Genomic DNA, 60,948 nt, shown 5'->3' with positions numbered 1-60,948 from the left:
TTAAAAGAGAAGCACTCAGGATAAATGTTTGGGGCCAAAAATAAGACAGGAATGCAACATTGTAGATGATACAGAAGGTACAGCTTGCTGAGCGCTGGAGCCCAAAGCAGGCAAGGTACCTGGGAGCTTGGCTTTTTTTTTCACAGGTAAGGGGACTAAAAATATTTCATGTGAGATGGAGAACTGGCTCCAATCCCTCTGCTTAAAGTCAGGTGTTGAGATGTAGATCCCCAGGTGGGGAAATAAGGATGAAATAAACTCTGACCTACTCCCTGGAGCACTGATTTGAGGTTCTGGATCTCAAGAGGAGGCTGGACAAAGAACATAGAATCAATCAAGCTTGCTGCTGGCTTTTGTCTGGGCCTAAGATTTCTCTAGCATTACCAAAGAATAGAATCGGTAGAAAATAGATACCGTTCAAACACAAAGAAAAAAAAAGCTAGAATAGTTATGTTAATATTACACAAGGTAGAATTCAGAAGAAGGAATATTAGCAAGAAAAAAGAAAGATATGATGATAAAGGAATCAATTCATTAAAGAAAAATCCAGGGGCACCTGGGTGGCTCAGTCAGTTAAGCATCTGACTCTTGATCTCAGCTCAGGTCTTGATCTCAGTGTCATGAGTTCAAGCCCCATGTTGGGCTCCACTCTGGGGCATGGAAGCCTACTTTAAAAAAAAAAGAAAGAAGAAATCCAAATATGTATGCATCTAATAACAGAGCTCTAAAACATACAAGAAAAACTGATAGAGCTAAAAGGAAAAACAGACTAAACCACAATTATATTTGGACATTTTGACACCCATTCATTAACTGATAGACAAAAAAAAATCAGTAAGGATATAAAACTCTTAACACTATCAACCAACCTGTCCTAATTGGTATTTCTGAAAGAGTCTACCCAACAACAGAATAAACATTTTTGAGTTTATATGGAACATCACCAAAATATACTGTATTCTGGTCGTAAAACAAGTCTCAATAAATCTGAAAAGGACTGAAATAATACAGATATGTTCGCTGACCAAAACAGAACTAATCTAGAAATCAAGAACAGAAAATTATGAAAAAAAATCCCAATATTTGGAAATTAAACCATATATTCCTAATTTACCAATGGGTCAAATAAAAAAATCACAAGGGAATTAGAAAATATTTTTCACTGAATCAAAATGAAAATACAGTATTTTAAAATTTGTGGGATGCAACTAAAGCATTGCTTAGAGAGAAATGTATACCATTAGCTATTTATATTAGGAAACAATAAAGGTCTAAAATCAGTGATCTAAACGTGTACCTAAAGGAACTAAAAAGAGGAGCTAATCAATCTTAATAAGTAAAAATGAAAGCAGAAACATCAATGACATAGAAAGTGGAAAAAAATAAAAGCAACAGGAGCTCCTGGGTGGCTCAGTCAGTTGAGTGACTGACTCTTCATTTTGGCCTGGGTCATGATCCCCAGGTCGTGGGATTGAGCCCTGTGTCAGGCTCTGTGCTTGGCAGGGATTCTGCTTGGGATTCTCTCTCTCTTCCTCTCCCTCTGCCCCTCCCCCCAACTCATGTGCCCTCTCTCTCAAAAAAATAAATCTTTTAAAAAGTAAAATCAATAAAACCCAAAGTAGATTTTTTGAAAAGTGTTTTTTTAATTGAACTCTAGACAAACTTGCCAGAAAAAAAGAAAAAAGACACAAATTGCCAAAATCAGGAATGAAAGAAGAGACATTACTACAGAGCCTACAGACAAAAGAATAATAAAAGAATGCTGCGACCAATTCCTTCCAACTTTTTAAATCGTGGTAAAATACATAAAATTTATTCTCTTAATCATTTGTGAGTCTACAGCTCATATTTGAATATATTTATAATATTGTACAACCATCACCCTCATCCATCTACAGAACTCTTTTCATCTTTTTTTAAAGATTTTTTTTTTTTAATTTTTAAATAATCTCTACACCCAATATGGGGCTGGAACTCACAACCCTGAGATCAAGAGTCACACTCTCCAACTGAGCCAGCCAGGCACCCCTCTTTTCATCTTATAAAACTGAAACTCTATATGCATTAAATGATAACTCCCCACTTCCCATCCCTTAGCCTCTAGCAAACACCATTTTACTTCTGCCTCTATGATTTTGGCTACTCTAAGTACCTCCTATAAGTGAAATCATACATCTGCTTTTTGTGACTTGCTTATTTCATCTAGCATAATGTCCTCAAGGTTCATCCATGTTGTAGTGTATGTCAAAATTTCCTTCCTTTTTAAGGCTGAATATTCCACTGCACATATATGCATTTTACTTTTTTAAGTTTCTTTTTTAATTACAGTTAAAACAGTGTTATATTCATTTCAGGTGTACAATATAGTGATTTGGGAATTCCATACATCACCAGTGCTCATCATAAGTGCACTCCTTAATCGCCACCACCTATTTAATCCATCCCCCCAATATACCTACCACATTTTTCTTATTCATCCATCCACCAATGGACATCTGGGGTCCTGCCACATTTTTAGATACTGTGAACAATGCTCCTATGAAAATGGGTGTATAAATATCTCTTTGAGACCCCGATTTCATTCTTTTGAGTATACACCCAGAAATAAAATTACTGGATCATATGGCAATTCTATTTTAAATTTTTTGAGGAACTGCCATCCTGTTTTCACAATGGCTGTTTTTACGTTTAACGTTCCTACCAAAATTGCAGAAGTGTTTTAATTTCCCCACATCCCTGCCAACACTTAATTTCTTTTTTCTTTTAAAGATTTATTTACTTGAGGGGGGTGCAGAGGGAGAGGGAGAGTGAGTCTTAAGCAGACTCCGTGCTGAGCACAGAGCCCAACATGGGGCTTGACCTCACGACCCTGAGATCCCAACCTGAGCTGAAACCAAGAGTCAGACACTTAACCAGCTGCGCCACGCAGGCGCCCCTTTCTTAACAGCCATTCTAATGAGTGTGAGGTGGTATCTGTTGTATTTTGCTTTGCATTTTATCAACAATTTTATGCTAATAAACTCAACAACTTGGTGAAATGGACAAATTCCTTGAAAGACCTTGTATTACTCTGCTAGGACTACCATAACAAAGTACCAAGACTGGATGTCTTAAACAATTTAAGTTTTATTTTTTCATAATTCTGGAGGCTAGAAGTCCAAGATCAAGGTGTCAATAGGGTTGGTTTCTTCTGAGGCCTCTCTCCCTGGCCTGTAGATGGCTACCTTCTCCCTGTCTTCACAAGGTCTTCATCCATACCTGTGTCCTGATCTTTTTTTTTTTTAAGATTTGTTTATTTGAGAGAGAGGATGCAGGAGGGAGAGAGAATCCCAAGCAGACACCCAGCTGAGCTTGAGCCCAACATGGAGCTTGATCCCAGGACCCCTAGATCATGACCTGAGCTGAAACCAAGAGTGGGTTGTTCAAATGACTGTGCCACCCAGGCACCCCCTAATCTCCTCTTCTAAGGACACCAGTCATATTTGATTAGGGCCCAACCTAATGTCTCATTTTAACTTAATTACCTCATCAGAGGCCAGACCTCTAAATATAGTCACACTCTGAAGTACTAAGGGTTAGGACTTCCACATTTTAATTTGGGGGGAACACAATTCAGCCCATAACAAATTACCAAAACTCAACTCAAGAGAAAACAGATAATGTGAGTAGCCCTAAATTTATTAAAGAAATTGAATTCATGGGGCACCTGGGTGGCTCAGTCAGTTAAGCGCCCAACTTTTGGTTTCTGCTCAGGTCATGAGCTCAGGGTCTTGAGATGGAGCCCCGCATCAGGCTCTGTGCTCAGCGTGGTGTCTGCTTTGGGATTCTCTCTCTTCTTCTCCCTCTGCGCCTCCCCCTATCCTCTCTCTCAAATAAATGAAATCTTTAAAAAACAAAAAAGAAATTGAATTCATAGCTTCAAACCTTTCCACAAAAACAAAAACAAAAACAAACTTCAAGCCCAAGTGTCTTCACTGGTTAATTCTACCAAATTTTTAAAGAAGAATTAATGCCACTCCTGTGGTGTGATTCAAAGCATACCCCAATAAGCTGTTTTTGAGGCTGATGGAACTTAACACACTGTTCTCCAACTTCAGGCTGATTGTTCCTTTAAGTGCCCCACCCCAACCCTGTGGCCTGTATTTCTAGGTCTGCTCCATGGAAGGTTCACCTCTCCCAGCTCTCCTGTAGGACTCTTCTTCCTTTGAATACCACCTTTTCCAGGAAGCCTTCCTTGACTCCCACAACCCTCTGCACTTACCTCCAACATAACTCTTTTACCCAGGCCCCAGTGTCCAGCACAGAGAAAGTACTCTAAGAAGCGATAGACAAACGCTTTGCAGAAAGCAAAACATCCTTCCTCTGCTGCAGCTTCCCCAGCATCTTTGTGGGGAAGCAAAACCAACGATATGCTAAATAGTGGACATGTCAACAGATTTTGCAAACATTGCCTAGTGCTCAAAAGAAAATCTGTCCAATGGAGGCAGATATTTTACCCTCCACATGCTTAGTTTTTTTCTTCCTCCCCATTCCCTATCCTCTCTAAACCATATGCCTCTTCCCCAATTTTACAACATGAAATGAAAACAGAAAAACCTCTCTTAGGCATTTTTTTATTTCTCTGTTATTTGGTTTTCCACTTTGGTACACATGAGCCATGGCTATATTTCACACAGAAGCTGACTTACCTCATTACGACACGCCCCATAAAACAGAGCACACATAAGTCACCTGGCTTCACCTGGTTGTTATTGCTAAAATCTTTATTTCTAAGAGCACAAAAGCGAACATTCCTTGAATCTACAGATGAACAAGGACAGGGTAAGCAGCAGCCAGATCTGCCAGGATGGGAGAGAGGGACCAAAGACATGGGCTCTCTCGTGGCTGTCCTCAGAGACATGAACAGCACAGATGAAGAAGCCCAACAAAAATTTCAGAAAGACCAGGGCCAGTGGGGAAACACTCCCGAATGACACTATCAGATCCCTCTGGCTCGCTCAGTCCTAACAGACTGTGACATAAACACGATTGCCCAAGGTGGCCTAATACCGAAGCCAGCAGTGCCTATTCTTTGGCCTTAATCCCTTTTGTGAGTATTGTTTTATCCTGGAGCTCTAGACAGCCCCTCTCCTGGGCAGGAGCACTATCCATCCCTCCCCTTGCCAGCCCCCATGTCCCCAGCCAGTCCCACATCAAGACCCAGCCAGGCCTTGCCAGCTCTAAAATGTCTTGCCCTCAAAGGCCTGGAGATTAAAGGCAGAATCCAGAAACTTCTTCAGAGAAACCAGGTGTGTGTTCCTGTTTCCTGTGGCTGGTGCAGCCGCTGGGTCACGGCCAACGTACCTGGGGGAGAAGAGACAAGTTAAGGGGAGGTCTGGGCCTGGCCTAGCCACTACCCCAGGACTGCATCGGGTCTAATCCTGATCATCATTCTGCTGTGTAGCTGAAGAGCCTGAGGCTCCAAGAGGCTAAGTGGCCTAAGATCAAAGGAGGTTCAGAGCAAAAACAAAGGTTTACTTTCCATATTGTGGAACTGACGGGGTCCCTGATCTGTCATCAACAGTCACAAAGCCAGCAAGGACTATGGGACCCATCCCCTCAATTTCCAATGTGGTCCAGAGAAGGGCGGTGGCCAGTTCTGGCTCACACAGCCAATGGGGCAGGCAGAGCCAGGATGGGGCTTCAGGCCCCCAGAGTCCCTTGGGCCCAGAGGAAGTAAGGGGTAGGTGGCAGATACCCCCACCCAGCCCTGTACCATATGGGCCGCGCCCGGCCCAGGATGGTCATGAAGCGCGGGCTGATGTAGTCATAGTAGCCCATGTTCTTGTGTTCTTCCTGACACCACACCAGCTCTGCGCCTGGGTACTTCTCTGCCTCTCGCTTGATCAAGTCGAAGGGGAATGGAGAGATCTGGGGCAGGCAGGGAGAGAGCGGAGTACAGCCAGGGGAAGGAGGCGTGCCCACGACCAGTGTCTTAAGACAGTAGGCTCAGCATCCCTTGTGAGGCCCAGTCCTGCCCCTGACGGGCATGCTGCCCAAAGCCAGGGGGCTGCCAATTGGACCCCGTCCATTACCCTGACTGGGCAAGGGGCTAGGGTGCACCTGTTCCAGGCGGGTGATGGCCACTTGCTCCTCCAGACCCTGGCTGCTCCGCTCCTTCACCAGGTCATAATACACCTTTCCAGTGCAGAAGATGAGCCGCCGTACCCGCTCAGGAGCCTGCGTCGCAGCCCCATCCTCAGGAATCACCCGCTGGAAGCTGGTCCCTGGAGGTCCCACAGGGCATTGGCAAGGGCATCAGCTCCCAGAGGTGCAACGACGTGGCCAGAACAGCTTGAGAACCAGGCCTACATCCCTGGCCCCCCCAGGCTCTCCGTGGCCACCGAGACTAACCCCAGGTTTGGATCTATGGCTGCAGGGGGCACCTCTTGAGCCAAACCATGGAGCAGGGGACCGCTGACACCCTCAGACATCCACAGGGAGAGGGGCAGAGACAGGCTGGAGCCAAGGGCACGGCCCCGGGAACATGAACATTAAAGGTGACAGGCTGGGGGGGGGCACGTATGCTGGGGAGAACCCCTGGAGGGGACAGAGTAGGTGGCATCAAGTCCCCATCTGATGGCATCGATGTCTGTCCCAAACCTGCTCCCCATCCAGTCACGCTCACCTCCCGCATGCACTCCAGCTACCAGATCACCAAGCTAGAAGGTGAGTCTTGGGGGGTTGCTGCACATTCGTTCCTCCCTCCCTCAGCCCTGCTGTTGTCTGGGGGGCTGCTGCACATTCGTCCCTCCCCAAGTCCCCATCTCCCTGTACATTTTTCCTCCCTGGGCACACACCACATGCCAGGCACGAAGCCAAGCATGCTGCAGAGAACCTCTGAGTCAAGTCTCTTCTAGTGTCCCCCAATCTCCGGTGAGGACTGAAGGACAGAGGGTAACTGGCTGCCAGTCCCCAGCAGAGGAAAGCAAGCACCGGGTGCTCAGGCCAGGCAGTCCACAATGTCAATGCCAGGGCTCTGAACCACCAGCTCGGTCATCTGCCCACATCCAAGGGCACGTCCACATGTATACAGGTGAAAAACACCTGTCCACGCTGCCGAGTCCCTTCCTGGCCAGCACCTGCCACTCTCCCTACTACCCAGGACTGTGTTCCCAGATGGCTCTGCTCTGGCGAGCCTCGGGGCCCCACCTCAGCCCCTCCCTGATCCCCCCCCTGGATCATAGCTCAATTCGAACACCTGGTCCCTCAGATACTTTATCTGACCCTCAACTCCTAGGTAAAGGAGTCTGAAAGCTCCTGGAGGGGCGGCGGGTCCCCAGGGCCAGCAATGTCTATTTGGTTCAGGAGTAAAAAAAAAACCTAAATAAATAAATGAACAATACTCAGTGAGTGCCCTGCCATCCTAGGCAGACCTGCACCAGGCCTCCCACCTCTCAGCTCCCCCAGCACAGCCAGGTGGGCCCGGCTGCTTGGCCCAAGTGAGCCAAGCTGGACCACGTCAGCCAAGCTGGACCACACTAACCTCCCAACCTGGCCGCTGGCGGGGACAGAGCCCAGAGCTGCGACAGAGGCGAGGACAAGAATCCAAGGAGCAAAGGGTCACGGGCCACCAGGCCCCCCCATCGGCCACCTCCCCGGCACACTTGGGCACTTACCAGATACCATTTGGTCGAAGCTGGACTTGGCCTCTGGGTGCCTCAGCAGAGATTTGGGTGTGAAGATGATCAGCTGGAAGGGAAACATGTGCCCATCTGGCGTGAGCCCCTGCCCCTGGGCCCGGCATTGCCGAGGCAGTTAGCAGGGCGGGCAGCTCACCGGCTTCCGGAAGGGCAGTAGGACCTGGCGGCGCAACACATGGAAATAGCTGGCTGGTGTGGAGCAGTTGACGACAATCCAGTTGCAGTCGTAGAGCTGGCTCACTTCGAAGTCCTCCGTGAACACCTGGGGGGCCGGGGTATGGCTGGGAGGCGGCCCACCTGTGGCACCCGTGCCCCGGCCCAGCCCTGGGGGAGGGAGCACTTACAGGGTACGCGTCGGAGTCATCATTGCTCATCTGCAGGAACCTCTCAGGCCTTGCTGAGGAGTGCTCTGGGCCCTGAAAGCAAGTGCCAGATGGCATGGCCTGGCCTAAGTGCAGGGACCTAGGGCACAGGGGAAAGTCTGGGTGACTTCTTAGAGGAGGTGCCCTCTCTCTCTGGAGCCTGAACCACAGTAAAGAACCAGGAATGTGGCAGAAGAGGAGAGAGGGGATGTCTTCAGAGGGTCTGGTCAGAGCCAGCACATGTGAACGTGTGGGACAGGAAGAATAGGTAAAAAGGCCAAGGTGAGGTGCTTCTTCCAGAATGTTCTGGAATTGGCAGTTGCCATTTACTGAGTACCTGCTATGTGTCAGGCACAGTTCTACGGACCCCATACACATTATTCACTAATCTTGAAAGCAGCCCCATGGTGTAGACATGTTTCCTCACTTTACAGATGAAGGTGAGTGGCAAAGAGATTAGAAACAACCCCACGGTCACTCAGCCACAAGGGGCATATTCGAACCCATGACTGACTCCTACTCCTGCTCTCACCCACGTGGGCAGCTCTGCTCAATGACAGCAGCAAGACACCACCACAATGACCTCCAAGGTGGCCCCCTCCATGGGACGAAGGTGATCTGTCCCACAGCCCACAGGCACCAGTCAGGCTGCCCCACCCTCCGCAGCCAGCCTGGCTTTAAGCTCCACCCTGTGCCTTTCCAGATACATGCCCTTGGGCAGGTCCCTCCACCTCTTTCCTCATGTGTGAAGTGGAAAACAGGACTGACCGCCCAGTCCAGTTGTCAGCATTCCACAGAATGACGTGGGCTAAGCTGCTCAGCGCCGCAAATCCCGGCTCCAACAGTAGTGATCAGTCCCTGACTGGATGACCAGTCCACGTGGAACAGGCCCTCGGGGACATGCACGGCAGCCCAGTCATCCAGGGTGGGGAGGGCCCTGCCCCCCAGTCACAGAGCCAGGCTGGAGGCCACACGCACCCTGCTCCTGGCTGCCCCTGCAGCCCGCACGGCCCCACGCATCCCCTACCTGGTCAAGCTGCACACCCACCGGGGGGTCTCGAGGGCTCCGCTCCTGCCTTCCCGCCCCCACTGGCCTGCGCACCCTCCGTGCTCCCTCTGTGCCACCACTCGGGAGAAGACCAGAGGACAGGCAGTACTACACAGCATTACGTTCAGATCCCAGCTTCTAGCCGTGTGACTTCGGGCAAGTCCCTCTACTGCTCTGCCTCAGTTTCCCTCATCTGGGAAGTGGGAACAAGAGCTACTTCATTAATTTGCTGTCAGGACTGGAAGAGCTCACAGAGAGGGTGTGACACAGAGCAAACTCTCAGACGTGCCGGTTGCTTCCATCTCTAGTGACAGCCGTGCCACCCGGGCGGCAGCACACGTACGCGGGCCCCACCCTGCGCAGACCCGTGTGTTCTAGGGGCCTGGAGGGAAAACACCGCCCAACCATGCAAGCAGCCAAGGGCCCACCCACCCTCTCCCAGGCGTGCCAGGGCCCTCCGGGCCCCCAGGCACCACATGGCCCCTCACCATGCCCTCCATGCCGTGAGGCAGCAGCAGGACGATGCCATTGTGCCGCACCCACTTGGCCTGGCCGGTGCTGATGAACTGGTCGATGATGCACTGGGCCGTGTTGTGGAAGTCACCAAACTGAGCCTCCCAGAGGACCAGGGCATTGGGGCTGGCCATGGCATAGCCCAACTCAAAGCCTAAACAGAAGACACAGAGACAGAGCCCACCGCACACTGTCACCAAGTGGCAGCGGCTCCAGTCAAACCCAGCCCTTGTTCATACACTCTCCTGCCCATCCTTCCCAGCAGGCCAGCAAGAGCCAGGAGACTCCTTGGGGCCCAGAGGCCAGAATCTCCCTTCCTGGAAGCTCACAATATGCTCAGAGATTCCACCCTCAGCCCTAACCTCACATACGGCCAGCTTCAGCCTTATCTAGACCAGAAGCCAAGTCCAAAGATACCCTGGGGAGGCAGCAGGAGTCATCTGCCAAGAGGAACACCCCAAAATATGCGCAGTGCTGCTGAGCGGAAGGGATGGGGTGGGGGGCTGCTCGCTGCAGGGTTCCTACTTCTTGGAGGAGGCAGTAAGGGAGGAAGCAGGCCAGCTAAAGGTCAAGCCAAGGAAGAAAGAGTACAGAGGACAAAGTCCTAGGAGCCTAGAGCCTCGGGAGGGGCTCTTGAGATAAGAGCAGCTGGGTGGTCATGGTCAAAACAATAAAGATAGCACAGCTTGGGATGCAAGACCCTCTCTGGTCCCCAGGTATCGCAGGGCCTGCCTGACCTGCAGGCAGAGTTCTGACCCACCCAGGACTCCATACTCTGAGAGGGAGCTGTTGCACACAGTGTAGGGGGCCTGGTCAGGCCAAAGGTGGTTCATGGGGACACACGTCCTCCGGTCAACTTCCTGGTCATGGAGAACATGGTGCCGGTGACTGGAGAGAGACAGATGGGGAAGGGATGGAGGGCAGGTGGATTACCAACTGTTCACCCAGAGCAGGTGGGCCAGGTAGCAGGAGATAGGCAAGCCTCTGTCACGGTGCCAGGAAACCTGAATTCCAGAGGGTGGTGACACCAAGGCAGCCCTGGGAAGCCAGAGCAATCTGGTGTCTCCTCCAGGTAGCCTCCCTTCCCATCCCAGTGGTAATCCCATGGGGTCAAGAGAGGTGGCCAAGCAGTCTTCTGATGGCTTGACCCAAGAGCAGGGGCTAGAGATGCTGAGGGGGTTACCTGTGACAACCTCAGCCAGCTAAGGGCTCCCCAGACACGGGCCAGGAAAAGGAGAAAGAGCTGGCTCCACTCCAGAGCTCTCGGGCTGATTCTGGGAGACCCCACGCACAGGTAAGCTCTCAGCAATCCCATGGGGTCTGCGAGGACAAGGCTAATGCCCATGGAGCCCCAGGGCCCAGAGACCACTCTCTCATCCTCACCTGAACGTGCCCCTCTCCACATCCTGCCCACTAAGCCGCACGTGGATGCCCTCCTTGAGCAAGGAGCCGAAGGCCATGTACTCCGCCAGTGCCCAGTCCACCGTCCGTGTCTTGGTCATGTCCGCACGGCCCCGCAGGATTCGAGAGAGGCCTGTAGGAATGAAGAGCCAGCCTGAGGGATGCAGGGGCTTGGCCACCCCAGCGGGGACAGCCATCGCACCAGGGCCCTAACCCAGCTGTGTATGTACTCCGTGTACACCCCTCCCACAGAGCAGGGCCTTGGCAGGCCACAGGAGACCCAGTGCCGGGCAGCCCTCCTCCGGCACCCCCACTCCATTAGCAGGCCTGAGCCCACCATCCCCCCACCACCAACTTCCCTCCCTTCGGGAAGAAGGAACAGGCATCACTAAGTGAGCATCTGCCACATGCAGACACTGTGAGCACTGAGTCAAGAACATTCCTCACAGGTCACCTGCCACAGAGTGGTGCTGACTGTCCCCACTCTCCAGATGAGGAGACTGAGGCTCAGAAGAGAGAACTGATGTACGCATGACCATACCACTATAAAGATGTTTGGATTTGAGCCCAGGTACCCACAGCCCAAGCGGGGCTCCTGTTGGCCCTACACCTGTACAGGCCCCATGTGATGTGCACACCGAGCAGGCACGCCAAGACGCCCGGGCCACCATGCACACTGAGGAGGAATCCCACAGGCTGATCAGAGCGTTGCAGGCATCCACCTGGGGGCCCTCCAGGCTGCCCAGCCAAGAGGTATAGCCAGCAGCCACCTATTAGCCTAGGTTCACCCAGGAGTGGCAGGCTCGCCCTCTCTCATCCATCCAGACCACCAGGAGGCCCAGCACTCCTGCCCCTTCCCAACATTCCAGACCCAACCAGCCCTTCCACAGAAGCCCTTGCTTCCCTGCTCTCCTTCTGTTTGACCCACGTGCAACCCCAGCAAAGGTACTGCGAAAATCCAAGGTGCCCAACGTAAGCCTTGGTGACTGGCACCCGGCAGGGGTGCCTGCCCTGAGAGGAACTATTATCACGGGCACCTCAAAAGAGTGCCAAAGAGGCTCCAAGAGCTCAGCTGACCTGCCAACCACCAAGTGGGGATGCAAATAAGGCCCCCCTGGCCCCTGAGCACCGTCTCCCACAGGGCATGTGCTAAAGCCTGCACAGCAACCTTACCGGTGTGGATCTTAAAGTCCGCCACGGGCACGGAGCTAGCCACTTCGCCAATGTGTGTCAGTACGTCCTCAGGAATGCCTGTGGCTGGGCACGTCATGCTTTTGGGCTCCCCGTCCACATTGAAGAAGCCTGAGAGGGCAGAGACTCTGTGTGCTTCTGGGTGGTGGTCAGGCCTCAGATGCCCTGGTCAGCCTGCCTTCCCAGAACTCAGGGGCCCACTTCTTCCTTAACCCCACCCACACTCAAACCCTGACCCACCTTTGGGACCTGTGACAGCTGACAGCCACAGCTCCGGGTCCTACATCTACCCAACATCTTCCCCTGGGCCCCTGTGGGGGCTGCTCCCCGGGCCCAGGGTCACAGCCATCTAGCTCCATCCCACGGAGGCCCTCTGAGCACCCCTCTCCCAGGCTCTCTCCACTTTGGCGTGCACCTACTTTGGCTCAGCTCTCCCTTTCCAGAGAACAGCTGGTTGCATATGCGCCCAGGGCAATGCCATCTCTCCTGAACCCCGGCCCATCCCCACCTGCAGGAATTAGCGCCCCCAGCCTCAGGAGTCTCAGGGATGGAGCCTGCAGCCTCTGGGCTGGGCCACGACTGCCCTCACCCAGGACCACTGTAGTCCTGGTCCCAGGCCCAGGTCAATCACTCTCAGCCACACACCACTCACTCACCAGGCCAGGGGGAGTCCAGCCAGTGCTTTATATGCAGGATCTTTTTATCCTTGGACCTGCCATATGCCTCCTCACAGATCCGGTCATATTTGGCGATTTCTTCCTGAAACCAGGGTGAATGCAAGGATTGAGGCAGTGATGGCCTGGATAACCAGAGGCTGGATCAACATGGACTCGTAAGCCCTGGTCCCCTTCACTACACTACCTTCTAGAACTGTCTGTCTACTGGCCTGCAGGGACCCTGTGGCCAGGGGCCAAAGTCTCAGAGTTAAGGGGGATCCCTCCTGCTCAACAAGAGACTTGCTAGAGGCTCAGAAAAGACTCACAGTGCTTGCTCTCAGAGCTCCCTCAAAGCAGGAGGACCAATGCATCCATAGATAACTGTGGGGACAAACCCAGCTCAGGGCTGCCTCCTGCAGGAAGCCTTCCTGGACTCCTGCCTGAGGCTGAGCTTCCCCCACATGGCAGCATTCACTGTCCCACCAGGCTGTAAATGTCTTTGGCTCTCTGTCCCCCTTGACAACGAGGGGCTGCGGGGACAAAGACCATATTGGCTATTTCTTGAAATCACTGCCAACATCAGCAACTACCCCAGGATCCCGGCTCTGCCAGAGGCTTATCTCAGGCATCCACGCAGCCCGCCTGCCCACCTCGAACTCTTGCAGGGTGACTGTGCCCTCAGCAATGAGCTTGTCTGCATACTTCTTCAGCACAGGCACCTGTCTGTGGATCTGCTTGTACATGAGCGGCTGCGTGAACATGGGCTCGTCCATCTCATTGTGGCCACGCCGGCGGTAACAGACCTGCAAGGACAGTGTGGGGAGGGGCTCAGTCCCTACTGACTAGGCTGCGCAGGCCTAGTCCTTGCACAACGGGGCACGGGGGGCGGGGAGAGGCTGGCAGGACATGCCCTTCCAGGCCCCTGAAGGCCCCCCACTACCATGTATCACCGAAAGCCCCACCTCCAAGCCTTTGCAGAGACTCTCTTGGTGGCACTAAACCTTCCAGCCAGAAAGCACTCCCAGCCCTCAGTGCCGAAGACACTGCAGACCTAGCCCACTCGGTCACAGCCACCCCCCACCCTGGTCTCAGCCCCAAACCCACCAAGTCCACCACCACATCTTTATTGAACGTGTTCCTCCACTCGGCTGCCACACTGCACACATATATCACGGCCTCTGGGTCATCTGCGTTCACGTGGAAGATAGGTGCATTGACCACACGGGCCACATCGGTGGGGTACGGTGAGGAGCGGGCCATGCGGGGGTCTGTGGTGAAGCCAATCTGCAGAAGCAGGGGGAATGGACAGCGCCTCTGGAGAGCTAGACAGGCACCGCCTGCCTGGGAGACTGGTGGGTCCAGGAAATCGGGGGGATCTTTGTCTTGAGGTCCGTTAGGTGTGACCAGGATGGACATGGCACAGGAAGGGAAAAGAGTAAATGATCCCTCAGTCGGGGCCTACAGCAGGTCCTACAGCAATGGCAGCAACACCAAGGTAGCCTGCCTGCTCTTTTTTCCCATATCATGTGGTGGTAAGTAGAGCGCAGGCCTGGCTAACTGGCTAACTGCCAGCCCCGTCAGCTGCTATGTGTGCAATGCTAAGCCAGGTACTCTAATCCCCAAAGCCTCAGTTTCCTCATCTGTTCAAAGGGCTCATTAAATATTACTTCACAGGGTTATTCTGAGAAAATTAAATGACTTCATGCAAATAAGGCAATTAACCCAGGGCTTTATAGGCTCAGAAGAGCTATTAGTAAGCACAGCTGCCTGACGAACAAAGGCCTATGACAGTTGTGTTCTCAGACTGGTTCCTAGAGAGCTAAAAGGAGCATCTGGTTTCATGTCCAGCCTCTGTGCTAGTTACACCTGTATGCCCTTGTCCTTACGACGTTCTCCATAGTGTGTGCGTGTGTGTATTCACATGTACACGTACACGGATAGACACAAAGCAATTTCATAGAGCAGGCTGGGTAGAGCAGGGATCCTGCCTGAAGTCACACACTGGGGAGTGGCAGAGCAGTGGGATTAAAACCAGGATCATCTTGGGGCACCTGGGTGGCTCAGTCAGTTAAGTGTCCGACTCTTAGTCTCGGCTCAGGTCAGGATCTCAGGGGCCTGAGATCAAGCCCCACACTGGGCTCCATGCTCAGCACAGAGTCCGCTTGTCCCGCTCCCTCTGCCCCTCCCCCCACTTGCTCTCATGCGCTCTCTCTCGAAAAAATAAAATCTTAAAAAAAAAACAAAACAGGATCATCTCAAAAAAAAAAAAAAAAACCGAAAAACTAGGATCATCTCACACTTCCCCCCAAAAGTGCTACCTAGAACTCAGGAACGGGGGACACTGACAAGGCTCGCCCGGCAGTCAGGTCCTCACCTGGTTGTTGACAACCACATGCACAGTACCATTGGTGGTGTAAGAGGGCAGGTCACTCAGGTGGAAGGTCTCATACACCACACCTTGGCCAGCGAAAGCAGCATCCCCATGAACCAGGACGGACATGACCTGCAGGGCCGGATGTGAGTCAGGAGGAGCCTGAGCCTGTACAGCCCAGCTTGGTGCCCCAGGTACAAAGATCCAAGCCCAGTCCTCCGAGCCCCGTCCTCACAGCCCCGGTCCTCACAGCCCCGTCCTCACAGCCCCGGTCCTCACAGCCCCGTCCTCACAGCCCCGTCCTCAGAGACCATTACTCTCCGAGTTCAGCCCTTGGAGCCCAGCCCTCAGGGCACACCCCTTAGGAACCAGGTGTGTTCACCTTCTTGCCCTGGGCATCCCCTCGGTAGAACTGTTCTGCCTTCGTCTTTCCCTGCACCACAGGGTCCACGGCTTCCAGGTGGGAGGGGTTGGCCACGAGGGACAAAGTGATATTTCTGTTGGTGACCCGGTTGATCCTCTCATGGTACATGCCGAGGTGATATTTGACGTCTCCAGAGCCCTGAAGGTTGAGGCGGGCTATGAGGAACCCAGCCCTCTCACCGCAGACAGGAAGACAAGTAGACATGCAAGCCCACAGTGGGGCTGGGACATTTCCTGGATTCTGCTCCCTGGGAAGGCTGTGCTATTCCTGACCCACACCCTACCCCTCCTTGAGAAAGGCAGGCAGGTTCCCCTGGGCCTGGGCTCAGAGGCCAGACAAGCTCCCTCATCAGAGCCCCTCCACACTGTCAACTACCATCCTCAGCATTAATGACAGTGCAAGCAGAGAAATGAAGGTGCTGGTAATAACAGTGGCGTGGCCTCTGGGCAAATACTGGAGCTGAACCCCTGCCTAATTCCTTACACCAAATAACCAATAACGTATACATGACAGATGAAGCCATAGTATAGCAGAGAAAAACATCATATATATATGAAATATATGATCTTGGAGTAAGGAAAGCCCTTCCAAACAATGTAGAGAGCTCAGAAGCCATAAAAGATAAGACAGCTAAAATTTAATAAATCTGCCATGGGGGTAGCAAATCCATGCACAGTGTTAGGGGGCGAAGAATCAAGCTGAGAAAAGTATTTATAAGAAACTGCAGGCAAAGGCCTAACACCCTCAATTTATAAGACACTCTTCCAGATCAATAAGACAAAGCCTCAAATCCCATAGAAAAATGAGCAAAAGCCACGAAGAGGAATTTACAGAAAAAGAAATATACATGGCTTAAAAACATGTGAAAAGATACTCAACTTCATAACAAAGAAATATGTTAAAATGCAGTCATTTTTGCATCTATCGTATTGACAAAGACAGGAAGATTTGACAGAGTAAGGGAGGACAAAGGCCTGGGACCCTCGCACATGCTGGGGGTGGGCTCACTGGTGTCCTCAAGCTCTCTGGGGGGACATTAGTCCGGCTACTGCATCTCTCAGACACCATCTAACAATGTCCTCACACACGTGTGCAAAGAAACTCATTCAGCAACTTAACGCCCATCAACTGGCGAGGTGCAACCCAGGGGCATGCTCGAAGCTCGGGGAGCTCCCATGTGCTGCACGAAGCTGTGACAGTTCGTGAAGTGAAAACAGCAAGGTGCCGCGTGCTGCCACAAGCTGCTCCCCCGGCCTTGTACAAACAGGTCTGTACCGGACAGATCTGTGTGTTGGGACCTGTGTGGAACATTTCTGGAGGTACACACCTTAACACAAACAAACACTGGCCACAGAGGAGCCTCTGAAGAGCAGGCAAGGGGTCTCAAGAGGGAAACTTAATCTCATCGCATACACTTTTTTTTTAACAATGCTCTTATTTTTTAATTAAAAAAATAGTAAATACTTTTTAAAAAAATATCCTTTAACCAGACTTTACACAGTTTACACACATCATCTCTTTGATTCCTCACAACCATCCCGGGGGGGGGGGGCAGGGGTTTTCATCCCCACTTTACAGAACTGAGCCTGGGAGAGATGAAAGTGACTTTAGAGCGAGTGCTCTGATCTCTGATAAGCAAAATGAACAGCATCTTGGGGAGATTCTGGGCTGGAAGCCAGCAGATGTGGATTCTAGTCCCTGCTTTGCCTAATGCACTGGATGACCTTGGAGCAGCCATTTAATATGGTTCATTTTAACAAACCAGGCACCCGTCCTGGGTGCTGGAGCTTCGGGGATGAGGTCCCCGCCCTCATCCTACCAGCCTAGAGAAGAAAACACATGTGCACAGGCTGGAGAAGGCCAGAAGAGAGATGGTACAGAGGGGAAAAGGGGTACAGGGGAGGGAGGGATGGGCTTGCTGCCCTGAGGACCAGGAGAGCCACCCAAAGGGGAGCCAGGCAGGGCTGTGAAAGAGGCAGAGAGTAGAGAAGAGAGGAAGGCCGTCTGTGTTCAGGCCCAGTGTGGGTGACAGCATCAGGGTGTGAGGTGTGCTTAACATACGTGCAGACCAGGAACGGGTGTGTGAGCAGAGAAATGTTTCCTCTGCTCCTCACTGGGTGCAGGAAGCTGTCCTGGCCTCCCAAGGCTGTCCTGGGCAAACAGATGAGTGAAGAGGCCCTTCTGGGCTGGCAGACAGGACCTTGCGTACAGAGTCAGGTCACACAGCTAAAGTAAATGCCTTTAGGCCCTTCCCTGCACCTCCCCGGGCCTCAGCTTCCCTAGCTGAACATAAGGAGGCTGGTCCAGATTACCTGAGGGCTCTCCCAGCTGTCAGAGATCACAGCACTCACTCTAATACACCTTAGTGACCTCACACAAACACACCCATTTTCTCCCCACTTTTCTGCATATCCATCCATCTCCAGGTCTGTTTGAGCCTAGATGCTTCTGGTCCAGTCCCTCCCTAGTGCACCTCCCAAATATCTGGGACCAGGGCTTGGCACCTACCTCGTCTGCTGCCTCCAGCTTGGGGTCAAACTGGCAGAAGATCTGCTCCAGGTCCTTGCGGATCACGTTAGCCAGCACATTCAGCCTGCCCCTGGAGCCACAGGTGGTAGGACTCTCATCTGGCACAGAGGCCACCTCCCCCCAGAGCCCCAGCCTCCCCACACTCCTGCCCACCTGGGCCTATCAGATTAGCCTGGGGGTCAGGAGAATCCTCCCCGTACAGTCCCAGGGAGGCCCAGCCCTCTCATCCTGTCTCAATCTACAAGGCATGTGAGTGGTTCTAGCCAGCCAACTCCCCCAGAAACCCCTGTACATCCCAGACTCTGGAGGCCCTCATAAGCAGAAGTCACCCAGCCTCATGGCAGGATGCACACACCCCCACTCCCCCCAGCCACCCCTACATCCTTGCCCCACCCCATCTCCCTCTCCACCCCTAGAAGCTGACCCTAACCTAATACCTCAACCCCAATCTGCTAATGCATCAGAGCTGCTCAAACATGACTCTCAGCTCAGCCAGCAGGTCATATCCTGACCTGATCCTAAGGTCAGGAGTTACCAGGGGACCTGTCCAGGGGAGCTGAGGTCTAAGGGTAGGGGTAGGAAAGCAGCCAGAGACCAGGGACTCTCTAGTCCAGCCTGGACTTCCCATCAGGATGCAGTTTATTCAGGGGTGGGCACCAGGCTGATCAGGGCACAGGGGAGGACTCAGAACTCACCCCCCCATAGCCCACAAGCAGACACCAACCCCAGGCTTGCACACACACTGGCCCAACTTCCAGCTCCACGTGGCCCTGTGACAGAAGGGCAGCCCTCTTCCAGGTGGACCTCTCCTATGTTTGGGGGGGGGGCTGGGGGGCGCGGGGAGGCAGAGCTATGAGGCTAAAGGAGCTAAATGAACAACACTCAGCTACTTCGGGCAAAGCCTTAAACCCTCCCCCTACCCCCAACTATGGAGGTCTGGCCTGGAACAGCCCTTCCTCGGGCCGGAAGCCTGCCCAGGACCACCACACAGTCCCAGAACTGCCCCTGACTGCCCAGTGCCATCCTCCCCAAGAGATCCACTGAAGCCATGTGTGTGGGATCTCACACCACTGGGCCAGCTCTGCCTGACACTCTGACGAGACACTGGGCATTTCTGGGCCCCTCAGAGCAAGGAGCCGTGACAGACAAACCCCAGGCTCCTGGCAGGCCAGCCCACCGGATGGGGACCCTCTCACACTGCATCTGGACACCCAGACACCCCTTATGTTAGTGCAGTCCAGGACTGGCCCACCTGTGAGCAGATGGAAACGGTCACAGGAAATGCTGGGGCTCTGCCTCCGAGACCGCTCAGCATGTCCTCTTACACCCCATTCCACAGGACCTCTGGCCACCCTGACTCTGGCCCCAGGCTGTATTCTTCATTAGGGCACAGGCTCCAGCTCAGAGGCTAGCACCCAGCTGCCAGGCCAGCCTTCCAAGTCTATCAAGGTCTCAGGGAAACGTGCAGTCAGCTGTAGCCAGGGGAAAAAACCCTCAGCTCACCTCCAGAGATTCCCCTCCAGGGCATGCCAACCCAAGGCCACCTGCCCAGGCCCTGCCCTCACTTCCCTGGGACATGCTCCTCCACAGGAACCTCAAGAGGCACGATACAACCCTTTTCTGAAATTTTGACCCTCCTGGGGACAGTGGCAACATGGGGAGAGAGAAACTAAGTCTGAGCAAACACGGTTAGTCCCTGCCTCCATGTGCTTTTGGCCAAGTGCCTAACTCTGTGACGAGCAGGCCCTAGGGCCCAGGGACTGAGAACTTTCTGGGCTAGACTACCTCTACCCCCAGATTCCATCAAAACCCCTGCCCTGATTTTCATCCCGTCCCTTCCACCTCATTCTGCTGGGCCTGGAGGAGAGAGAGGCTGTGGAGGAGCAGAATGGGGGCCCACCTGTGTGGCATCCCCAGGATGACATTCTCGATCCCCATCTCACTGGATTTGTCGATGATGGTCTTGAGGGCGGGAATCATGACCTCACAGCCCTCCAGGCCAAATCGCTTCTCAGAGGACCACTTCCGGGCCAGGAAGTCTTCAAATCTGCTTGGGGAGAGGAGAAGGGAAAGGATGGAGAGGCTGGGGCTCACAGGGGGCCGTTCATGAGGGCCAGAGCTGGATGCCCAGGACAGAGGAAGCAGCAAAGTCACCTCCCTCTGCATAATCAGGACCTGTTACCAATATCCACCAACAAGGAGTGTAGGTCAGCAGGAGGCTGGGGATCCTCCCAGCCTAACCAAAGACTTCTGCCTGCACCCAAACCCAGCTATCACCCTCACTCCCCCTCCCCCTGCTCCCAGCCCACCATCCTGCACACACACACTACACAGGGTGCCCTTTCCACGCCCCAAAGACCCCTTCACCACTCAACTCATATTCCAGACTGCACCTCACCACCAGGGATCCATTCTGCACCAGCAGCTGAACCCCATGCTCTTCCTGGCCCCTGCAGCCCTGGTTTACCCAGTTTCAGATCACCAGTGGGCAGAGCCAGGTGGCGCCCCACCTACAGGGAGGCGCTGCTACACTCGCTCCATGTAGGGACATCTTCCTATCCAAACATTCCCACAGCCACTTTCTGCCACTCCTGCCCCTGCTGTCATGTTCTCCTGGAGCCCATGCCTGCCCACCTGCTGCTCCTAAGGGCTTCCTGAGGCCAGGGGATGAGGCCCATCCAGTCCTGACTACGCTGCCAGTGATCCTGGCTTCTTAGCCAGGGCCTGGAGCAGCCCCTCCAACCACGCCAGCCACCCAGGGTGGTGCTGAGGGCCTGACCTCATGGAGCGCACCAGCCGGGCCAGCAGGGTCCGCTTCTCCTCACTGGAGAACTGCATCACGCCAGGCGTCTCGAACTTCTGCCGGATCCACTGGCACTGCTCCACATCATTGATGAACATGAACTCCAGGCCAATGTGCTGGCAGTAGGTGCTCTGAGGGAACAGGCAGGGACTCCACAAGAAGCCAGGAGGAGGGACAACTGTCCTGAAAAGGCAGCACCCTCCTTCCCTCTAGCATGCTCCAGAGAGTGCCAGCAGGGCCGCCTGACACACCTGCCCAAGCTCACCTCCAGGCGCCGAATGATCTCCCGCAGAGAGAGGGTATGTTCAGACCCCCCGATGAAGGTGGTCGTGGGCAGCTGGAACTCCTTATCGAGGTCAGCCTCCCGCAGGTCATAGAAGGCTGACGAGGCACACACAGCCCAGGCAGCAGAGCAGGGGGAGAGGGGTGAGCGGTCAGGCCCCAGTGGGGCCCAGCAGTACCCCTGGACCTCCCACCAGTTCCAGCTAAAGCTCAAGGACTCTGTCCGCAGGGTGCAGGGAAGCTGAAAGTCAGAGCCCAGCCTGTACCACAAGGGGGGGGCTTGGACAAGTCTCTCGAGCTTGCTGAGCACAGTGCGCCAGCTAGGGAAGATGGGGAGACAGCATAGTGAGGGAGATGGGCAAAGGTCAGAAGAAAGCCTCTAGGGCTGACTGCTGGGCCCCAGGCCCCAGAGGCCAGTCAGTCCCAGAGCCCCTCACTGGGCCCCAGGCACTGGGCTCTGGCTCTGGGGCTGCCAGAGCATCAGGAACTCTCACCCAATTTATCGATGGTTGTGATTAAGTCTGAGGGCACAAAGGAGTCCAGGTCTGCATCCAGAATGCCCAGGGGGTCCAGCTGGGCCACATGGTGGCCCCGGATCTGGGAGAAAGGGAAAAAGGTTGGGGCCGGGCTGGGACACCGATGGACAGACCGTCACCAAAAGCCACGTTCTGGGCCCTGGCCCCTCATCTCCCACTTCAGAATCTCAACTCTCCACATGTCTCCAGCACCCAGACACCGCACAGTTGCCGAGGCCGTGAGCACTAAGGTGGCAGGAGCTCAACTCTGTTTAAAGGCACAACACGCAGCTTTCAAAAATAAGGATGCATACACAAAAGGATTAACTGCAGTAGTATTGGCAGTCACAAAATTCTAGAAACTTCCCAAATGTCCATCAATAGAAGACTGGCATAGGGATATGGGAAATCCATACATGGTAGTACTATAGAGCTGTAAATAAAAAGTCCCTATCTGCTGCAGTGAGGTAGTCTCCACAAAATATTGTTAAGCAAAAAGCAAACTGCAGAGAAATATGTGTGGCAAACTCTCCATTATCTAAGAAAGAGAAGATTCAAGTAAATATACACATTTGCACATATTTGTATATATACAAATAAATATATGCATTAGAAAAATACATCATAAAACAAGAAAAACTATTATCTGTGGAAAAAGGACAAAATAGGGTAGAATGCCAGGGCTAGAAGCTAGACTTTTAAGAAAACATTTTGCTTTGAAGATTTGATTTTAGAATCTTGTAAATATTTTATACCACTATAAAACAAAATTAAGTTTTAAAAATTAAAATAAAACAAAAACAAGTGAATTCATGTATCCATTTGGTCACATAACTACACAATCGACTAAAAGAATATCCCCAAAAGGCAAACAGAACTCCAGGAAAATAATATTATAAATTCATTTTTACCACCACTCAGTAGTGGTAGTATTGGAGTTATACGGTAAAACTGTAGTGTGTAGACTGTGGGAAAATCAAGTACGTCATTGTACTGATGTCTTTGGGAACCTCTACTTTTAGCATCTTTAAAAGAAGACAGTGACATAAGATTAATGAGGACAAGAACAAACCCTAAGTCCTGCATTTGAAGAATGTGGAAGCATCACATAAACCCATAAATGTGTTATCTTTAAAAAAACAGTACACATTTCCTGGCTTTAACCACTAAAAGGGCCCAGAAGGCACGACCAGACCATAGCAGCGACACTCCCAGCACTCCCTGAAGAATCGGCGGGTCCAGGGCTGGGCAGAAATGCCCAAGATGAGTTAGGAGCATCCTGTCATACCAGAAAGCAAAGGGGCGCTCAAACTGCTGGGCAGGGAATAAGGACACATTCGGACAATGGGAAGGATGGTATCTGTAACAGATGAAAACTCATCAAATAGGTTTAAATTCATACATTCGTATTGGACCATCTTTGGAGGATACCTCACACTTTTGAAAATCAGCCAATAAAAAGAAAAATCAAGGACTGATCCTGCCTTTCCTATGCCATTTGCACCTCAGGATAAATGGGGTTAACAAAGTAAGTTTTTCCTGATGGAAGCATTTCAGGTAATAAACAAAGAAAGGTAGAAATAGACTATTATCACCCTTTTTACCACTCCTAATGAATTAATGTGTCCAGGAAATAATCATCCAGAGCTGCTAACTGATGAAGTACCCATCACCACCAGGAAGCTGATTTTAAAACAAAAAAATCAAATCTGTATTGGATAAAGCTTCTAGATGTAATTACCAATTTACAGAAATTACACGGGACAAAGGGACAGATGAAATGACACCATGGCGATGCAATCAGCAAAACCCAGACTCAGGAAAACTCTACAGCGCGCGCGCATACACACACACACACACACACACACACACACACACACACACACACACAATGAATGAATGAATGAATGACAAGGAACACACACAAAACCAGAGAGGAATCCATAGAGCACAAGAGACTCAGGAACCACATCAGCTTATCACAACCTATGGCTTTATTTGGATCCTGATTCATTCAAGCAGTAAAATCATAAGAGAAGCAGGCAAACGTGAATACCAACTGGGTAGCTGATGCCCTTAAGGATTACTGTTAACATTTCTAGGTGTGACGGTGCTATCGTGGCACATTTTTAAAGAGCCTTTATCTACAGAAATACACGCTGAAATGTTCGATGTGAATGAAATGGTATGTCCAGGATTTGCTTCAAAATAATCAGCGGCCAACAGGTGAGGGCCCGAGGTGGTTAATAGATGAATCAAGACTGGCCCTGTATTAATGGGGGTGGGATTTGCTACACAATTCTTCTACCTCTTCTGCGTTTGAAAATGTCCATAATAATAAGGGTGAGGATTTTTCAGTACTGTGTGTAGATGAGTCAAACGAGAGCTCTCGCTCCTGCAGACCTGTAAGGAGTGACAGCCCACCTGGTGGGAACTCCCTCACGTCAGTCACAGCCTTTGGCCGATTTCTACCCTAGAAAAACACAGTAAGGCGCCTGATTTCAGACACTACCCTGCTTGAAGGACTCTCCAGTGCCTCGTCTTGGCTAAAGAACAAAGAGCAGCTGAAGAGCTGGGAACTGTGCTGAGAGGACAAGCCCCCGGGCAGCACCATGAATGTTACCTTGTATTTAACATGGAGCTTTGTGTTCTTTGTTCTTGATTTTCAAAGTAAATGGTTAGCTCATTTTCTGACTCTTTCAGCCAGCCAAGAACAATTACCACTTTTTTTGCTTTGTAGGTGGCCCACAATCCACAGGTCCTCAGGCCGGCAGGGAGGCCCAGCCCTGCAGCCGCTGTCTTCCATCCCAGGTCACTGGTGCAGGGGCAGTGAGGCTGCCCCCCCAGGGTGCCTCACTCGGAGGCAAGGCACCATTTCCACTGGCTAAGGCCTCCCCCTCCCCCTGGCTCCTGCAGTGACTTGCTGCTCCTTCCCATGGTGTCTCCGCCAAGGGCCCTGGAATGCCTTTGCCCTCCTTCTGCATGTCTGCCTGACAAGTTGCTCTTATGAAATACTTTCTGCCACTGATTCTCAGAGAGATCCCAAATGATTACACTTGTTATGGAGGGAACACCCAGAGCAGCCCTCCAATTAGTCCTGTTCAGTCAAGACCAAGAATATGGAACCTCATCAAGATGCTTCGTCAGAGCAGGGGCCCAGCCTGGGGACCCAGGAGGGGAAAGCCGAAGTCTCCAGAACAGAGCAGCTGGTAGAACTATCCGTTCGTTCGTTCATTCCATAAACCCTAATTAAGCGCCTGCTGTATATCAGTCCCAGTCCTCTTGGAATGCTCAGTCAAGAAGAGAAAACAGACATTAAACAAGGGTCAATCTACTCAATTTTTATTCAACCTTTACCGAAATACTAAGTACTCCTCTAGGTGCTTGGGGCATAGTGGTATGTGAGACAGATAGCACTCCATGAGAAAGACCACAAACAAAATACCAGGGAGCAGTTAGTGATGTGAACAGTTACATGACGATGAGTAATGGGAAGAGAGAGAGAGCCACCTGACAGGACTCAGAGCAGGGCTCTCTGGAGATGACGCTGGAGCTGAGCCAGCCCCCTTCCCATCAGCACCTGGCCACACTCCAGAAGCCAGTCCCGCCTCCAAGCCTGGGCCCTCCCAGCCACTCACCTGGTAGGCCCGGATCAGGGATTGCACAGCCAGGTGGTCCTCTACCAGCTTGCTGGTCTCAGTCCGACTCGAGACTGCTGGCCGGCTCTCAGGGAACCGTGGCTGAGCTGGGTCACAGGCACCTTCCTCACTGGCTTTTCGGAAGAAGCTGTCCCAGGACTGGACAGAGGCAGAAGCAAGAAAACAAGTCAGTCAAGTCAGGGCCTGGGAGGAGTGGGGGGTGGCCCTGCCTGGGGGCCCCAGGGGGTGTTGGGTGTTCCTTCACCACTATAGCTCTTAGGACCTTCCCAGAACCCTGCCAAGACCTCTTATAAGCAGCCCAGGGCCCCCCAACCCAAAGCCCAGATCTCTTCAGTCCTCAGCTTGGAAGGGTGTTGGGGGAAGGTTCTAACTTGTGACCCAGGGGCCTCAGGTGTGAAAGGGGCTTCTACCCTGGGGAAACATGCCCTCACACACTGTGGGTTGGCAAGAGGGCAATTTGGCAGGCAGGACCTCAACATCTTAAATGAGTGTAACTTTTGTTGTTGTTTTTTTAAAGATTTTTAATGAATGTAATTTTTGATGCAGCAATTCCATTTTAGTAATTTATTCCACAGATGTACCTATATAGGTGTGCCTAGATGTACATACAAAGATGCTCTTTACAGGACTGTTTATAAAAATGACAACATAAAAAAATCTAGGGGCACCTGGCTGGCTCAGTTGGTAGAGCGTGCAACTCTTGATCTTGGGGTTGTAGGTTTGAGCCCCACGTTGGGTATACAGCTTACTTAAAAATAAAAATAAATGAAAAATAAAATCTCAAAAAAAAAAAATCCAAGTGGTGACCAGTAGGAAACAGGTTAAATAAACGATGGTACATTTAGATTCTGGAAGATTATGCAGTCTTAAAAAAAAAGAAGGTGCATTTATTATTATGGATGTAGAATATCACTAAGATAAGCGACTGCAAAAGTGAACCAAGCAGAAGAGAACATGACTGCTACTGTTCGTGTGGAAGCCAAAAGCAGACATGCATATGCACAAGCACCTCCGTGTTCCAGCGTTTTCTTCTCCACACCCTCATTCGTGAGAACCAGGTGGCACAAGCCCTCTGGAAAGCCATTTGGCGATGCCCATGAAAATGTTATACACAGAGCCTCTCTGACCCAACAATTCCACTTTGGGGAACTGATCCCGCAGACAGCTGTGCACGTACAAGATGATAAATGGACTAAGCGATGCCCTGTGGCACTGGCCGTGACAGCCAGGGCTTGGAAATGAGCGAGAGGTCTGGCGGCGGGGCCAGGTACGGCACATCCATACCGCGGATCACTACGCAGCTGGAGAAAAGAACAATGAGACTCTTGATGCACTGAGATGGAAAATCTTGGAGATGTATCCTAGGAAAAAAAAGCCTGGAGACGTTGTTTTTGTGTACAGCAGGGAACTGAGTTGTTTGCAATAAATTTACCTAAAGGATACAGAAGAAGGATAAAGGATAAAGAAATTTACCGAAAGGATACAGAAGCAACTAAGAATAAACTGGGGGACAGATAGGTGGTCGCTGAGCAGACAAGGGATGGATTGGGAGGGAGACTTTTCACTATGTAACCCCACACTTTCTGGTTTGGAGTCATGTTATCACTTTCCTCTGAGAGTGAGTGAAGAGGAGGGAGAGCGGCTTTGCTTCTCACTCCTCGCCGTCATCTGAGGGGTTTTTGTTTTGTTTTGTTTTGTTTGTTTTTTTACCAGCAGCAGGTATTTATTCAGCTCAGTACATATATAAACACTTCTGACCCTAACTACGCAACAAGGAGCCCCCTGGCCACAGCACAGCATGACAAAGGGGGCAGGGGCGGGTCTCAGACCAGGTGCGCGCTGAGCAGGACCGGATCAGGGCTTCTCGGGCCAGACCACCTACTGGCTGGTTCAGCAACAGGACTGCCACGGACTCTCCTCACCCAACAGAACAAGGCTTTTATGAACAGGGACGCAGGAGGAGCCGAGAGGCAAAGAAACCTGCCCAAGATCACACAGCGGGCAAGCCGCTTCTCCCCACGGCCCCCTCCACAGTCCGGCTCCAGGAGCTTCCCTCCTGCACAGCAGGCAAGGAGGGGGTGCCAACCTTGTGGACGCTCTGGGGATTTTCCAACCAGGCGAAGTACATCTCCTCCATGTAACTGGAGCTGCCTCCACGTTTGCCGCTTGGAAAGGTGGCCGGTGGCCCAGACGACCTGCTGCGCCAGTTGAACATGTGGACATCGTGGGGGGCCAGGAGCCTTGAGGCTTGTGCCCCAAGCCGGGAGGGCAACAGTCTCAGCTGACTCATTCTGGACACAGGCAATGAGGGAAAGGCATAAACCACAGACCAGAACAAAGGCTCCGGGAGCCAGCATTCCCTCATCCAGCATTTGTTGGTTCTACGGGGCAGGTGGCCCCGGGCTCGGCATGGATGGGACAGAGAATGGGACGGTCGGCCAGCCCTCCCGGGGTCACTGCCTCGTGGGAGATCCCAGCTCAGTCAACGTCACCAACAGCTATTCAGCATCCCTGAGCCCCAATTCTGCCGTGCCTCACGCACCCCGGCCCACACTCCCTCTCTGCTGTCCCCCTAAGCCTGACAGAGAGACAAGTACCACCCAGGCGCTGCCTCAAGGAGCATTCAGCCTAGGTCCCGAGCCCACTCAGAGGGTCACAGGGCATGTGCAGGCAGTACACCCAAGAAAGAGTGGGTCACAGAGCCGGCCACCCTGGAACTCAAGCAAGGGAGTCCTCCAGGGGCTGGCGTGTGCCATGCCTGGCCAGGAAAGAGCCTGAAGAAAGGGGTCTGGCCGGGCTGCACTACCTCAGGAGGCCTATGGCACTGCTGGGTCTCTGGTCACTGTCACCAGAAATGACTGGTGTCTTCCTCTGACTGCAAAACCAGCCCAGAGCACTCCTCCAGGCCAGAAAGCCAATGACACAGGCCTCAACGACCCCACTTCACAGTGGGGAAAACAGAGCCTCAGAGAAGGGAAGGGCACTGGGGCACAGTCAAAGGCAGATCAGAAGCCTGGTCCCATGCCCAGCCCACCGCGGCTCTCAGCTGGAGCCACCCTCTCTGGCTCCACTACCTGCCCAGAGTTTACACTCAGAACCAACAGCACTCAGGACAACCCACAGCTCAGGGGGTACATACAGGCTGGAGAGGACCTAGAACGAGAACCTATAGCTCATCTCATCCCCATTATGTCAACTGCCCTTGGCCGGGGAAAATTCCTGAATAACCAGTTTTAAATACTGCTTCCTCCACCCCCTCCCCGACCAGACAACAGTTCTGAACAGGGCCCGAGAGCCTCCTCCAATCCCAGGAAGCCCTGGGCCTCCCTATCCAGGCCAGATGGGGGTTGATAGGGCCCACTAAGGCCACCTCCTCCTACACAGGATTTGTAAAGTAGGACCTCTGTTCCCCTACCCCTACCCCCACAACGGTGAGCAGGGCCCCGTCCTCTGCTCCAGCCCAGCACTGCCTGGACACAGAACAGCATCCCCTGAATCCTCATTAACACCCTTCTGCCCAGAGAATCCCAGCCTATAAGCAGGGTCCAGCACCAGAGCCACCCCGCCAAAGGTCATGTAGACAGGAGGAGCCTGCTTCCCCTTACGCAACTCAGTCCCAGAAAACATGCCTTCTGGGGCATAACTGGCTCCCAGGTCCTACCTGGCCGTGAGCCAATACCCTAGACAGGGCTTCCCCACCCCACCCCTGCCCTTTAGCTCAACCAAGTCACCAGAACTATCTGAATGGCCTTCTACAAGCCCTTCCAGCCTGCTTCCTCCCCCTCTCCCTCCAAACTCACATGAGGCAAAGAGAAGGGGGTGGTCTTCTCAAGGGAGGGAAAGTACGCTCCTCCGGGAAACCAGAAGGAAATCTAAACAGAGTAAAATTAAAAAGCAAAAATTTAGTCCAGGGAAGGGAGGAAGAGGGTGGGTTCAGCCAGTACCTAAGACCACAGTACCCCAAGCTTCCCACATGCTCAACCCCTGAAGCTTCAGGCTGCAAGCCCAGCCCCACCAGCTGATGAGTCCAGGCTCCACAGCAAGGGCCGCTAGGGGCTGGATCTCCCTGAGAGAAGACCTGGGCTCTGGGATCAGACTGCTAGGGTCCCAACCCCTTGCTTTACTTCTGACTGTCCCTAGGCAAATATAAGTACAGGGCTGACCCAGCCCATATGGCCATAGGCAATGAGGGAGAGACATAGGACATACTGGCCTAGAAGATCAGAAGAATGTGAACAAGCCAGGAAGCTCTATCATCCCCATTCTAAAGCAAAGGAAACCAGACACCAAGACCATCCATTGCAGGAATAAAAATAAGAGCACACGGTCTGTGAGCACGGATTCTGGGGCATATTCTGTTCACTTACCCTCTCAACAATCTCATGTGGTGGGCACTTAGAGTAGCCCCATGTTATGAAAGGGAAACTGAGGTACAGAGAGACTAAGCTGGCGAGCAATGGGGCTCTGTGTGCCCTCCTCACTGCAGAGTCAAGATGTAAACCCAGATTTTCCCCCAACCACATGCACTCTCCAAGAGCCTCAGCCTGAAGTGCACTCTCTACCAGTACCCAACCCCACTCCCACAGGGGAACAGGATGGCTAGGGTGGCAGTGACAAAGCCTGGCTGTGTCCAGAGTGGCCTAGTGCAGAACACTGTGTTTTACAAACACTGAATGATCTGGAGCGGCTGCTGGGCACTGCTTTGGCCTTCACCCAGTCTGGTAGGAGGGCAGCCAGCTGGCTACCCCTGCCCCCATTCCGGCAGGGCTTGAGGACCCAGGAGGCCTGGAGGGGTGGAAAAAGAACCAACCTCAGCCAGAGCCCCTGCCAGCCCTGCCAGGTCCGGTCCACACAGGCCAAGACAGCAGTGAAGAGTTAGAGTCAGGCATTCTGTGAACCACCTGCCCAGCCCAGTCCCCAGTGGACTAATAGGTAGGTTGCTCTGGGCAGCTCTTGGGGGTCTCCTCTCTAGGGACAAGTCAGTACTATCCCCACCCCCACCCCCACAACCACAACAACTGCAGGCATGCTGTCCAAGAAGCCTCCCACACATAAGGCCCTGCCTGGGTTGCCCTGGTGAGGACTGCACTGCAGTATGTCCATTGTAGAGGTCAGTTAACAGAGATCCAAAGAGGGGAAAGGCCCTCCCCAAGACCTTGAAGCCACGCAGCAATGGAGGCTGGACTCACACTGCTGCAGGCCAACTCTGGTCCCACATTCTGAGAACTGGGTGGGCTTTTCTCAGGAATAAATCCACCTCTAGTTTGCTGAACCCAAGAGAAGGCGGACTCCAAGATAAGGAGCAGGGTAGGGAGAGGTGTGCTTATTTCACCGGAGGGCATGAGCTAAAGCCCAGAGACTGTAGAAGTATAAAGGTAGTGGGGATCTGTTCCAAGAGCCTAGGGCATGTGTGGCGAGGAGTTGCAGGGGAGGGGCTGCAAGGGCGGGCTTGGGCCCCTAGGGGGAGGGGGAGGGGCTCAGAGTGGGCCCCTTAGAGTCCGGTTTATGCCCACTGCACCTTCCCCTCTCCCCCAACATCTCCCTGGGGATGAGAGAAGCACTTCCCAGGCTGGCTGCGACCTCTGGCCCATCCTGCCTCTCTCACGGCCTCAGTTTCCTCATCTGTAAGCAGAGACCCTAGTTAAAGCTATGAGGGCCCTCCCCCAAGAAGTCCTGAGACTTGGAAAACTGCCTGTGTGTCCCGCCAGGCACGCAGCGCGGGACCCTCCCCATCCCCAGCTCCGCTGCCGTCCGCAAGCCGGCCCCTGTAAAGGGTGAGGAGAAGCAGCCCATACCCCCCTCCCCCAGGGCCACAAAAGGCAGCCTGGTCAGTCTGTAGTCTTCGGGCTGGAGAACGCACGCTGAAGTCTGAAACCCCACCGTTCACAAGGCTCTCCCTCACGCAAAACACTGCATTCACAGGGTCGAACATGCGCGAAGGGCTGAGGGTCCTTGGAGAGGCCGCGGCCAAATAAGGGCGGAGCCAAGGTCACGCTCACTTCCCCCCCAACCCCCGACGGGGCCCCGTTCAGGACCCTGGGTAGCCGCTCCCCAGGACCTGAGAGCAGAGGGGCCGCCCCCGAGACGGCAGGAGAAGAGGAGGTGAATGGACCCGCAGTGGCGGGGCCGCCGCGCTCACCAGGCTGGCGGGTCCGCGCAGCAGCGCAGTCCGGGAAGCCGCAAGTCAGGGGCTGGGCGCAGTGGGTGCGCGGCTTGCCCAGGCAATTATCTGGATCACGTGACGCGGCAGCGCCGGCCGCTCGAGAGCGCGCGCCCGGGAGACTCCGCGCGTCGTGACGTCTCTGTGTACGCCCCGCCCCTTCACCCGCCGGCGCTGTCCGGGGTGCTGACGGCCCAGGCCCGCCTGAAGCCTCCCGGGCCCGAGAACAGTGAAGATCCCGAAGACCGCAGGGCGGGACAATTCCGTATGGCTGGGACACCTGCTATGCTGCTGAGCCCCTGGATCCCAAAGTCCTCAAATGAACACTAAGGAAAATGTACCAGAAAATAACCAGCCATTTGTGTGCATGGGAGGATAGTTTCCGTTTTATTTCCTGTAAAACTACATGCTACTAAAAGTAACATTGTCGGGGCGCCTGGGTGGCTCAGTCGTTAAGCGTCTGCCTTCCGCTCAGGTCATGATCCCAGAGTCCTGGAATCGAGCCCCGCATGAAGCCCCGCATGGAGCCCAGCATCAGGCTCCCTGATCCGCGGGAAGCCTGCTTCTACTTCTCTTACTCCCCCTACTTGTGTTCCGTCTCTGTCAAATAAATAAATAAAATCTTTTTTTTTAAAGTATCATTGTCTTAGGGTTGTTTGAAGAAAAGATGAGATAATGCATATAAAGTGCTTATCACAAAGCCTGATACACATTTTACACTTCCATTGTCCCAGTGATAAAGACCTACATTGGCTTCACCTCCCTGTTTGCCACAAACAACGCTTCAATGACCATCTTCCTACATATTCCCCTATGAACCTGTGTGAAAATTTCTCTGTAATATATAACCGGAAGTTGCATTGCTCGATCATGGGTATGTGTATACTTAACAACTCAGCAGTGTAGGCCGCCTGGGTGGCTCAGTCGTTAAGCGTCTGCCTTCGGTGCCTTCGGCTCAGATCATAATCTCAGGGTCCTGGGATGGAGTCCCACATTGGGCTTCCTGCTCAGCTGGAAGCCTGCTTCTCCCTCTCCCACTCCCCCTGCTTGTGTTCCCTCTCTTGCTGTGTCTCTCTCTGTCAAATAAAAAAATCTTAAAAAAAAACCCAAACAACTCAGCAATGTCACATTGTTGTTCAATTGTAGATTCTCATTAACAGTGCAAGAGGACTTTTAAGTCCTTATATCCCAGCCAACACTTGGCAGCACCCAGCTTTACAACTTTTCCCAGAATAACAGATCCAATATCATATAGTTGTTTTCATCTGCACTTCCCTGAATATCAATGATTTGCATCTCACGTTTTCTGTTAGTTTTGTGGTTTTCTTGTATTTCTCTTGGGTTTTGTTCTTGTTTATACACAGGAGTTTGTTGTGTAGATGGTTCAACCACCATCAACTCTCCCATGGATTATTGCCAAATCCCCCTAACTGCCACACTTGCATCCCTGAATTTTAGTCTCAACACAGCAGAGTTTTCCTTGTAAAACACCAATTCAAATCATGCTGCCCTCTGCTCAAAACCCTCAAATCACCTCCCATTTTACTTGAAGTAAAAGTCAAAATCCTTACATTTGCTTGTAAGGCCCATTCTGTCATCTCAATTACTATAGGCAGGCTACCATGCTTAATGAAGAAAATTGGAAAACTACAAAAACATATGATGTAAAGTCTTTATGTTAATTAAAAGCACATGCTCATGAAACTACACTCTAATTTTCACAAGAATGCATTTAAATATGTATCAAAGACATGAATATGGTTGCCTGTTGTGGGATATAGATATGAGATAATTAACTGATTGCCCATACCAATACTGATAAGATACCGTGAATGGAGGAATATGATTAACTCTACCCTCTATATCTGAAGTCCCACAAAAGTTGTTTATTTGGAGATATTTTAAGGTCCATAGGGCCAAAGACCATACCTGTTCAATTTACTATTATATCCCCAGCACTCAGCACAGTGCCCAACTCATAGTACGTTTTCAGTAAATATTTGTTGGGTGAATAAATGAATGAGTAAATGGACACTTAATTTGGATCCTGAAGGATAAGGAAGAGTTTGTTGGCTGCAGAAGGTCCAAGTTCATTGAGATTTCTTTAATTAAAAGCATTAGAAAATTGCCTGGCTGGTTTATGTCAAAGAGGAGTTGATAGGAAGATTGTCAATTCATAGATTCAAAGGAAAACTGAAGAATTAGTCTCAGGAAACAGGGCTGAGCCAGAAATGGACTGTCTCTTGAAGGCTGTTATTATGTTCAAAACTCAAATTCCAGGAACAGAGAAGCTAAAAGATCTGGTTTGGCCTGAAGTGGGGGATCAAGGCCTGTAGTCACTCATCTGAAACACATGTAGGTTAAGAAGCAAAGCAGATAGTTATTGGAATGCTGGTACCACAAGAAATTGGAGTGCGTGCTGGGGAAGAAAAAGCAACACATGCCCTTTGATGACCTTTAGCCGGAAAGCACCCATGCAAAGGCAGAGTTGTATGAAGGGCTAGGGTGATGGGAACTGCCTACATGTATGCGAGACTGGAGGCCTAGGCCAGTGGGATGGTCTTTGTACGCCATATGTCAAGGGGTTTGGACTCTTCAGTAGGCCATGGGACACCAGCAACATTTTAAGCTGTGAAGGACATGGTCAGATTTTATTTTTACAAAGCTTTCTCTAGCAACTGGAGGGAGGATAGAGTGGTAAAAGGTGGGAGTGAAAATATATCCAGGTGAGAGACAATAATGCACTGGCAGTAGAGATAGAGAAAAGGATACAGATGTGAGAAACATTTAGGAATCAGCTCTGCAGGGCTTAGTAGTTAATGAAGTATGAGTGGTGGGGGCAATGATAACTCACAGGATTTCTGGCTTTGGTGAGGTGTTGTGGGAGGTGGGGATGGGACATCTCAATAAACTGGGAAACAGAAGGAGATACAGGTTGGGGAGAATAACAGAAAAGTTTACAAGTTGGATCCACCAATGAGCCACTTAAGAAAGATAGAGTATGATGCGGAGCCACAGGCAGGAACAAAGCCCAAGAAAATCAAAGATCTCCAGAGTCTCCCATTTGCCCACAGTGGTCTTTGGAGTTCATGAGAGGAAAATAAAGAGCCTTGGAGGGAGAGAGAAGCACGCTATGGAGGGAAGCTGAGTCACCAAAGGGGCTGCACGGGGCAGCCAAGAACAGAAGGCACTGCTGTGGAAGACTGCAGGGCTGCCAGGTCTTTCAGCCTAATTGATGTTCTGCTAATTACATTGATTAAAGCAAACATTTGGGGGCAATCAAGGCTCCCATGAGGATAGGGGCCATTCTCAGAAGACTGAGAAGTTTTGAGACATGGCCACAGTTTGGTAAACATTTTTACAAAATTGTCTGTGTACTATGACTACTATACAAATACACATTTACAAAGACATTAAATGGATCCATGAGAATATAGTTCTGCAATTTACTTCTTTTTTCCCCTTGTCTTAAAGATCTTTGTTTTAATCTCAGTATGTGTAGGACCACCTCATTCATTTTAATGGGTATAATGTATTCATTCTGGGGGTGTATAATGATTATATTTAACTTCTCTCCCATTGAATGAACATTTATATATATATTTTAAGATTTATTTATTCATTTTAGAGAGAGAGGGAGAGAGAGAGCATGCATGGAGGGGAGGAGCAGAGGGAGAGGGAGGAGAGAAGCAGACTCCCTGCTGAGCAGGGAGCCCTACGTGGGGCTCCATCTCATGACCCTGAGATCATGACCTTGAGATCATGACCTGAGCTGAAATCAAGAGTCAGATGCTTAACTGACTGAGCCACCCAGGCACCCCAACATTTACATTGTTTTTGACATTTACAGAAATAAAATCCTCCTACATATATCCTTTAGCATATGTACAACTTCTTTGGTAACATTGATTCCTAGAAGTTTAATATTGGGCTAAAATACATGCATGTTTTACATTGTAATAGGTTCTGTCTTCAGTAACACCATGCCTATTTATGTTTCCCATTAGCATTTGAGAGTTCCTACTTCCTTACATCCTTGCCAAGACTTGTTATTATAAGTGTTTTTAATTTGTGCCAATCTGATAGATGAAAAAACGTCATTTTTAGTTTGCATAAAACTGATAAGGGAAGTTGAAAATCTTATATGTTGATAATTTTGTATTCCTTTCTTGTGAATTTCCTATTCATGTTCTTTGTCCATTTTTCTATTGGATTGTTTACATTTTTTTTTGATTCACATAAGCTCTGTATATATATTCTGAATAAGAATTCTTTGTAGGTTTTAAATGCTGCAAATATTTATTTCTCTTCCTCTGTCACTTGTCTTTTAATTTTGTTTACAGATGCTTTAGTCATATGGTAATTTATGCTTGTCATAGCTTGAATTGTATCCCCCCCAAAATTCATACTTTGGTGTTCTAACCATCAGTACCTCATAATGTGATCTTATTTGGAGATAAGGTGGCTAAAGAGGTAATTAAATTAAAATCAGGTCTTTAGGGTGGGCTCTAATCCAATATGACTGGTGTCCGTGTAAGAAGAGAAAATTTGGACACAGACATCTACACACACACAGGGAACATCATGTGAGAACACAGGAAAAAGACAGCCATCTGCAAGCCAAGGAAAGAAGCCTCAGAAGAAACCAAACCTGATGACAACTTGATCTTGGATTTCTGACTTCCAAAACTGTGAGAAAATAAATAAATTTTAAAAAAATTTTAAAAAAATAAAATTCTGTTGTTTAAGCTCTCCGTTCTGTGACACTTTGTTATGGTGGCCTGAGAAAATGAATACAGTGCTATTGTTGGCGGCCCCATTCCTTGATTTGAGAACCACTCAGAACTCCATGGTTTTCCCTCAATTCCATCTTCTCCTGGGGCAGGGCTCCTTCTTACCCTCAGGCAGGGTAGGGATGGCCCCATTTTTCCCTCTCTATTAGCTCCCCACTAAAGTCTGCTTACAGTTTGAGTACATTTTTTTTTGTTCTTTTCCTGTCCCATCTCATTATATTATTATTTTGAAGAAAGCTATCAAAGGGGACATGTCATCAGCAAGAGGCAAATATTGTTAGCTTCTGGGCAGATTTTATCCTCACTTTTTAAAATGTATCTTTTACACATACAGTTGAGATCATACTTTACTTATTTAGTATAACTTAAGCATTACCCATGTGATTAAATATTTATAAATCTGACTTTAATGACTGCAAGTATATAATAATATAAGTTTTTTGGTGCTTCATACAGTACCATTTTTTTTTTTTAATTTCAACATGAGCCATTCTCTGTGGACTCTGGCCAGACCTCACACTGTTTGCTTTGTTACCATAGTGATTACTGCTCCCACCAGACAGCTGGGTTAGATGTCATTTCAATTAATCTTATATTTAAAAGACAAAGAAACTGCCATTTGCAGAGGTCACTTATAAACAACCACATAGGTGGAGGCAGAGTGATGCTCTGTGTATCAATGAAGAAATAGAGTAGAACTTTGAGACTTCCAGCTCTAGTTTCAATCCCCATTTAACGGAGCCAGCAGCTGAGAACCCACTGAGGTTCTGATATTTGCCCAGGATCACAGAACATGGCCAGGGGCAGAGGCCTGGCCTCCTGCCTCTTAATCCTGGCTCTTTCCATGAGCCAGTCTGTCTGTCACACGCTTCACACCCTCCCCTAGAGAGGGCACAACCCAGGAGGCACCAGGCTGTTGAGGACTTCTCTGGACAAGCCTCTGCCCAAAGGAGTCCAACCTTCCACTTCTCCAGACTCTCTCTTTTTAGTGCTTGGTGGGTGGTGACCTATGCATGAAAGAAAGCTTCATTAATTCAGGTCCCAATAGCTCAGAACCAGTCTATCATCTTTTAATTTCAAGATATGTTCAAATTAAGCTTAATCTATGCACATGGTTGTCTTAAAGCAAATTTATTAAATTCAGAGTTATGGATAGGGGACATTTTTAAACTTAAACTTCTTATTTTGAGATACTTGCAGATTCACTTGTAGTTGTAAGAAATAATACAGAGAGATTCTCTGTACTCTTTACCCAGTTTCTCCCAGTGGTAACGTCTTGCAAACCTATAGTACAATATCACAACCAGGATACTGACAATGATATAGTCAAGATACAATACATTTCCATCACAGGAGAATCCCTCATGTTGCCCATCACTACATTTGATGAGGTCACTATTTTTTTTTTTAATTTTAGCCTTTCCGATGGCTGTATAATGATATTATGGTTTTACTGTGCATTTCCCTGATGGCTAATGAACATTTTTTCAGTGCTTGTTTGCCATCTGTATATCTTCTTCAGTGAATTTTGTCTTTTATCCCCTTTTCTAATTGGATGCTTTTTTTTTTTTTACTGTTGAGCTTTGAGAGTTCTTTTTATAGTCTAGATACTAGTCATTGGTCAGCCCTATGATTTGCAAATATTTCCCCCAGTCTACAGCTTGTCTTTTCATCCTCTTAAGAGGATCTTACACTGAACAAAAGTTTTCAATTCTGGTGGAGTCCAAATTTTTAATTTTTAATTTTATGGTTCATATTTTTGGCTTCCAGTCTAAGAATTTTTTTTGCCTAGCCCTGGATCCTAAAGATTTTTGCTTTTTTCCCCCCAAAAGTTTTCTATTTTTACATTTATATTTAAGCTCATCATCTATTTTGAGTTAATTTTTTTTTAAGATTTTATTTATTTATTTGACAGAGACAGCGAGAGCAGGAACACAAGCAGGGGGAGTGGGAGAGGGAGAAGCAGGCTTTCCGCTGAGCAGGGAGCCTGATGTGGGACTCCATCCCAGGACCCTGGGATCATGACCTGAGCCGAAGGCAGCCACTTAACGTCTGAGCCACCCAGGGGCCCTTGAGTTAATTTTTGTGTAAGGTGTGAGATAGGTTGAGATTCCTTTTTGTTTGTTTGTTTGTTTGTTTTGCAATTGCTCCAGCACAATTTGTTGAAAAGGCAATCCTTCTGATATAGGCTGGCCAGGTCTGAGGACCCAGAGGAGTTCCCATAGGACCAGTCAAGAGAGTCCTTAGCTTTGTACAGGGTAGAAATCAAACAAAAGCCCAGAGAAAGTGAGAGCAGAGGTTACTGAATAGCATCAGTGATAGAGTATAATAGACCGAGTGGGAGACTCAGAAAGGGAAGGAGAGAGAGTCTCATCTTTGCTTGGGGTCTGGAATGTTTATTGAGGATGGTGGTTTGGTATATGTGTCCTCTCAAGCATGCAGGGACTGGTTGAAACCAGGAAAAGTGCTCAGGTGTCCTCCATAAGTCACTTATGCCTGGAGCCGGGGGTCTGGGCACCAAGGTGTCTGGAGTTGGTGGTCCAGACATGACAATCTTGCCCAGCCACCCCTTTAGTGTTATCTATTGTGCTAGAGGACTCCACAGAAATCATTAACTCCTTGACCTTGACGAGGAGGACATATACCATCTGTGCGATAAGGCAGGTGTGTAAGGCGAGGGTGCAGGTCCCAGCAAGAGTAGAGGTGAGAAAAGGAGCAAAAGCAGTGCTTCATGGGGTCCCTTCAGTTTCCCTATCTCACTTCCTCCACTGAATTACTTCTACACCTTTGTCAAAACTCAGCTGGGCGTATTTGTGTGGCTTTATTTCTGGGCTGAGCTTGATTGAGATATAACCCATATACCACACAATTCACCAATTTAAAATGATTTTTAGTATATTCCAAGAGTTGAACAAAGCATCATCACAATCAATTTTAGAACATTTCATCACCCCAAAAAAGAACTAAAAGGGGAAGTTTTACCACCTAAAGAAAAACAAGTTGTTCCAAAACATAAAGCATATTAAAAGTTATCTGCACGTGCCCCAGAGCAGAGAAAGGCCTTCTCTGATAAAGCTGTGATGTAACATTAGTCTGGGCCCACGACTGGAGTGGTCAGCTCCACAGGAAGGCCCCAGAAGCACTTTGACTAGTTCCCCACAGTCATAGCTGCCTCCCACAGGTTTCCACTGCCCCCCACCAAGGCTAGGGGCCTTGGCCCCCAACCTCCTGAGGACAGGCCAGAGGCTTCATCCCTGGAAGATGGAATCCCTGCTGCCAAGCCTCTGCATCAAGTCTCTGTCTCCAGCTGGTGCTTTAGACTCTGTGCCAGGCCAGGAGGTGCAGACATGGAGACTGCAGTGACTCTGGGTTCTGTCTGGAGCAGCAGGGTACAGATCTAAGTTCAGCCTCCAACCCTCTGCAGCCCCCTCCCCTGCAGCAGCTGAGGCCTCCCACCTCCCAGAGCAAGACCCCAAGGGAGGTCACAGCCAGGCATTGGAATGAAGGAAACAACAATCCAGGCCTTGCTGTCCCTCCAGGCACAGGCATCTGCCACAGTGTCCTCACAGGCAGCTGCACGTCCGAGTCTGGTGGGTTTCTGCTCCTCTGTGCCGTCTTCGGCAAGTGAAGCGCTCCTCTGAGGAGGCCTGTGGCAGCCCCCTGCTTGGGAGTCCAGCGGCGGGTGGAGAGCAGGTGGCCGGCACCTGGGCTCCCAGTCAAATAGCTCATCACCACCAGCAGCAGCGTCTTCCTTTCTTACCACTCCGGGCGTGGACTATGCGTGGCAGGCATCCGGCTGGTGAACCACTGTTGTCCCAGACGAGCTCCTGGACGCCGCCTGCGTGCTGGCCTCGGGTGGGCTAGGCGGTATCAGTTGGTGGAACTGGGAGCTCAGGGAAGCCCCCATAGGGTAGGGTGGGCAGAGGTGAGGAAGTAAGAGGGCCTTTGGGCCGGAGCCCTGAAGCATGAGTAAGACTTTTACAGGCTGTGTACTGGGTGAACGCGGGCAGAAGCAGCAGGAAGGAAAGCCCTCAGGGAGGCGACCTTGCCTGGCTGTTTAAGGGATGATGCGGGGTCCTTTCCTGGAGCGCCGGCTTGGGAAGACGTAGAGAAAGGAGGGTAGGCTGCAAAGGCAGGCTAGGGCTAGACATCCTTCCCCCACGTGTGAGTACACGGACGCGATCCAGGGACACAGCACGCGAGCAGAGCCGCGGGAATCTGGGTGGGAACTCCGCGCGGCCGCGGGGGGGGGGGCTCTCTGGGGCCGGCCTCGGGCCCCCCTGGTGGTGACGCCCCGCAGTGCGCTCGGGCCTCCGGAGTTTGCACCCCCGCGGTGACCCAACGTCTGGGCTGAAAAGACCTTTCCCCGCTTTCGCGCGTCCGGCTCTTCCGCGTCCGCGCTTCACCCCTGCCAAGAGCCGCAGGCGAGAACGCCCCTCCAATGAGGCTCTGGGCCTGAGACCCGTAATTACTGCGGCCGCTCGGCTCACCCGCCTCAGATCGCTCAGCTGCCGGGGCCGAGCCGCACCCCCCCACCCCGCCCCGCCCCGCCCCGCCCCCGCCCTGACCCGGACCGGCAACTGTTTAGAGGTGGGGGCAGGAAGCCGCCGACCATTTCTTGAAATGAGCGACCGGGAGGCAGCCCCGCGTGCCCCCCCCCGCCATGGGCTTCCTCTGGGAGTATCGCTGAAAATCCAATCCAGGCCCCTGATGTGAGAAGACGCTGCCTGCGCTGTAAGAAAGCCACATCTGTCTTAAGAAGGGCCCGAGTTTCCTGTAAATTGTGTGATGAAACAACCCAATGGGACATATTTGGTGGGCCTAGGGAGTGGGATAAACAGTCTGGTAAGATACTACTTTAGTCATTAAGATCTGAACGCTTGGGGAGGCACCTGGGTGTCACAGTTGGTTAAGTGACCGACTCTTGGTTTCAGCTCAGGTTGCAATCTCAGGGTCATGAGATGGAGTCCTGCATTGGGCTCCACGCTCAGCAGAGAGTCAGCTTGGAATTCTCTCTCTCTCTCTCTCTCTCTCCCCCCCCCCCCGCCCCTCGCCCCTGCCCCCCCCCCTGCATGTTCCTTCAGGTGCTCACGCACACATACACACTCTCTCTCTCAAATAAATATATATATATATATTTTGAAAAGATCTGAACACTTCTGTTGCAAATGGGTGGCAGACATACAATGGCTTTTGCTTTGATGAACTATAGTTTTCTTCGCTGTTTCTGAGAATATTGTAGCTGCTTCTGAACACTAACACCAATTTTCAAGGTAACATGAGTCATAATGAAAGAGACCCGAAAAGGGAAAACAGGGTTTAATAAACTAGTCTCTGGGTCAGAGCATAATAACATCCTTCAAAAGCTGAGCTAAGCCTGCAGCCAGACATTAGTCAGTGAGTATCAAAGAGGTCTGCATGCAAAATGTGAGTGCCAACCGAATGCATTAAGGCTCTCCTTTTTCTGACAAGTAAATTCTCACTTTCCTGAGACTGCAGTGTGTGCCAGATACTGTGCTGGGGATAGTGAGCATGATACGATCCTTGCCCTCAAGAGGCTTATAGTCTGTGCCATAGAAACAGATAAGTAAACAGGACATTGTGACCCAGCATAAGTCATGTCTGATGGCAAGTGCAGGGCTGGAAGCCAGAGATGAGAAAAGTTAAAGCTAGCGTTAAAGCTGGCATAATATGAGTCAAGAGGAAGAACAACAGAAATCTTGAGTAAATAGTAATGCATTTGGAACCTAAAAAAGAAAGGAAGGAAGGAAGGAAGAAAGAAGAAAGAAAGAAAGAGAGAGAGAGAGAGAGAGAGAGAGAGAGAGAGAGAGAGAAAGAAAGAAAGAAAGAAAGAAAGAAAGAAAGAAAGAAAGAAAAATTAGCTTGCAGAGGCCAAAAGGGGCCCCAGAGTCTCCCAGACACAGGAAGTGTATTGCAGGTGGCTGGCCCTTCCTATCAGGTTCAGGGGTACTCTTTCTGGTCCTGGCTTACATGCTCTCTCTGCCTGGTTTTTCTGGGCTCAATTTCCCTATCTGAAGATAGGGTTAGACCAGATGATCTCTGCAAGTTTCTTTCCAGGTGGGACATCCTATGGCTGATTAATATTTTAAAATTACACAGAACTGTATCATTTCAAATGCTCACTGCGAGTCATCTCCATGTATACATTGTATCACTTTATTATATTATTTAGTTTTGCTTGTTACAACCCATTGTACCTATCAGACTACAAAAGTGTACATGTTAAAAAAAAAAAAAAAAAGACAAGCCAGCGAGAAAAGGAAAAAGAGAATGGCTTAGGGAGGTGACCTGGTTGAAAAAATGAGAACCTTTTCACTCCTGAGTGCTCAGCCTGCAAAGGGAACCCCAGATTATCCTGGGATGGGATGCACGGGGGCCACTCATCCTTCACAAACTTTATCCTTCTTCCACCAACCTCAGAGTACATGTAAAACTAGGATACTCATTAGTTAACTGGAACCTAATGAGGATGAAAACCAAGCCCACCTTCATTGGCTCTGAGCCACATTCACAAAAGACATGAAGCATACGGAGTGAGATTAAGCGCTGGAATCCTCAAGACACAGCAAGAGAAGCTGACAGCTCCTTTATCTTAATAAAAGCTGCAGGACCACATGGTTTGTATCTTTTCTTTAAGTATCTGTTTCCTGAGTTAAAAAAGCAATCAATATCCATGTCTGCCTTAAAAATAAAAACACCAAAAATAAAACACCTGCAATAAAGAAGAAAAAAAGTACGGCAGAATAAGTCTATGTAATGGTTATAAAGGTGGAGGAAGGGAAGCTGATGTTAGCAAGTGTGACAGGGGAGGAGTTATCATCATTCAACAAATATTCAGGGTTTTGCTGTTGGCTTTGTGTTCAGTCAGTGCTGGGCACTCAGAGATGAAACAACCAGTCATTGTCCTGCTAAAGCAGAAAGAGGAGACAGACAGATCCAGACAAATAAGAACAAAACCCTGTGCTGAGAATTCTATATTCTTACCAAAGTGTTGCCATGGATCCGCAGCATCCGTGTCACCTGGGAGATTGTTAGAAATGCAGTCTTTGGCTCCAGAATCAGAATCTGCTTTTAATAGGAACACCAAAGTTTTAGAAATACTGCTTTGTATGGTGAGAGGATGTGGGTGCCATGCAGTTGGGAGAAGAAGGGCTGACTGCCTGAGAGTTTAGAGAAGGCTTCCCCAAGAAAGTCACTTTGGGGCTGGATCTGCAAAGATGAATAGGAATTTACTGGTTTGAAAAGAGAGGAAGGAAATTCCAACGAAAAGAAGGGGTAGGATGAAAAGGTAACCTATTAAGAGAGATGAAGCCAAATTGGAAACATAGGCTGGAATCTAATTTTGAGTATACTTATCCACCATATGAAGGAATTTATGGATTTTTCTTTTTGTTTCCTAAGGAGGGAAATCAAGTAAGGAGGGAGAACATTCTCCAGGCACTGTACTGATGTTTAATCAGTGGCAGAGTGTTCAAAGCACATTAGAGGTACTGACGACCTTGTTCACAGTGACAATAAATTTTCAGGGGGAAAAAAAATCAGAACAGACTAGTGCCCTCCAGGTTTGCTCAGAGAGAATGAGTGTCCATGAATTTGAAGGGAAACAAAAGAAAATTTCCATCTAAGGACTTTTTTTTTCTGAAGGCAATAAAGGCAAGGAAATTATCAATTCCTCTAAATGGGATTAAACTGAAATACGGTGCCAAGGCACTGGAAATTAATTATTCTTAGAGGCAAAGTAGCAGCTGTTTAATCTTTTAAACAACCTCATGAAAAGCTAAAGTATATAGCTTGCCTCACTTCAGATGAAACTTAGTTCTAGCTCAGGACTCAAAATCTGGTGTTCTGATAAGGATGGTCAATCAATGAGCCAGATCAATTGGATGTTGAATCGTTGCCCAGGATCCTGGCTCTGGATGTGATTACCATCCCTATGCAGGCCCAGGCTTTCCTTCATCTTCCAACTGGCTGGATCCTCTCAATGATGAGCCAGAGAAAGCCATGGGGCTTTTAAAAGTGGCAGAAGATATTTGTCCTACTCTCTATTATAATGATTATTGATTTCTTAACTGTCCTCTGTGTGTAGAATAAGATAGTGTGTCAAATCTAGCATGGATAATTCAGACAGCTCCCACTTTTAGAGATAAACTTGTCCTGGCATCTGAAAGTGACTTATTGTAGCAAAAGTCTTTGGGCCATTGGGACTGTTAATTGGAGGGTAAAGTATGTGAGAAGTAAAAAGCAGAGCATTAGTAGGTAGAACAAAATCATGCTGCAATGTATAGAACTGGCAAAAAAAAAGGGGGGGCTTCTAGTACTAGCACCCACTAAATGCTGTCACTAAATGGATGCCTCACAGTGTTCACCTTTAATTCATTCCATAGTCCTACAAGATAGCTGTCATTAGCCCCTCTTTCAAATGAGGAACCTGAGGCTCAGTGAAGATGGCTGTAAGGACCTCACAGCCAGGATGTGCAGAGCTGGGATTCAAATCTAGGTCAGACTTATTGTTGACTATAGCTCACTACTGATGTCTTCCTGGAGTGCACTGCACTGTCACTCAGAATTCCGTCCCTGAGAGCCTGTAAGTTTGCTGCCAGTTTTTCTAACCTTCAGAAAAGCCACCAAAACAGCAGAACAACAGACAAGAACCCATGGATAAATGAAGTTATTGAACAGTGATCATTAAATTATTATATAAAATTTGTAAAGTATATATAATCATATATAATAATGATTGTTGTACTTTAAAAACTTCCCTTTACAAAAGATGTCAGCATAGATTTTACATATCCAGCTTCTAAATACACTGAAGACAATCTGTTTACAGATCCTGGGTTTGTAGTTTTTCCAGAACACAGTTTTCATGTACAGATGAATGAATATTTCACATAAATGCAAATTTACCCATCCACTTGGTTCCTTGAGATACTAGTAATAGTAAATCAATAAGCATTTATCTATCACTTTTTCCCTGCTAAAGATGCTGTGCTAAATCTGGGAAGAGAAACAATCAGGCATGCAGTCCTGCTCTAAAGAGGTCTCTCTCCAGCACGGGAGATCAATCAAACAAATACAGAATTAAGTCAAGAGGTTTTTGTTTGTTTGTTTGTGTTAGTGACAAAGGGGGCAGGGAATAGAGAGAAAGAGAGAAAGGTTTTACCGAACGAAAAGTATTCAGATGATACCCATTATAGAGACTTGGAACGAAGTAATGGGATCAGGTTCAGGAGGGTTAGAGAAAGCTTTGCAGAGCCAATTCTTGTTCCTGGGTTTAGAAGGGAGATAAATGTTGAAAGGCATAAAGCAAATATACTTATCGGGCCCAAACAAAAGTATAGAGAAAGATGTTATTGAAGGAAGAGTAAGTGGACTGATTTGAATTTGAAGAAACATGTGCAAATGGACTAAGGATTGTTAAATCAGAAAAGGCAAGCTGTAACCAAATTATGAAGAAAGCCTTGAAAGACCCCTGCAGTCTCTGGATGGCTCTTTTTAGGTGTGGCAGCCACCAAAGATTTTCAATCCAATTAAAACTCTTCCTTCCTTTTCAGTAATTGGTGCTGGGACAACTGGATAGCAACATAAAGTTGACTCCCCTACTTCACACCATATGCAAAATTAACTCAAAATGAATCACAGACCTAAATGTAAATGATAAAACTCTTAGAAGAATACACAGGAGTAAATCTTTGTGATCTTGGGTTAATCAATCATGTCTTAGGTACAACACCAAAAGTATAAATGATAAGAGAAAAAAAACTGATAAACTGAATTTAATAAAAATAATTTTACACTTCAAAGAACACCATTAAGAAATGGAAAAGATGACCTACAGACTGGAAGAAAATATTTATATGTATGTCATATAACCAATGATAGACTTATACCTGAAATATTTAAAAAAAACTCTTACAGGGCACCTGGGTGGCTCAGTTGGTTAAGCGACTGCCTTCGGCTCAGGTCATGATCCTGGAGTCCCCGGATCGAGTCCCACATCGGGCTCCCTGCTCGACGGGGAGTCTGCTTCTCCCTCTGACCCTCTTCCCTCTCATGCTCTCTCTCATTCTCTCTCTCTCAAATAAATAAAATCTTTAAAAAAAAACTCTTACAACTCAATAATAAAAAATATTTGAAAATGGGCAAAAGATTTGAATGTTGAATATTTTTCAAAGAAGATATATGAACGAACAGTAAGCACCTAAATAGATATTCAACATCACTGGTGAGATAAGACATCACACACACTAAGATATCTATAATAAAAAGAAAATTGGGGTGCCTGGGTGGCTCGGTTGGTTAAGCATCAGACTCTTGATTTTGGCTCAGGTCATGATCTCAGGGTCGTGAGAGCAAGCCCCATGCAGGACTCTGCTCTCAGTGCAGAGTCTGTTTGAGATACTCTCTCCCAGTCTCTGCCTCTCCCCCCGCTCACATGCACTCTCTCTCTCTCTCTCTCTCTCTCTCAAATAAATAAATAAATAAAATCTTTTTAAAAAAATTCTTTTAAAAGTCAATAACAAGTGTTGGTGAGCATGTGGAAAACTGGAATTTCCATGCACTGATAATGGGAATGTAAAATGGTGTGGCTATGATGAAAAACAGTTTAGCTGGTCCTCAAAATGTTAACCATAGAGTTACCATTGACGTTGAAATTCCTTGGTTAGAAAAATTCTCCAACAGAAAAAAAAAAAATGTTCCTACAAAGACTTGAATGTGAATGTTCATAGCAGCATTATCCACAATAGCCAAAATAGTGGAAACAACCCAAATGCCCACCAACTGGTGAAAAGATAAACAAAAGGTGGTATATACATACAATGGAATATTATTCAGCCATGAAAGGGAAATAAGTACAGCATAAATGAACCTCAAAAATATAATGCAATGAAATATTTATGCACCCAACATGGGAGCACCCAAATACATAGCAGCTAATAATAAACATGAAGGAAGTAGCTGGTAGTAATACAATAATAGTAGGGGCCTTTAGCACCCCACTTACATCAACAAATAGATCATCCAAATAAAATCAGAAAGGAAACGTGACTTTGAATGACACACTGGAGCAGATGGATCTATCAGATATATTCAGAACATTCCATCCTAAAGCAGCAGAATACACATTCTTTTCAAATGTGTATAGAACATTCATGGAACAGACTAGATCATATGTTAGGCCACAAAATAAATCTCAACAAATGCAAGAAGATTGAAGTCATACTACACATATTTTCTAACAACAACACTATGAAACTAGAAACCAACCACAAGAAAAAATCTAGAAAGCACACAAATACATGGAGGTTAAATAACAGGCCACTAAACAATGAGTGGGTAAACCAAGAAATCAAATAGGAAATTAAAAAAAATACATGGAGACAAATGAAAATGAAAATACAATGGTCCAAAATCTTTGGGATACAACAAAAGCTGTTCTAAGAGGGACATTTATAGCAATGCAGGCCTACATCAAGAAGAAAGGAAAATCTCAAACAATCCAACCTTACACCTAAAGGAGCTAGAAAAAGAACAAATAGAACCCCAAACCAGTAGAAGGAAGGAAATGATAAAGATTAGAGCAGAAATAAATGAAATAGAAACTAAAAACAAAAACAAAAAACCAATAGAACAGATCAATGAAACCAGGAGCTGGTTCTTTGAAAAGAGCAATAAAATTGCTAAACCTTTAGCCAGACTCATAAAAGAAAAGAGAAAGTCAGAGACAGAGACAGGACTCAAATAAACAAAATCAGAAATGAAAGAGGAAAAATAACAACTGACACCACAGAAATACAAAGGATTATGAGAATATTATGAAAAATTATATGCCAACAAATTGGATAACCTAGAAGAAATGGATAAGTTCCTAGAAACATAGACCTCCAAAACTGGAATCAGAAAGAAATAGAAAATCTGAGCAGACCAATTACCAGCAAAGAATCAAAAAACTCCCAACAAACAAAAGGCCAGGACCAGATGGCTTCACAGAAAAAGTCTACCAAACATTTAGAGAAGAGCTAATACTTATTCTTCTCAAACTATTCCAAAAAATAGAAAAGGATGGAAAGCTTCCAAATTCATTCTATGAGACCAGCATTACCCTGATACCAAAAATAAAGACACTACAAAAAAAGATAACTAAAGGCCAATATCTCTGATGAACTTAGATGCAAAAATCTTCAACAAAATATTACCAAACTGAATCCAACAATACATTAAAAAAATCATTCACCACAATCAAGTGGGATTTATTCCTGAATACAAAGGTGGCTCAGTATTCGATCAATGTGATACATCAGATTAATAAGAGAAAGGATAAAAACCATATGATTATCTCAATAGATGCATAAAAAGCATTTGACAAAGTACAACATCCACTCATGATAAAAGCTCTCAACAAAGTAGGCTTAGAGGGAACATACCTCAAAATAATAAAGGCCATATATGAAAAATCCACAGTGAACATCATACTCAATGGGGAAAAACTGAGAGCTTTTCCCCTAAGGTCAGAAACAAGACAAAGATGTCCATTCTCACCACTTTAATTCAACATAGTACTGGAAGTCCTAGCCACAGCAACTGGACAGCACTGAAAAAAATAAAAGGCATCCAGTGTGGTAAGGAAGGAGTCAAACCTTCATTATTTGCAGATGACATGATACTATATAGAGAAAACCCAAAAGACTCCACCAAAAAAACTACTAGAACTGATAAGTGAATTTAGTAAGGTGGCAGGATACAAAATCAATACACAGAAATCAGTTGCATTTCTATACACTAATAGTGAAGTAGCAGAAAGAGAAATTAAGAAAACAATCCCATTTACAATTGCACCAAAAATAATAAAATATCAAGTTATAAACTTAACCAAGGGGGTGAAATCCCTGTACTCTGAAAACTATAAAACACTGATGAAAGAAATTGAAGACAACACAAACAAATGGAAAGATATTCCATGCTTATGGACTGGAAGAACAACTATTGTTAAAATATCCATACCACCCAAAGCAATCTACAGATTTAATGAAATCCCTATCAAAATACCAACAGCATTTTTTACAGAACCAGAACAAATAATCCTAAAATTTGTATGGAACCACAAAAGACCTTGAATACCCAAAGCAATCTTGAAAAAGAAGAACAAAACTGCAAGTATCACAATCCCAGATATCAAGATATACTACAAAGTAGTAATCAAAACAGTACGGTGCTGGTGCACCTGGGTGGCTCAGTTGTTAAGCATCTGCCTTTGGCTGAGGCCATGATCTCAGGATCCTGAGATCGAGCCCTGCGTCAGGTTCCCCACTCAGTGGGGAGTCTAGTTGTCCCTCTGCCCCTCCTCCTGCTCATGTTTGCATTCTCTCTCTCTCTCAAATAAATAAATAAAATCTTTTTTAAAAACCCAGTATAGCACTGGAATAAAAATAGACACATAGGTCAACAGAACAAAAATAAGCCCAGAAATAAACCCACAACTATATGGTCAATAATCTACAGCAAAGGAGGCAAGAATATGCAATGGGAAAAAGATAGTCCCTTCAACAAATGGCATTGGGAAAACTGGACAGCTATGTGCAGAAGAATAAAACTGGATCACTTTCTCACACCATACACAAAAATAAATTCAAAATAAATTGAAGACTTAAATGTGAGACATAAAACATCAAAATCCTAGAAAAGAGAACAGGCAGTAATTTCTCTGACATTGGTCATAGCAACATCCTTCTAGATATGTTTCCTGAGGCAATGGAAATAAAAGCAAAAATAAGCTATTGGGGCTATATCAAAATAAAAAGCTTCTGCGGCAAAGGAAACAATCAACAAAAGACAACCTACTGAATGGGAGAAGATATTTGCAAGTGCCATATCCAATAAAGGGTTAGTGCCCAAAATATATAAAGAACTTCTACAACTCAACGCCAAAAAAATAATAATAATCCAATTAAAAATAGGCAGAAGACATGAACAGACATTTCTCCAAATAAGACATACAGATGGCCAACAGATAAATGAAAAGATATCCAACATCATGCATCATAAGGGAAATGTACCTTAAAACCACAATGAGATATCACCTCACAACTGTCTGAACAGCTAATAAAAAACACAACAAACAACAAATGTTGGTGAAAATGTGGAGAAAAAGGAAGCTTTGTGCTTTATTGGTGGGAACGGAAACTGGTACGGCCACTGTGGAAAACAGTATGGAGGTGCCTTAAAAAGTTAAAAATAGAATTACTATATGATCCAGTCATTCCACTACTGGTTATTTACCCAAAGAGTATTAAAACACTAATTCAGAGGAATATATGTGCCCCTATGTTTATTGCAGCATTATTTACAACAGCAAAAATATAGAAGCAACCCAAGGGGTCATTGATAGATGAATGGATAAAGAAGATATGGTATCTATACAATGGAATATTTCTCAGCCATAAAAAGAATGAAATCTTGACATTGGCAACAACATGGATGGGTCTAGAGGGTATAATGCTAAGTAAAATAAGTGAGAGAAAGACAAATACTGTATGATTTCACTCATATGTGGAATTTAACAAACAAAGAAAAAAAAAAGAGATTAACCAACAAACAGACCCTTAACTATAGAAAACACACAGATGGTTACCAGAGAGGAGGTAGTAGAGGGATGAGTGAAACAGGTGAAGGGAATTAAGAGTACACTTATCATGATGAGCGCTGAGTAATGTATAGAATTGTTGAATCCCTATATTGTAGACCAGAAACTAATATAACACTGTATGTTAACTATACTGGAAATAAGATTTTTAAAAATTCTTTCTTTTAAAGATTTTATTTATTTATTTGAGAGAGTGTGCACACACCAGAGAGAGAGAGCATGAGAGGGGGGCAGGGGCAGAGGAAAAGGGAGAAGCAGAGAGCCTGATGTGGGGCTCAGTCCCAGGACCCTGGGATCATGACCTGAGCTGAAGGCAGATGCTTCTCCGACTGAGCCACCCAGGCGCCCCTATAAGGTGTTTTACAGAGATTTTCATCAGCTGAAATATTCTGATTCTCCTTTTCTATTTTCTTCTCATTATAGCTTTGTATAGATGAAAACTACCTATGTATATGAATTCTACAAATAGAATTGGTAGGTGAGGGTGGATTACAAGATTCCTACCTCAAAAATCCCCTCCCTCTACGTCAATGTAGCTAAAAACTGTATTTTCCTTAATAGATGGATTGGGGGAAGAATGTATGTGTGAGGGCAAATTTCATAAACCTTTGACTTTTTGGCTCTTTTGTCTTCCAAGATCCTACATTTCCCTCTCTTGTTTATTTTATTTTTTTACCATCCAGGCTTCAAAAGTCATTCTTCTTCTTTTTTCTAGCATTTTTTTGAGGATGTTAAAATATACAGAAAAGCTTAATTTTCCAGCCAACAATCATATATTTATTACTTAGATTCTACAATTAACATTTTATAATTCTTGCCTGTTACATATTGATGAAATTATCCATCCATTAATCCATTTTATTTTTGATGAATTTCAAAGTAAATTGTCCACATCACTACATTTCCCCTTAAGTATTTTATCATGTATATCATTACATACAGCTCAGTATTTCTTCATAATTTTTAACGTAAAATACACATTAAATGAATGTAGACATATTGGGTATACATTTGCTAAATCTTAATAATTGCATACATCTGTGTAACCCAAACTGCTATGGAGATATAGATCATTACCATCACACTAGACAGTTTTCTTATGCCCCCTTCCAGTAAATCCTCTACCCCTTTACTCACAGACAACATTGTCCTTGATTCTTCACCATGGACTAGTTTTGCCTGTTCTAGAATTTCCTATAATGGAAACATATGTTATGTCCTCTTTTGTGTAGGTTTATCTCACTCAGCATCTTTTTCAGATTCATCCATGTTGTTTTTATCAGTAATTCATTCCTTTTTATTTCTGAGTAGTGTTCTCTTGTATGAATATGGCAGAGATTATTTATTCTTCTGCTCATGAACTTTAGGGTTGTTTCCAATTTGAGGGTGTTAGGGAAAAGCTGCTATGAATATTCTTGCGCAGGTATTTTTGCATACATGTGCTTCTTTCTACTGGGTAATGTGAGGCATGGAATTGATGAGCCATAAGGTTATCTTGAGCTTTATAAGAAACTGGAACACCTTTTGTCTAGTTGTATAATTTTACACTCCCACCAACGGTGGTGGATTCTATTGATCTGCAGCCTTGCCAATATTTAATGTTGTCAGTCTTTTTAATTTTAACCATTTGTACATATTCTTTGGTGAAATTCAAAACTTTTGCACAATTTTATTGATTTTTTTCTACTGAGTTGTCAGAATTCACATATTTTGATACTATTCCTTTGTCAGATATACGTTTACAGATATTTATTTCTAGTCTGTGGCTTACCTATTCATTTTTTTATGTGTCTTTTGAAGAGCATAAACTTTCAATTTTGGAAGACTAATTAATCAATTTGATCTCTTATGCTTAATATTTCCTTGACCTACCTAGGATATTTTTGCCTACATGCAAGTCATGGAGATAATCTATGTTTCCCTTTAAAACCTTCATGGTTTGGGGGCCGCTGGTTGGCTCAGTCAGTAGAGCATGAGACTCTTGATCTTGGGGTTGAGTTCAAGCCCCACATTGGGTATAGAGATTATTTAAAAAGAAAATCTTTAGGGGGGCCTGGGTGGCTCAGTCAGTTGGGAGACCGACTCGGTTTTGGCTCAGGGACCTGGGATTGAGCCCCACATTGGGCTCCGTGTTCAGCGGGGAGTCTGCTTGAGGATTCTCTCTCCCTCTCTCTCTGCCCCTCCACCCCCACTCTCTCTCTCTCTCTCTCTGTAATAAATAGATAACAATAAAATAAAAACAATAAATAAATAAATAAGAAAATCAGGCACCTGGGTGGCTCAGATGGTTAAGCGTCTGCCTTCGGCTCGGGTCATGATCCCGGGGTCTGGGGATCCAGCCCTGCATCGGGCTCCTGTCTCGGCAGGGAGCCTACTTCTCCCTCTCCCTCTGCCTCACTCCCTGCTAATGCTCTCTCTCTCACTCTATCTCTGTGTCTCAAATGAATTTAAAAAAAAAATCTTAAAAAATAAAATATAAATAAAAACAAAGCTTAATGGTTTTATCCATCTTAAACGAAGTATTATATATGTTGTGAGATAGGAGTTAACGTTCCTTTTTTTCCATAATGAGTATCCAGTTATTCCAGTAATGTTTGTTGAAAAACTTTCTTTTCTCTATTGGATCTTTCAGTCAACTTTATTGAATCTCAAATTATAGTATAAATTAAGGGTCTATTTCTGGCTCTCTAGTCTGTTCCACTGATCTATTTCTTGATCTTTATTATAGTATCAAACTCTTGATTCCTGTAATGTTATCATAACTCTTGAAATTGAGTAGTTAATTCCTCCAACTTTATTTTTCTTCAACTTTGCTTTGTATATTCTAGGGTTTTTTTTGCATCTCCATATACAGTTTAGAATCAGCTTGTTAATTTCTACAATATGTCTGGGGGATTTTCTTTTTCTTTTTTTCATCTGGGGGATTTTAATTAGTATTATATGAGAGGGGATGGGGAGGAAAGAGTCCCATAAACTGTAATGTCCCTTCCCTTTATAGTGCTCTCTGATCTGCTAAGACAGGATTTCAGAATTTAAAAATTTTAAATGGCCTCAATGACATGTAATTCACATACATATAAATCACCCATTTAAATTGTGCAATTCAATGTTTGTTATGGTATTCACAGATAAATGCAACTATCACCACAATTTTAAAATATTTCATCACCTCAAGAAGAAACCTAGCATTCCTATCATCCTGTTATTTTTCCATTCCTTGTCCTCAGCCTTAAACAACTAATTGACCTTCTGTCTTTATAGATATTCCTATTCTGGATTTTCTCATTAATGGAATAGAATGTGGTCTTCTGGGATTTCTTTCACTTGACATAATGTTTCCATATATCAATATGTAGCATGTATCACCACTTCATTTCTTTTTATGGCCAAAAATATTCAATTGTATGGAATATACTACATTTTGTTAATCCAATCATTCACTGATGGATGATGGTATTATTGTGAATAATGCTACTATAAATATTCATGTACAAGTTTCTGTGTGAACATGTGTTTTTACTTCTCTTGATCTATTCTCTAGAGTAGAATCCTGTGTCATATGGTGACCTTCTGTTTAATTGTTTGAGGAACTGACAGACTGTTTTTCAAAGTGGCTGGACTATTTTTACATTACCAGCAGCAGTGTCAGGGTTCCAATTTCTCCACAGCCTCACAAACCATTGTTATGTGATTTCAATTCTAGCCATCCTACTGGGTGTGAAGTGGTATCTCATTGTGGTTTTGATTTGCACTTTCTTGATGACTAATGATGTTGAGCATTGTAAAACAGTGCTTGTTTGCCATTTTTGTATCTTCTTTGGAGAAATGTCACTCAGATCCTTTGCCCACTTTTTAACTGGATCGTTTTTCTTGTTATTATTGTGTTGTAAGAGTTATTTGTATATTCTAGATACAATTCCTTTATCAGATATGATTTGCAAAAATTTTCTTCCACTCTATGAGTTATCTTTTCACTTTCTCGATAGTATCTTTTGAAACCCAAAAGTTTTAAATTTTGATGACTTCCAACCTATTTTTTTCTTTTAGTGTTTGTACTTTTGGTGTCATATTTAAGAATGCTTCATCAAAGAACAAGAATTTTTAAATTTTACCTCTTTATTGTGGTAAAATATACTTAAGTTTAGCATTTCAACCTTTTCAAAGTGTACATTTCAGTGGCTTTAAGTACATTCACATTGTTGTGCAACCACTATCCACCTGCAAAACTTCTTCATCATTCCAAACTGAAACTGTCTGCATTAAACAAAACTCTCTATTCCCCCCTCCCCTAGTCCCTGGTAAACACTTCTACTTTCTGTCTATATGCATTTGACTACTCTAGGTACCTCATATAAGTAGAATCATGCAATATTTGTTCTTTTTATCTGGCTTATTTCACTTAGCATAGTGTCTTCAAGGATAATCCATGCTGTAGCATACATTACAATTTCCTTATTTTTTAAAGCTAGACAATATTCCAATGTATGCATATACATTTTGTTGATTAACTCATCTCTTGAACATTTGGGTTATTTCCACCTTTTGGCTATTTTGAATAATGCTACTATGAACACTATTGTACAAATATCTGTTCAAGTGCCTGCTTTCAATTCTTTTGTGTCTAAACACCGAAGTACAATTGGTGGATCAAATGGCAAATCAATGTTTACTTTTTTGAGGAACTGCTAGATCATTGGGATTTATGCCTATATTTTCTTCTCAGAGTTTTATAGTTTTTGCTTTTATGTTTAAGTCTTTGATCCACTTTGAGTGAATTTATATTTATGGTATATGGTATAAAGTTCGAACTTCATTCTTTTACATGTGACTATCCAGTTGTCCCATCACCATTGTTGAAAAGGCTATCTTTCCCCACTGAATGGTGTTGGCACCCTTGCAAAGAATCAGTTGACCATAGATGTATGAGATTATTTCTGGACTCCCTATCCATTACACTGATCTATATATCTGTCTTGGTGCTAGTAGGTTTTAAAACTGGAAGTGTGAGTCCCCTGACTTTATTCAAGATTTTTCAGGATTGTTTTGGCTATTCTGATTCCCTTGAAATTCCGTGTGAATTAGAATCAGCTCATCAATTTGTATAAAGAAGTCAGCTGGGATTCTGATAGGGATTACACTGAATCTATAGATCAGTTTGGGGAGTACTGCTATCTTAACAATATTAAGTCTTTTGATCCATGAACATGGGCTTATCTTTGCGGTTAGGGGTTTTTATTTTTTAAGATTTTATTTATTTATTTGAGAGAGTGCATGCAAGAGAGGAGAGGAGCAGAGGGAGAGGGACAAGCAGACTCTGTGATGAGCTCAGAGCCCAACCCCATGTTCTTGAGATCATGACGTGAGCTGAAATCAAGAGTTGGACATTTAACTGACTGAGCCACCCAGGTGCCCTGGTGGTTAGTTTTATAAAATTATTCATTTAATCTTTTTACTTGTAATAGGTCTATTCAGATGGTTGGTTTCTAGCTTGAGTCAGTTTCAGTAGTTTGTGTGCCACCACACTCCAAAATACATTCCCCTTTTCACCATTTGTTGGCAAATAGTTGCTCATAGCATTCCTTTATAATCCTTTTTATACTGTAAAATAGGTAGTAATGTCCCACTTTCATTTCTGATTCTAGTAATTTGAAGCTTCTCTTTTTCCTTTGTCAAACTAGTTAAAGTTTCACCAGTTATGTTAATCTTTACAAGGAGCCAGATTTTTGTTTCTCTATTCTTTATTTCATTTTTTTCTGCTCTAATCTTTATTATTTCCTTTCTTCTACTTATAGATTTAGTTTGTTCTGTTTTCTCCAGTGTCTTAAGGTTGAGGGTTAGATTATTGATTTGAGATCTTCCCCTATCACCCCCCACCCTGTAATATAGTCATTTACAGATATAGATTTGTCTCTGAGCACTGCTTTAGCTGCATCTCATAGGTCATTGTGCCTTGACTTTTATTCAGTGCTAAATATTTTCTGATTTTCTATTTGATTTCTTCTTTGATATTTAGGGCCACTAAATCATTTAGAATATATACACTTATGTTTCCACCTCTATTTCCATACTTTGATTATTCATGAAATTTTTAACATGCACATTAAACATTCATGTGTAACAATGTCTCATACCATCACTTGAAAAATATAAGAATATCAGAACATTATTTCTGATCATTTTCCTCCAAAATTCCATGCTATTGCTATCCAATATTTTTACTTTCATCCTTGTTTTTAATATCACAAATTAATGTTGTTGTTATACCAGCAATTTTTAAAACTATATTTACATATACATTACTATTTTGCTCATTACTCTTCCTAAAGTATATCCTTTTAGAATTTGCTTTTAGTAAAAGCATGATAAAGGTAAACTCTTAATTTTTGTTTTATCTAAAAATGTCTATTTTCATTCTTGAAAGATGGTCTGCTGGATGGGTTAACAATTACTCTTTAAGTATCTACAGATATTATTTCATGAATTTTTATTCACTTAATATATTTTACTCATTATTATTACATACTTATAATTATTTGCAATAAATAAAAATCAATATACCAAAACTTTTTGTAATTATTATAAATTATGTTATAATAATATTCTTATTTCATTAATTTTATTTCTTACGGAGTATCACTCTTTTCTGTCTTCCTGCTTTTAAGATCCGTTTTTAGTTTTTTTTATTCTGCAATTTCACTCTGATGTGTTTAGGTATTTCATCAGTCTTAGAAAAGTCTTGCCAAATATTCTTTTTGTTCTATTTTCCTAAATCTTTTCTGGGACTCTAATTAGGCTTACTTTAGATCTCATTCTGTCTTTCACTTCTAATTATTTTAAATTTAAAATGTCTTTCCACATAAAAAAAATCTTCATTGTTTTCACTGGTCTATAGCTTGGGAAAGTGTCTGGGGAGTGTAGAAGCAACTGTTCCAGTGACAAGAGCAGAAGTTCAGGTGGAATCCCCAAGGCCAGGGACTGAAGCAGTGCCCCTTGAGGGCCATTGCACTCAGGAGGTCTCTAATCATGCTTGAGAGTGGGTCTTTCAAAGAGACACTACCCAAGGACCACTGTCCTGTGGAGAGTGGTCAGGTGGAAGCCCATTTTCTGGATGAATTTCATGGCTTGCTTTAGAAAGTGGTTTTTCAGGAATTCACAGATATGAGGAGCTGTACTGGCAAAGCCCAGAAAAAGCAGATCTAGTAGGGCTAGCTTCAGTTTCTTTTCTAGAACTATGCAGGCCTCTAAGGCATCCAACACATATTCTGACTCATATTAAGATGACTCCTGAGATGACTCCTATTCTCAAAGAAGGCACTGTCAACACACTGGTTTTACAGGGAGGTAGTTGGTGCTTTGTGTTTCTTCCTTTCCAATTCACAGATGACACACACCCTTTAATGCCACACTGTTTCAGTTAAAATAATAGCACAGAGAGAGTTAGGTGTTACAGGTTTACAAATGCAGGTTGCCCAGGTAGTAGATAGTGGCCTTGGCCTCATTTCAATAATTCTGAAGGATCTGGTCCCTTTTTTGGATACAAGGCACTGACCACAAAATACAGTGCTATTGGTCTATACTTTTGCCAATACCACACTGTTTTGAATACTGTACTTATAGTAAGACTTGAAATCAAGCAATGTCAGTCTGCTGATGTTCCTTTTCTTGTTCAGTAACGTGTTAATTATTCTTGGTCTTCTGCTTTCCATATAAACTTTAGAATCAGTTTATCTATATCCAAAAATAACTTGGCTGGGATTTTGATTGAGATTTTGTTGAATCTATAGATCAAATTATGTCATCTTAAATATAGTCTTCCTATCCATGAGCATGGAATATCTCTCATTTAGATTGTCTTTGTTTCATCCAAGTTTTTTAGTTTTCCTCAGATAGATCTTGTACATATTTTGAGACTTATACCTAAGTATTTTATTTTGGGGGTGCCAATAGAAATGGTATTGTTTTAATTTCACGTTCCAATTGTTTATTGCTGGCATAGGGCAAAGCAATTGACGTTTGTATATTAACGTTCTATCCTGCAACCTGTATATTAACTTTCTATTCTGCAAGTTTTTTAGTTCCAGGAGGTTTTCTGTGTTTGTGTGTGTGAGAGGTTGGTTGTTTGTTCTGTCATTTCTTTGGGATTTTCTACATAGATAATTGTGTCATTGGGAACAAAATCAGTTTTTTCTTCCTTCCTGATATATATATATACCTTTGACTGCCACATTGCATTAGATAGAACTTCCAGTATGATGTGGCATAAAAGTGGTGAGAGGAGAGATCCTTGCCTTGTTCCTGATCTTAGCAAGAAATTTCCTCAACACTAAGTATGCTATTAACTGTAGATTTTTGTTGTTGTATTGAGTCAAGTTCCCCTGTATTGAGAATGTTCATCTGGAATGTGTCTTCGGTTTTATCCAATTTTTTTTTCATGCATCTATTGATATGACCATATGACTTTTCTTCTCTAGTCTGCTGATGTGACAGATTACATTAATTGAACCAGGCTTGCAAACCTGGGATAAATCTCACCTGGTCATGGTCTAATTCTTTATTGCTAATACTTTGAGGATTTTCGCATCTTTATTCATGAAGAATATTGGTTTGTAATTCTGTTTGTGTTTTTGCTGTCTTTGTCTGGTTTTGGTATCAAGGTAATAAAATGAATTAGGGAGTTTCCCTCCTCTATTTTCAGGAAGATACTGTATAGGCATGGTGTTAATTCACCCTTAACTAGTTGGTAGAATGCTCTAGTGAAACCATTTGGATGTTAAGATTGCTTTGTTAGAGGTATAAAATTACAAATTCAATTTCCTTAATAGTTACATGGTTATTCAAGTAATATATTTCATATTGGATGAGTTCTAGTGGCTTGCATTTTTTGAGGAACTGTTCCATTTAAGCTAAGTTATCAAATATAGTGTAGATTGTATGCAGTATTCTATTATTATTATCCTTTTAATGTCTGCTGGATCTGTAGTGATAGCCCTTATTTCATTCTTCATATTTGAGTATTCTCTATTTTTTCTTTCAGTTTTGTGAGAGGATTGTCAATTTTATTGATCATTTCAAAAAACCAGATTTTTGCTTCATTTTAGTTTCTCTATTGATTTTTGGCCTATTTCATTCAATTCTGCTCTTTATTAATTTTTGCATTCTGCTTGAGTTTACGTTGTTTTCCCTTAATTTCTTGGAGCTTAGATCGATTTGAGATCTTTCCCTTTTTATAATGTATGCATTTAGTGACTTGAATTTCCTATCAGTACTGCTTTAGTTGTGTCCCATAAATTCCAATACATTTTTATTTTCATTCAGTTCAAATTACTTATATTTTTCTTTTTTAATTTCCCTTGAGAGTTGAACCCATGGATCATTTAGAAGTGTTTAGTTTCTAAGTGTTTGGAATTTTCCTTTCATCTTTGTTATTGATTTCTAGTTGATTTCATTGCATCAGAGGACACAGTTTATGTGATTTCAGTTCTTTTAAATTTCTTGAGGTTTGATTTATGGCCTAGGAATGTTCTTAGTATACGTTCCATGGGTACTTGAAAATACTGTGTATCTGTGTCATTTAGATCTTGATTGATGGAATAATGTAGTTGAGTTCTATATCTTTGCTGATTTTCTTTCAAATTATTCTATCAACTGTTGAAGTCACTAACTATAATTGTAGATTTGTCAATTTCCCTTCATTTCTTTTTTTTTTTTTAAGATTTTATTTGTTTATTTGTCAGAGAGAGCACAAGCTGGAGCGGCAGCAGAGGGAGAAGCAGGCTCCCCACTGAGCAAGGAACTCGACATGGGACCCGATCCCAGGACTCTGGGATCACGACCCAAGCCGAAGGCAGCCGCTCAACCGACTCAGCCACCCAGGCGCCCCCCTTCATTTCTTTTTTA

The 60,948-nt window shown here is 46.2% G+C and overlaps 1 protein-coding gene across 3 annotated transcripts; it reads right to left on the bottom strand.

Moving 5' to 3' along the window:
- Positions 1–4,583: 4,583 nt before the first annotated feature.
- Positions 4,584–32,184, bottom strand: OGDHL (oxoglutarate dehydrogenase L). 3 transcript variants are annotated; one of them, XM_073904503.1, is made up of 25 exons: positions 31,576–32,184; positions 31,232–31,387; positions 29,237–29,308; positions 27,523–27,727; positions 25,416–25,574; positions 21,757–21,859; positions 21,246–21,361; positions 20,957–21,111; positions 20,078–20,224; positions 18,157–18,247; positions 15,607–15,786; positions 15,228–15,356; positions 13,958–14,137; positions 13,504–13,656; positions 12,854–12,956; positions 12,180–12,308; positions 10,989–11,139; positions 10,366–10,493; positions 9,581–9,759; positions 8,027–8,098; positions 7,819–7,944; positions 7,659–7,731; positions 6,103–6,266; positions 5,756–5,910; positions 4,584–5,343 (listed from the first exon to the last, which is right to left on the bottom strand). In XM_073904503.1, the coding sequence occupies exons 2-25, from the start codon at positions 31,366–31,368 to the stop codon at positions 5,220–5,222; spliced, it is 3,231 nt and encodes a 1,076-aa protein (XP_073760604.1). In that variant the 5' UTR covers positions 31,369–31,387; positions 31,576–32,184; the 3' UTR covers positions 4,584–5,219. The 3 variants fall into 3 exon arrangements, with proteins under 3 accessions (XP_073760604.1, XP_025736680.1, XP_073760605.1); XM_025880895.2 differs by lacking the exon at positions 31,232–31,387; XM_073904504.1 differs by lacking the exons at positions 29,237–29,308; positions 31,232–31,387.
- Between the last annotated feature and the right edge of the window lie 28,764 nt (positions 32,185–60,948).

Source organism: Callorhinus ursinus, unplaced genomic scaffold, assembly GCF_003265705.2.
Source record: "Callorhinus ursinus isolate GAN/ISIS: 27379988/994484 unplaced genomic scaffold, GSC_fseal_2.0 scaffold20, whole genome shotgun sequence".
In the NCBI taxonomy this organism is placed as follows: domain Eukaryota; kingdom Metazoa; phylum Chordata; class Mammalia; order Carnivora; family Otariidae; genus Callorhinus; species Callorhinus ursinus.
The sequence above is the reverse complement of the archived record's forward strand: the minus strand, read 5'-3'. Positions and strand labels throughout refer to the sequence as shown.

Bases quoted from the DNA above. Each gene is read 5' to 3' on its own strand.
- OGDHL (XM_073904503.1), bottom strand. From the start codon at position 31,368: ATGTTCGACCCTGTGAATGCAGTGTTTTGCGTGAGGGAGAGCCTTGTG. The intron at 5,911-6,102 runs GTGCACCCTAGC...TGCCTGCCCCAG, and splicing joins CCATCACCCGCCTGGAACAG to ATCTCTCCATTCCCCTTCGA. The intron at 5,344-5,755 runs GTACAGGGCTGG...CTTCTCCCCCAG, and splicing joins GGCCGGGCGCGGCCCATATG to GTACGTTGGCCGTGACCCAG.